The sequence below is a fragment of the Panthera uncia genome, unplaced genomic scaffold (assembly GCF_023721935.1).
Source record: "Panthera uncia isolate 11264 unplaced genomic scaffold, Puncia_PCG_1.0 HiC_scaffold_69, whole genome shotgun sequence".
NCBI lineage: Eukaryota > Metazoa > Chordata > Mammalia > Carnivora > Felidae > Panthera > Panthera uncia.
This window is the reverse complement of record NW_026059858.1, coordinates 1-69368: the sequence shown is the minus strand read 5'-3', so window position 1 is coordinate 69368 and position 69368 is coordinate 1. Positions and strand designations below refer to the sequence as shown.

Here is a 69368-nt window from a genome sequence, read left to right as displayed (position 1 = left end):
CTTCAGGATGTGGCCCTATTTCGTGGATTCTGCGGTGGAGGTTTTCACAGCTCAGCCTCCTGAGATCTGGGTGCATTTCACACGTGCTGACGGCAGGGGGCAGCGTGGAGGCAGTTGTGTGAGGACGGTGGGGACTTCAGGGTAGGACGGGGAGTGGGGGGGGGGGGGAACCACAACCTCACCCTTGAAGGCATCTCTAGGAAGCCCAGCCAACAGGAACCACACGTGGGGTACTCGTTGCCAGATTCCTTCATGAATGTCCAGGAGAAGAAGCAAGACGTTGGCTCTGTTCCCAAGGCCCAGACGACCACACAGGCCAGACGGAAGCGAGGGCTCTTCCCGGCCCGTGTAGCACCTCGACGTTTTATTCACTTACTTCCTAAATATTTCATGGGCCCTCCTCCTGCAGAGGCTTCAGGGCAAATGCACGGCATGTCCTTGTCAGCTGCCTGGACCTCTTTTTGGAGCAGGACGCAGCGACCTCCACTCAAATCAGAACGATCGGTCCCGTCAAGCAGAAGCTGGTTGTGAGAATTTTGCGTTTTTAAGGTATCGCCTGAAAATGAAATTAAATGAGAATGAGTGCTTGCTCGCTGTGGCAGGAGAGCCCAGAGGGGTGCGCCGTCCAGGGTACACGTGGGGGGCCGACGTCTCTGCGCGTGGGCTCCTATGCCGTCCCGGGAGAGCAGAGCGTGCCTCTCTCCGGGTCTGCAGGAAAGACCCCGGCCGGCAGGCCCAGCCGATAGCACAGGGATCCCCCCCGGCTTGGGCTTCCTGCCTCCAAGGTGTCTGCCCCAGCCTCTGGTCCCTGTGGGCCCGGTGGGCATCCGCCCAGGTGGGCTGAAGTGCCCCGAGCTCGGTGGCTACCTGGAGAGCCTCGGACCTCCTCCTCGTGCCTCCGGGGGGCCCGCCCTGCACTGTCCACTTCTGCTCAGAAGTCTCTGCGCCAGATGTCCAAGAGCTGACCGGGCACGCTGATGCCGCTGTAGTGGCTCAGCCAGGGGACCGGCGCAGAGAGCAGCAGAGCTGTGGGAAGGACACATTGGAGCATGTGCACAGGCACACAGACACACGTGCATGCACACACGGATACGTGCGTACACGCCTACATGCAGACACACGCACGCACACAGACACACGTGCACACAAAAGACACACGGGCACACGTGTACACCCGCAGACATGTGCACGTGCCTATATGCACAAACATGTGCGTGCACACACAGAGACACACGTGTGTGCACACAGAGACAGGTGTACTGCATACACACACAAACATGTACGTGTGCTCGCACATAGCCACACATACACACACAGGCACACATGCACGTATACACACACGGACATACATGCACGTATACATATGCACACACAGACACACGTGCACACACAGACACAGGGGCACATGCCTACACACGCAGTCTTATGTGTGCACACATAGACACACATGCACACGCAGATATATAGATGCACACGTGCCTACAGGTACAGACACATGTGCGCGTGCACACAGACACACGTGCACATGCACACAGTGCACACACACACACACAGACACATGCATTGCATAAACAGACACACAAACACATGCACGTGCACACACAGACACACGCGCAGCGCACACAGAGATATGTGTGCATGTGTGTGAGGCAGGAGGCTCCAGACAGGGGTCACCCGGCGACGAGATGCCCGCACAGGCAGGCGCCGTTCTCTCTGCCCGCGGCAGCCCTCCAGATGCAGAAAGTGAACGTTGCAGAGTCAAAGGCAGAAACAGATCCAGGGTCGTGGTCGCGACAGAAGACTGGAACCATCCCTCCTACCAGGTAGCACGTCAGCACGAGGACGGAGGGCGCGAGTGAAACGCCACCTTGTGGACATGCGAAGCGCCGCCACGGCCGTGGGACACAGCCACACGAGGCAGTCCACGGGACCCGGTGTTCCTGCACTCCTGGGATGCCTTCTCTGACCGCAGGTCTTATTTTTAAATCATGTCAGCGTCGTGTAGCTACTTTTAATTTTAGATTTTTGCACCCTTGTTCACAAGTAACATTGGCTGATGAGTTTCTTTTGCTGTTGAACGAATCCCGTGCGTGAGGAAGTGTCTCTCCCAAGAGGCTTCATCTGGGCTTTATTTACAGATGACCAAGAATGTGCCAGATGCTGAGAACAGCAGGCACAGCCGCGGGGGGCTGCGCGCGCGCCGGGGTCTCTACGCAAACGTCTGTGGGTCAGAGACGGAGAAGGGCTGCCCGCTCGGCCAGGAGGCAGGCCCTGCGCTTCCCAAAGCTGAGTGGTTGGGGCGGTGGCCGAGGACTTCAGGGTGACGACGCACCCAGAGGGGAGGGGAACCAGGGACGGGGAGACCCGGGGGGGCGGGGCCTCAGGTGTGCAGGGCAGACACACCACCACCCCACTCTCACCGCGCGTGGCTAGAGACCTGAACGTGGACGGAACCGGAGCAGGCCGACGGCGGTCCCTGGGTCACCGTGAGACCACCAAGCAGAGAAATGGGCAGCAAGGCACCAAGGGAGGACGAGGGGAGGCGGCTTTGCCCCCATGGGTCGTTTGTGTGAAGACGGCCGGTTCCGGGCCTTCCTCCGATCTGGCCCCTCCAGCCCCCTGGACACATCTGTGTCCTGGTCCTCGGGGACCCCTCAGGCCTGCCGCCTCCTGCCCAGCCTCGGACCCTCCCCTCTCCTGGCCGCCTCTGTGCTCCTTGGCGCGTCAGCCCGCAGCTCTGAGCCCGGCATCCAGCCCCGCACAGCATGGCCCCAAGTGCCCTTGAGGTCCAGGCGAGGTCACCGCCCATGCGCCCGATTTCTCACACCCGAGACAATCAAGTGACCGCTTGCCCCATCCCTAACAGCTTCTCCACATGCTGTCCCTCCCCAGTCTCCTCCCATTCCCCATCACGGTTCCAGATTATTCCGAGAGCCTCCTAAACAGTTGCCCTCTTCCCCGGCCCGCACCTCACCCTGCAGTCTGCCTGTGACCCAGTCGCCAGAAAGACCTTTCCGAAAATTTAGGTCAGGTGACGGCCTTCCGCCCAAACCCTCAACATCTTCCCGTTCTCTGAGTTGAAGCCTCCGTCTCCCCCCCCGGCCCAGCGCCGGCTGGACCGGCCTGACATGTCCCTCCCCACTTGCACCATGTCGGGCCCGTGAGGGGAGACCCAGGCCACCCCGCCCGGCCTGCTGTCCCGCTCACGGGGCCCCTGGCCGTCTTCTCGCTGCTCCCTGAGTACCAGCAGCCCCCACCCCGGAAGCAGCCGGTGCTCCAGTCGGTGGTAGTGAAGGACTGAACCCGGTCTGCCTGCTGGCAACCCTCCTGGGCCTGCCCCAACCCCGACCCCGACCCTGACCCCGAGCCCTCTCCCCCGTCTGTCCTCGGCCTGCCAGGCGGGACCTGGGCTGGACAAAGTGTACCCACCGTCTGATGACTTCGGTGAGTGGGGGTGGGGGTGGAGACGGCGGCAGTAACACAGGCCTGTGCCGGGGGTGACCTCCCGGGCCTCTCCACAGCACCCTCACTGAAGAGCCCTGGGCTGTGTGCACGTGATGACGAAGTGTGAAAAGCAGGGCCCGGGCTGGAGGGGCTGGCTGACCCGCACCAGCAGGTAGCCCAGAGCTGAGGGGGCAGCAGACCCCCGCCAGGGACCGGGGAGCTCGGGCTGCACCCCCTGGGCTGGAGCCCCCTCCACGAGCCCCCCGCTGTCCTGGTGGGTCTTTTCCCACACGGGGCCCCCTGGAGGCTGCCTTTGACACCTCCACCCACCCCAGAGCCTCCTTCTCAGAGGCCTGGGCGCCTTCCCAGGGTGGTTCACTGTCCTGGGGACGGTGACTGTCCTGCAGCCCTGTCCCACCCCAGTGAACACGTGATCGGGCTGTGCAGACACGCGGGGCTGCGTTCGCAGGTGGGCAGGGCAGAGGCAGAAGGAGAGAATGAACACCTCCTCTCTGCCAAGATCCCCACGGGTTTCTTCCGACAGGGCAGGCGGAGGCTCCCGGGAGCTTCAATGGGAGCGGGAGAGCGGGCTTCGTCCCGAAACCCAGACAGAACACGACAGGAAGGGCGGCAGCCCCTAGAGGTGGGGAGGGCCCTGTGAGAAGCGGGCAGGCACCTCCTCTGCCCTGCACAGCCCCATCCTTCCCAGGGCAGCCTCGGTCACTGCCACATAAGCAGGGCCCTGGCTGTGCTGCTGGATGCCGAACAAAAGTGGACAGAGTCCTGAGGCCCACGGCAGGTGTGGCCGGGTTTCCTACTCCCTGCAGCTGCCCGCTCCACGCGGCAAGATGGTGAATTCAAGACCCTCAGGAAGCCACCACCCCCCCGGCTGGGTGGCCAGGGCCACTGTCTGGCCTCACGAGCCTCACTTTCCCCACATCACAGATGGGTGGGGGCACCTATGGAAAAGTCTACTCCAGAACCCCCGCAGTAGCCTCCACCCCAGGGCAGCAAATGCCCCTTCTCTCTGTCCCGATGGAGGGAAGGTAGTGGGGTGGGACAAGGACATTTTCCAGGAAGATGAGTCTCTGCTTCTGCTGCTGAGAAGTCTGTCCTGTACAGAACACCTGAACATCTTCACGGGATTGTTACAGCCCTCTGAGCCGGCCATGAATAGGAAGGCAGTAGAAAGAGAGCTCACAGCGGTCAGCGAGCCCCGGTGACCCGGAGCCCAGACAGTGAAGGGCCGTGGCCAGGCAGGGGAGACCAGACAGAGACCCCACATGACATGGGGTCTCCTGCAGAACCACACGCTCAGAGGGAAAACCCTGCCCGTCAGGAGGGTCTGCTGGAACAGGAAAAGAAAAAAACGAAAGAGTAAAAGGAAAAGAGAGGTCTGCTCCGGGAACTCTCGGTGTGAAGCCTGGCTCACGTGAGTGCTAGCCAGAGGCCAAGCTGCCTCGTGGAGAACCAACCAAGAGACAAAAATGTGGCTCAACATGGCCCCAGGTTGGTGGTTACTTGATTAATATGCTTGAGGAAATCAAAGAAGGTATTGAAAATGGATGGGTAACAGATGATCAACATTGAGGCAGATATGAAAAAATACAGAGAAAAAAAGGGACATGGGTGTTATATGTAAGTGATGAATCACCAAATTCTACTCCTGGAATCATTGGATTGGATTGGATTTCAATAAAAAAAATGAATAAGTAAATAAATAAGGACAAATGGTGCATGAACTTGGTGAATAGACTAAGCAGTGATTTCGATGCAGATGTGTATAAGATCAGTGAACTGGAGGGTAGACTTGAGGAAGTCACCCGAGCGCAGGGCAGAGGAGTACAGGATAGGAAGCAGTCTGTCTAGTGGCTAGCTCCAGATGAGAGACGGAGATCAAAGTGTCAAAAGTGACTCTAAGGGACACTGAATAAAGAAGATGCCTTTTGTCAGATTCTAATGGTTTCGTGGGTCTTGGCAGGGTAAACACAAAGGTGCATCCAGATCGGCGTGTCAGAAATGGAAAGTTTCCAAGACAAAGAGAAGGTTATGAAAGCAGCTAGAGAGAAAAAGAAAGAGAAAGTCAATTAAACAGCAATTAAACTGACATCTCCACGGCAACAGTGGAAGCCGTGAGACAGTAATGTTTTCAAAAGCCCGAGAGAAAGAATTGTTCATCCCCTGCAATTATCTTTCAAGAATGAGGGTAGGGGCGCCTGGGTGGCACAGCCAGTTAAAGTGCCTGACTCTTGACTTCAGCTCAGGTCATGATCTCACGGCTCACGAGTTCGAGGCCCATGTCTGGCTCTGCGCAGACAGCTCGGAGCCCGCTTGGGATTCCCTCCCTCTCTCTGTCCCTCCCCTGCTTGCTCTCTATCTCTCTAAAAATAAATAAAAAAGAAGCTGGAAAAAAAAAAAGAAATCAAGATTAGAAAAAATAAATGAATGAGGAGGAAGCAGAGACATTTGTAGTTAAACAAAAAAGGAGGCTCCCACCGCTGGCGGCGGTGGAGCCGCGGGGTCCAGATTTCCTCTCCCACCGTAAATACCTGGAGGGCTGGACAAAATGTGAAAGCTGCTTCTCAGACGTTGGTCAACAGGCAGAATTGAGTAGTGACCTCTGGGACGTAGGAACCGCGGAGCCCCCTTACCGGCCTTTGAGTTGGGGGCGGAGTCAGGAGCTTGGGGAGGCCGAGGGGAGCAGAACCGGCGGAGCCGAGCGCCAGAGAGGAGGGCGCTGCCGAGACGGGGCCCGCCGGGAGTGCCCCGGGTCCAGGACTGAGCGCCCGCCTCTGCTTGCCGTGCACAAGCCACCTGTGCCCAGGAAAGAGCCGCCGGGAAGGAGCAGGAGACGCCAGCCGGGGAGCTCACCCCGGGCTGGGATCGTTCCTGTTCCACAAGCCGGAGGGGAAAGACCTCCTCGCTCACAGGGGTCAGCGGGGTCTTCAGAAGCTTCGCTCAGTGACGGGGCCGGATTTACCCCAGACGAGAGGACCCACACCCGTGAAGCCTCCAAGCCAGCTCCCGAAGAGCCCTCACAGAACCCAACTACACGAATGTAACACCCAGGTCGAGCACCCGATGACGTCAACGTCACGATGTCCGGTATTCAGCTGAAAATTGCCACACGTGGAAAGAAGCCGGAAAATATGACCCGTGACGGGGATCACAGTGAATCCGTACAAACAGAACCAGAAAGGACACAGATAACAGAGCTGTATACAAGGCCATTAAACCGGTTATTACAACCAGAGTCCAGGTGTCCAGGAAGGCAGAGGGACGCCGGAGCACGAAGACACGTGAGCAGTTCAAAGACGAGAACACCCCGGCCACCCGGGAGATCGGAAAAACCCATCTACTCCATCCAGAAGAGTCGTCTTAGTTGACACGAAACGAGGGTCACGTTCCCCTCTTGCTCAGCGGCACAGAGAGCTGGTGCCCCGGGCCGGTGGGAGTGGGGTCACGTCTGCCACAGCCCACCCGGTGCTTAGTTGTCCCCTTCAGGCGTCGCCGGCACGTGAATTATACAAAGCTGGGGAGAGAGGGAAGCGATCTCACTCACAGACTCATCCTTTCACTTTCCAGATGGGCGTTGGGAACTCTGGCAAGCCCCGGGCTCCGCGCCCCAGAAGGTGCCAGTTGAGAACAACCAGGTGTGCGGATCACTAACCCTGACAAGATGCCGTCACAGGGAGCAGGGAGGCCAGAGTTCGGAGGCAGGAAGCCAAGGTGGGCCCCGTGGAGGAGGCAGAGCACTCGTGTGGGGGCGTGTACATATGCGTGGGTGTGGGTGTGCATACAGGAGCGTGTGTGTGTGTGCGTGACTCTCTGATGGGATCACAAGTCCACCACCATAGCATGAGTTTTATGCATCTTCCTCAGCAACAAGTCGACCACAATAGCCAAAAATTGAAAGAACATAAAAGTATGAGCTGGGTCTATTTGGGAAAATCTCTTTGCTATGTTATTCACCCACGATGTCAAGATGCAGAGCCGCATTAGAGTGCGGTGTCAATGGTGCTTTAAATCCATAGGTGTGCACCTTCCGGTGGCCTCTGTGTCTTCGGAAAGATCACACGTGTCGCAATATTGGGGACAGAAACGCAGGCGGTGCAGGGGATGGAGAGAAATCCGTGTCTCTGATTGTGTTCCCCTCATGGTGTTCACATTTTGTCGCACACACGCATTAGCTTTACACAGATTTAAGAGGAAATTCAGTTCAGGAATCCGATTAGCTTTCCCTGCCGACGGTGCCCAGTTGGTTTCCCAGTCACTGCGTCAGATCACGTCAGTGACAGCATGAGCCCCGCCAGCCCGTGTCCCGTGGAGAGAAGAACGGGGACCGCCGGGCCGGGAGAGGCCTGTGTGACGTCCTGCGCTGACTTTAAAGCCCTCCTAGCACCTGTGAGTCCCCGCAGCCGGTCACCGTCCCCCGGTCAGCCCCGCGGTGAACACAGGCCCTGCCGTGGGGAGGGTGGTGCAGGTTGACAGCCAGTGCCCCAGGCTCTGTTGCGGTAAAGTGTCCCCCACACCCTGACCAAGGCGCCCGTGGGCGCTCAGAGCTGGGTTGGCTGCGAGGACACAGACCCCGCACTGTCTCCGGTTTAGGAAGGAACCATCATCCTTGTCACAAGACATCCCTCAGAGGGTGCCTCTCCCCAGGGCCACTCTGCCCCACTGGCATGTCACGGGAAAAGACGAGTGAGCCAGAGAACATGCAGACCCTGGGAACCCCTGCCATGCTTGCTCTGCTCCCTGTCAAAGTCCTTGTCGGGGGCTCTGGGTCCCTCGCCGTATTACACAGACCCCGTAACTTGGGGACGTACCCAGGGGTCAGTTTCGCTCACCGTCTTGAAGCCTGGCCGTGCGAGAAGGTCCACTTCCAAGGTGCCTCCTGTCTTGTTTGACCCGCGTCCCTCCTGGGCGCCCTCCCCGCATGCAGGCTCACCCTCCAGGCCTCTCTCTGCCCTGCTCAGTGTTCTGGCAGTGTGGGCCGTGTGGGTTTCCAGAATGTCGGCCAGCGGCCGCCCACCTAACGCCCAGTTCTCCACTGGCAGGAGCCAAAAGGCATGTGTGGAATTGAATTTCTCCAAATCCTGTTGAACTGATTTCAGGAAAAGCTTTCTGATCCTTCTTCTTTTTTTTAAAATAGAAGTTATTGTCAAGTTGGCTAACGTGCAGTGTATACAGTGTGCTGTTGGCTTCGGGGGTGGATTCCCATGATTCATCACTTACATACCACACCCAGTGCTCATCCCAACAAGTGGCCTCCTCAGTGCCCATCACCCGTTTTCCCCTCCCCCCCACCCCCACCTGTCAACCCTCAGTTTGTTTTCTGTACTCGAGTCGCTTATGGTTTGCTTCCCTCTCTGTTTGTAACTATTTTCTTTCTTTCCTTTCCCCCATGGTCTTCTGTTAAGTTCCTCAACTTCCACATGTGAGTGAAAACATACGATATTTGTCTTTCTCTGACTGATTTATCTCACTTAGCATAATGCCCTCCATTTCCATCCACGTTGTTGCAAATGGCAAGATTTCATTCTTTTTGATTGCTGGGTAATATTCCATTATATATATATATATATATATATATATATATATCTCACATCTTCTTTATCCATTCATCCATCGATGGACATTTGGGCTCTTTCCATACTTCGGTTATTGACGATAGTGCTGTTATAAACACTGGGGTGCATGTGTCCCTTAGAAACAGCATACCTACATCCCTTGGATAAATGCCTAGTAGTGCCATTGCTGGGTCGTAGGGTAGTTCTGTTTTTAATTTTTTGAGGAACCTCCACACTGTTTTCCAGTGGCTGCACCGGTTTGCGTTCCCGCCAACAGTGCAAAGAGTTCCTCCTTCTCCGCATCCTCGGCAACCTCTGTTGTTGCCTGAGTTGTTCATGTTAGCCACCCTGACAGGTGTGAGGTGGTATCTCAGTGTGGTTTTGATTTGTATTTCCCAGATGTCTTCTTTGGAAAAGTGTATGTTCATGCCCATTTCTTCACTGGATTATTTGTTTTTTGGGTGTTGAGTTTGATAAGTTCTTTATAGATTTTGGATACTAACCCTTTATCTGATATGTCATTTGCAAATATCTTCTCCCATTCTGCCTTTTAGTTTTGCCTTTTAGTTTTGCTGATTGTTTCCTTTGCTGTGCAGAAGCTTTTTATTTTGATGAGGTCCCAGTAGTTCATTTTTGTTTTTGTTTCCCTTGCCTCCAGAGACGTGTTGAGTAAGATTTGCTGCAGCCAAGATCAAAGAGGTTTTTGCCTGCTTTCTCCTCGAGGATTTTGATGGCTTCCTGTCTTACATTGAGGTCTTTCATCCGTGTTGAGTTTATTTTTGTGTCTGGTATAAGAAAGTCCAGGTTCATTCTTCTGCATGTTGCTGTCCAGTTTTCCCAGCACCACTTGCTGAAGAGACTGTCTTTATTCCGTTGGATATTCTTTCCTGCTTTGTCAAAGATTAGTTGGCCATACATTTGTGGGTCCATTTCCGGGTTCTCTATTCTATTCCATTGGTCCGAGTGTCTGTTTTTGAGCCAGTACCATACTGTCTTGATGATGACAGCTTTGTAATACAGCTTGAAGTCCGGGATTGTGATGCCTCCAGCTTTGTTTTTCTTTTTCAGGATTGCTTTGGCTATTTGGGGTCTTTTCTGGTTCCATACCCATTTTAGGATTGTTTGTTCTAGTTCTGTGAAGACTGCTGGTGTTACTTTGATTGGGATTGCATTGAATGTGTACATTGGAAAGCTTTCTGATTCTGAGAAATCCCCCAAGGGACAAGGTCACAGCTGCCCCTTCTGGCAGGTGGAGGTCGCTCCCTGGTCTGGGAGGAAGGGAAGGGTACAGCTGGAGGGTCCAGAGCCGGGAGCTTTGGAATAGAGCCAGAAGGTGGGTGCCCAGGCTCCCCAGGCTTCAGGGCAGCAGGGGTGTGGGGGTGGGGTGGGGGCAGCTCATGAGCAGGGATGCACCAGCACCAAAGCTGGTCCCCAAGGGAGTCCCCAGGAGATGTCTAACCGCAGACCCATAGGGAGGACCAGGGCAGGTGGGCTGGCTGCCTTGCTGGGAGGGGCGTGCTTTGACACAGGCTATGCCAACGGGGGCCGAGCCTTTCCCTGCCGCCCAGATTCCTGGGGGTACAGGGCTCTCACCCAGCGTCCACTCCCCTGGGGCCGGCGCTCGACCACCGGGGAGGAAAGTAGTCCTGGAGAGTTGTGAGGGCAACAGCCGTTTCTGATTCACTCACATACACGATACTTTATTTCAACACTTCCGACCCCAAATGTCTGAATTCTTTCCCCGCACAAGTGATTCTCCCACCCAACTGGCTGTCCTACAATTCAATTTGTCTCTGATGCCACCGACCTGGAGAAAACGTTGGAGCCACGGACCTCCACGAGACTGCCCTGCTCCCTCTCGGATGCCATCACGATCCGGCTGCAATCAGGGTTCCCACGACCCTCCAGGGCTCCCACGACCCTCCTGGGCTTCCATCAGTTTGCTAGAGCGGCTCCCAGATCTCCAGGAAACACGGTCACCGGGTCATTGTGTGATAAAGGAGGGGACAAAGTTGCAGATGAGCAGTCGGATGGAGGGGTGGGTACGGCGGGTCCCGGAGGGTCCTGAGCACAGGACCTTCTGTCCCGCAGACTTGGGGTGCGTCACCCTCTCGGCGGGGACGTGTGCACCCGCCCGGCAGCTCTCTGGGCCCCACCTGCTGGGATTTGCGGGGCTTCCTCACGGAGGAGTGAGGCGGCTCATCACCTCCATACCCGGCCCCTCCCCCTCCCCGGAGATTTGGGCGTCGGGGCTGAAAGTTCCGAGCTTCCAGTCCCGGCTGGTCCCCAGAAAGACCCAGGAGCCATCCAGGAGCCCACTGAGTCACCTCATTAGCCCAAAAGATGCTCCCAGTGCCCCTGTCACCTAGAAAATTACGGGGCCTTCGGGAGCTCTGTGCCGGGGACGGGGGCAGAGACCGGTACAAATGTTTCCCATGATCTCACACCAGGCCGGCACTAGGCATGAATCCCAAGAAGTCACCTCTCATTCGAGGCTCTGGCCTGATCTCTGGGGGACGCAAGGGGTGTCTCACCACCCCCCAGGAAGGATGACCAGCTTCATCAGGAGGCACACAGGATCCAGGTCCCCACAAAATGTCCCTCAGCCCTGCTGCCCTGATTTCAATAAAACGACCCTGCCGTCCATGACCCTGAAAAACCAGGGAGTTTCCTCCTCATCTCAGAGATGCCAGCTAAGCCGCCTCCATCTGCACACCCAGCAGCCCCCGCCCCCAGGGCTGCCCCGGGCCCCGAGGGCTTCTGGATCTGTCGCCTTGGGCTGTAGCCGCTGAGCTTTGCCTCAGTCACTCAGTGCAAGAGTTGGAGCTGCTTCCTGGGTGGAGAGTGAGCTGGTCCCCAGGAGCGGGGATGCTTTCCGCTGTCGACAAGAGGACAGGGGCACCTGTGGCTCAGTCGGTGGAGCGTCCAACTTCAGCTCAAGTCATGATCTCACAGTCTGTGGGTTCAAGCCCCGCGTCGGGCTCTGTGCTGACAGCTCGGAGCCTGGAGCCTGCTTTGGATTCTGTGTCTCCCTCTCTCTCTGCCCCTCCCTGCCTCTCTCTCCCTCTCTCTCTGCCCCTCCCCTGGTTGCATCTGTCTCTCTCTCTCTCAAAAATAAATAAACATAAAAAAAAAAAGAGGAGGACAAAAACACGGGAGTGTGCCAACTTACAGTCCCCAGGAACTGAAGGACAACACCAGATGCAATCAGCTAATGGGGTGACGCTGGGGACAGAGTCACGCTAACACAGCCTGGGGGCCAGGGCACGATGGAGCCTCTCGTTTGAAACACAAATCAGCCACGGAAAGACTCGTGGCCGGTGGCAGAGAAACCCAGCAATGGGCTCTCTCAGGACGCACGATGGCAGGGGTCACAGGAAGCGCCCGGTCCATGCCCCTGCTGCGGCATGCCCCGGCCTGGAAGTGACAGAGAGGGACCGCTGTTTCCTCCCTCCCCCAGAGGCCGCTCCTGGGGCGCCACCTACGTCTGCCCCATGCACGCCATCCCGGCTGTGAGGGCCAGAGTCGTGCGGGAAGACCCGGGGCCTTACCCCCGATGCAAAGGGCCCTTGGCACTTCCATGCAAATCCCTTGGCCAGCCCTGGCAGGGAAACCCCCTGCCCTCCATGCCTGGGGGCCAGGGTGGCCAGAAGGATACGCTCCCACCCCCAACTGCACCCAGGCAAACGCCAAGGGCCCGGCTTGCCCAAGTTTCACACTGATGCCCCTGCAGAGCTCGGTCAGCCCCTTGTGGGCCCCCGAGAGGCCAGCTGCGGGCTCCAGGCCCAAAGGGGCTGGACTGCAGGGTCTTCCGTCAGGGGGTGGGGGCAGGTGGAGGGGACTTAAAGCAAGGGTGCCACCCAGGGACTTGTTCTGGAGAGGCCACGCATACCTGCATGTTCCCTGCGGGAGAGTCTCTCCTGCAAGGAGCCGTCCCCCCCGGGGGTCTGTCTCCCCCAGGGCTGCAGGGGTTCGCCAGGGCATTCACGTGCTGGGGGGGGGGTCTGCCTGCCGCGGGCACATTGCGGTGTCCGCCTGCCACGGTGAGACGTCGGGGTGTCTGATGCCGCGGGCGGACATCGAGGTCAGGAGACAGGGGCCCGGGCCCGGCAGGTGTATGAGTGACGCTGGCTGTGCCCCCACAGGACGGGGCACTTAACGTCTTGCTCACCGCTCACTTCGGTGACCGAGAGTCTGCGTGTCCACAGACCACAGCCAGAGCCAGAGCCAGACCGCAGGGTGCACCCCCTGGTGCGGAAGATGGCTGGGTGGCTGGGGACTGCACGCTCCCGGGGCCTCGGGGCGGGGGCACGGGGCCCAGGCCTGGAGGCTGCATGGTTCGCAAGCCGCCAAGGGCTCACCCACTCTATAGAGGAGGTAGCGGGGCGGACAGGGTGCCAGGCCCTGCTCCCAAGGCTCAGGGGCCTTTGGGAGACCAGGTCCTCCAGGAGCAGGGAGGACAAGGCGGGGCTCTAACCGCACAAGCTCTTGCTCGCAGAGACGTCCTCCAGCAACATTATTCTCGCCGGCTCGAGGCCAGAGACAGGACAGATGCCAGCAAGTGCTGGCATCCTTGGAGGCGGGGTAGGGCTCCCGGATCAGGGGCAGGCCCCGGGGGAAGGGGGGGGGGAGTCTCTTGATGCAGACTGAACGTGCTTTAGGGTCCAAGCGAAGGAACATGGGTGCCTCTTGGGAACGTGTTCAGTTCCAGGAATTCTGGATACATCCTGTGTGCATCCAGGAAGAAAGTAAAGCAGGACAGGGACACAATGCTTGACGAGGAGACAGGAGTCAGCCTGGCAGGCCCTGACCCCGTGTGCGTGCTGGTGTGATTCTGCGGGGCAGGGTGTACAGGGTCAGCGGGCCCACCGGCCTTCCCCTCCTGCCTGGGAAGGTGTCCCCTCCTCACGTGGAGGGCATCAGAACTTGGCCATACAATGTCACCGGGAAGGCCTGTCCCTCAGCTCTGCCTCCCCCTTGGGATTAGTCACGGTTTCTCACACTGTTGTTCTTTCTGTATGTGACTCTCAAAATCAACATCAGTGACCCGGGAGTTCAACAGACTGCCGTTCTAGAAAACACACTTCCCAGTGCTCCCATTGGATGGGACCCCCTAAGTGTCAACAAACAGAAGGCCCAACTCAAACCAGCTTAAACATGAGCTTGTTAATAAATATTGACTCTTGTAACTAGGCAACCAGAGACAGGGCGGGCTTCAGGTGAGGTGTGATCCAGTCACATCTCCACAAATACCGGCTAAGGCAGCACCCCCCCCACCTGTCGGTCCTGTGTTCAGAGCGGCTTCCCTCTTGAAGTCAAAGCAGCTGCTAGTTCCTGCCTCTACAACCACACACGATGAGATAGCGGGAGTGAGAGGCAGGGCACAGGCTGCTACTATCCCAGACTTCTGACAAAGACCACGAACCTGCCCCGTGGTGAAAGTGGCCAGCCCCTGTGGCACCCAGGGCCGGGGGAGAGGGGAACTCTGATTCAGCTAATCACAGCACCACCCTCACCACAGAGGGTGAGTGTCCCCGTCATGGGCTGCTTGGGGGAGGGTGGGCACCCAGTCAAAACCGGGGCAGCTAGCAAAGGAAGGGGGAGGTGGTTGGGACGGCAAGCCCGACTGCACGCAGTGCAGCCCCTCCCCCGGTAAGATGGGGGGAGCCCAGCGGGTCGGGGCTTCCAGGGCTGGCGGAGGGGGCTTCCCTCCTCCTACTCGCCTTCCGCCTCTCAAAGTCTCTCCAGGACCGGGGCTGGTTCTCAAACCACGTCCCTCAGCCCCAGGGTTCAAGTGAAATCTCTCCTGAGTCTGCTGAAAACTGGCCGGTGCCACTCTGCTGGGGCAGCTGCCAAATGGCTGACCTTCGACCTTTGACAGGGTGGCACAATTCGCGTCAGGAAAGATTTTACTTGTTTTCCCCGGAGGCGAAGCCGCAAGGCCCACGGGAGACCTTCGGCTTCGTGGAGCCTTTTACTCCCGTTACTACTTTTACATTATAGAAAATAAGACACCCTCTCCACGCCCCAGGGTGCAAAGAGCCCTGGGCGGTTGGACCAGATGCCGGGAAGAGACGCTGGGGGCCAGAGAGAAGATGCTCGTTCCCGGGCCGGGGGCAGTGCTAACAGAACAGATTCCTTAGCGGGTGTCTGAGCGCAGGCGCATCGCAGGGCAACCACGTTTCCTTCGAGCTGGAACGGGGTGGGGGGGGGGGGGAGTCTCGGGCTTTCAATGAGGAACGCGTCTGGGCCGCTGCCCGTTTGCTCAGCAGAAACCGGCAGCCGCCACCCTCCAATTAGCGCGTCCTGGGAGCCCGGCAGCCCTCAGACTCCCACTGGACCTGGTTTCCGGACAGAGTCTGGGGACGGTGACGCGGATGGAATACGGGGCCTGGTCTTAACAGAGGTTGAGACGCCTCCCCGAGGACGTTCGCCGGCTCTGGCCTTGGCAGCGGTGTGAGTCTGGCGATGGGAGCAAGAGAGACCCATTTGACAAATTAAAGACGTGACGAAGGACCGAAGTCTCTGGAAATTTCCGTCCGAGTGCCCGGGACTGAATCCGGTCACCACCCCCCCGCCCCCCCCCCCCCCCCGCCCCCGTCAGGACAGCGACGCGGGCGGCCACCTTCCTGCCAAGAAGGTCATCGGGACATGTTTCCACCCGGCCTGTGAAGGGAAAGCCAACTGTTAGCTCAGTGCTATTTTTTAAACATGAGACATGTTCAAAGGCAGAATTCGGAAGACTTGTTTGTCTTAGAAATCACGACCGACCCGGCTGGTTCTCTGCGCGCGGAGACTGCGCGGGATTGAATCAGGCGGAGACACAGCTTTCCTCGGCACAGCCGCTCGAAGTTATTACTGTGTGTGCAGATGGGGGCATTGGCAAGGTACATTTACCATTCTAAAATCCAGAACGAACTCCAACACGAGTCTGAGGTCAGTGCAGGAGGCGGGGCCGCGGTCGACGGCTCCCCCATCCCCCCGGGCTGGAACGCAACAATGCACAGATTTTCCCGGAAACCCACAACCCCAGCGTCTCGGTTGCTTTTGTGCTTTTCCCTGCAGCTTTCCCGGGAGCACAAACACACCGCACACGTTTGAGGTGGACAATTCGATGTGCGTGCACTTAGGAAACCAAGATCGTGAACACATTCGCCCCAAAGTTTCCTCCTGCCCCTTGTAATCTCCCGGGACGCTTGACCTGCTCTGTCACTTGCAATTAACCTGCTTTTCCCAGGACTGTATACGAATGGGGCCGTCAGCACGCACGCTCTTCAGCCTGGCCTCAGAGCGTGAGTCCACGGAGTCACCCTGCGGCTCCCAGGCTGGCGTGGGGGCGGCGGCTCCCTCCCCTGCGGCTGCGTGCCCCCCCTCCCCCCCCCACCCGCAGCTGCACCACAGCTGCGGGCTCACCTGCTGACGGGCGTTGGGGTCAGTGCCAGGTTTCGGGGATTCTAAATAAAGCTGCTGTGAATGCAAACTTTCGTTTCTCTTGGGCGAACGCGTAGGAATAGCTGGGTCACGTGACATGGCCAGTGTGCAGAGTTCTGTCCCCACGGGGGCACATGGCCGTCCCAGATGCGCTGCCCCCGCCCAGCACCTGGTGCTCAGTCCTTCTAACGGGAGCTGGCCCGGAGGGTGGGGTGCCGTCCCGCTGGCTTTAACGGGCGTCTCCCTAGCAAGTGATGGCGGCTTCTCGTGGGTGTATCCGCCACAGGTAAAATCTTGGCTTTTCCGCCCCCAATACAGTATTTTCTGTTTAAAAAAAAATAAAATTTGTTTATATAACGGTTTTACATTTATAAAGAAATTGTACATCTAATACAAAGATTTTCCACACGCAGCTCGGTCCCTTTATAAACTTCTTACATTAACACGGTACATTGGTTACAATTAACGAGCCAATATGAACACTTTAGTGTTAACTAAGCTAACAAGCCTTAGTTTATAGTCAGGTTTCCTCAGTTTCCCCTGATGTCCTTCTTCCTTCCTGGTTCTCCCTCCCCACCCCCCCGCCCCGCCACCCCGTCCAGGACACCACGTGACCTTGATCCCATCCCTCTGCTTCTCCTCTGGGCTGTGACAGTTTCTCTGATGACCCTGACGGTGTCGAGGAGGACGAGTCAGGGATCGGGGGGGGATGTCCCCCAGTGGGAGCGGCATGATGGCTTCTCGTGACTGGACTGGGGTGGCGGCTTGTTGGGGGGGAAGCGCCCGCCTCTTCCCACCCGGCCCGGGCGGGTGCCATCGGCACGGCCTGTCACCGCTGATGTTGGCCGTGGTCACCCGGCGGAGGTGTGTCTGCCGGCTGTCCCCATCCACGCGACTCCTTCCCTTCCCCGCACCGCCCCCCGCGGAAGGGAGTCGCCGCGCGGAGCCCGCGCCCGAGGAGTGGGGAGGTGGGCTCGGCCCCCCGGGGACGGAGCAGCCGCGTAGACGACGTGGGATCCTCCTCCGGAGAAGAAATTCAGTCTGCGCATCAGAGCGTGCCTGCATCGTCTGCCGATGTCAGTCTGGACGCGTGCGTGTGTGTTTTACACCGTGGGCTGTCACCCAACACGCCCTCCCTCTCGCTGGGACCGATCCGGCTCTGGCCGCTGGGAGCCCCTTCGGGTGGCTCCTGTGTCCCCCCCCGACACGCCCATGGAGGTGGCGTCGTGTTGTTCGGGCACTTCCTTCCTGTCTGGGTCTACACGTGCTCCGGGCTCACCTGGGGCATTTCCTCCCGGCCCTGGAGTCCGCCTTTCTGCCGGGGGCTGCCGTCCGTCTCACTGGAGAAAGGCGTCAGAAGCCAAGACCTGGGACATGACGTGCTCACGACCACCGGGCTCCCCAGCTGAAGAAGACGGAGATCTACACGTGTACGTCAGCCGTGCATTTACACGCATCCACAGTACCTCCGTGTGTAACCGTCTGTGTCTGCGGCAAGCTAAACACGAGCTCACACTGACATTCCCAGCTCCAGTCCATCACCGGGTGGGTCGTTCCAGCGTCCTCCTCTTGCTTACACGTAACCTCCTCCAAGAGTGAGACCCCCGCCTCCCGCCATCCGCTCCCTTCACTGTTCGGTCCCCGCGTGCGGGTGGGCAGTGTCAGAATTAACTCGCACCCCTGGGAAACCGTGTTATCGACCAGAGCACAGTCCTTGAGTTCGGTTCCTTCTGCCTTCACTCTTACAGACCCCACTCACCTGCACACTGGTCATTCCTACCTAGGCAGGTGGGCGGCTCACCCTCCGTAGTGAGGATCCATTACACATTTGTGACACGGCCAGACTGCCATCTCCAACGCTCTAAACCATTTCCTAATTGGCACATAGTAACATTTCTGACCGTGTGTGCCTACTGGCACGGAGTCCTTCCATTTTTGCACGTCTGAAAAAGTCTATTCCACCTCCAGTCCTGCAAGACCCTTTCTCGGGTGTAGACTTGTAGGTTGAGTTTCTCTGAGCACCAAAAAGGCGTCGCCCCGCACGTCCTCACGTGCGTGTCTCAAGGACGAGCCCGCTGCCGCTCTCACCCTGGCGCCTCCGTGGGAAGCGTTCTCCTCCCCACGGCCGGTGTTACGATTTTTCTCTTTATCACTCATTCTGAGCGGCTGATGGTGATGGGTCTTAGCTTGGGGTTTGTTGGCAGTCTTGGCTCGGTGGGCTTATTTCAAATATTTGCCCCCTCTGTCTCTGTGGACTTTTCCATGGCGCCCTCGTCCCTGTTCCTTTTTAAAGTCTATGTTTCATGTTGCACGGCTTCTGGCCCTGTGTCTTCAAGTTCACTAGCCTTTCTTCTGCAGTGTCTGAACTGTCATCCCATCCAGGGCGTTTTCAACTCAGGCGGCCAAGGGTTCGCCTCCACAAGTTTGAGTGGGGGGTTTGTCTCTTCCATGTCTGCCTTCGTGAAAGCTCACTCTCTCTCTAGCTTCTTGACTGTAAAAATGTACTTATAATAATTGCTTTAATGTCCTTGTGTACTAAACCAGTCTTCCTTGTCATTTCTGGATCTTCTTCTATGGACTGATTTTTATCCTCATTTTAGTCCTATTTTTCTGCTCTTTTGCAGGCCTGGTAATTTTCAATCGGTGCCAGAAGTATGGCTTTTCAGTGTTGCATAACAGATATTTTTACATCCCTATAAACATTCTTGAGTTTTGTTCTGGAATGCAGTTAAGTTCCTTGGAAACAGTTTGTTTTTCTCAAGGCTCGCTTTCAACATTTAAGGCCCGAGACCAGAGCGCTAGCCTAGGGGCGTTTTCTCTCCTGCTGAGGCCAAACAAAGCCTTCGGTGTGCTCTCCTCAGGCCCCTGGCATTCTGAGGTCCCCCCACCCCCACCCCGGCTGGAGGGAGCAGGCTTATTCCTGCCTTGCCTGAGCTCTGGGGGTGGGATTTCGCCCTCTTCTCCTGCGGTTTCCTCCCTGGCCTTGGGGATTTGGGCACTCAGCTGCACAGGGCAGGGAGCCTCTGCAGATTTCTCGAATTCCCTTAGGGCGGCTCTTTTCTCTGTGGGACTTGTCCTCTGATCCCTGCCGCCTTCCCTCTCAGACTCCCAGCCTCTTCCCAACATGGGAAACCAGCTGGGCTCCCCTTCCCTGGGCTGCAGGGGGAGCTCGGTTCTCCCACCCCGGCGAACACGGTCCCATCCTTGCTGGTGTCCAGCGTCAGGAACCTCATAGATTTCTCTAGTTTTAGTTGTTCCGCGTGTGAGACGAAGTCTGGGCTCTGTGACCCCGCCTTAGCTGGGATTGGAAGTCAGAAGAGCTGGCCTCTTGAAGGACTCCCCAGGGGCCATCGTGCATCCTAAATAGTTATTGGGGCTTCCCTCTAAGATGCGTGTGTGAGCACGAGGGGCAGTGTGTGCGTCCGTGTGCTGCGTGTATGCTGAGGGCTGGCTGTGTCAAAACAGCGTCTGGTTCAGGCCTGAGCTCTCTGATGATTTGGCTTCGGATCAGGAAGAAAGTCCCACTGGTTCCGCGCACATTTCTGGAAGTTCTATCTTCCTCTGCTGCACAGGCCCCCCTGCCCCGGGTTTAGTACAGAGTCCGGACCTTCGGCTGTGCCCACTGGGCCAAGTGCAGGGACAAGAGAGGTGCTCAGACTCACCAGGTACGATCCTGATTAAGAGGACCCTGCAGAATCAATGTTCTAGTGTCCTAAGAAAGGACAGAAAGGACACAGGTCACGCTGGTGCAACCCAGCGGAAATTTGCTTTCCTGCAGATGGATGGTAAGGTATTAAAACAGAACACCTGCATTTTCATTCTATACTTCAGTATTTTCAGCACATATACAAGGTTTTTGTCTGTTCCTTGCTTTGCCTCCGTCATGATTATCAGAAGCCATTTGCCCAGAGCTGTGTATTATTTCGACCTCACATTCCCTCCTCTTACCGATAAGACACTCGGTGAATTCACCGTTTACAAGCACAGGCTGGGCTCGTACAGACGCCACGCGGTTCGTGTGGCTGGAAGTGGACTGGGCGCGCGCACTTGTGTATTCTTTCCTTTTTACGTGGTCTTACACCACGAGTGGATGGAAAATGGACACATTTCCAAGTTCAGGGAAGATCCCCAACAGCAACCGGAAGTCCCGTGGGGCTGTGCGTACACGTGCCTCCTCTCGGTCCCCACCAGCGCCCCGCAGTGCGGTGCGGGACGTCACCCCTGCCCCCCCCACCCCCCCCCCCCCCCCCCCCCCCCCACCCCCGGTCAAGAGGAAGCAGAGTCTCAGAGGAGCCACACACCTGGCCACTGTGACAGCAAACTCATGAACGGACCTTATAAATATTCACGCGTGCCAGCGAGATGGTGAACATTCAAGGTGATCGGTTCTTTGCTGCTGGTTAAAAAGAAGCTGGAAGTTCTTTGCCTGTGGATTTGGGGCAGTCTCCAAGACTCGTTAAGGTAAAAAAGGAAGGTATGGAGAGTGCCGTAGTCGGCCGGCATGCACACAGGAAAGGAGGGAGAACACGTGGGTGTGTGTGGCTTTGCACATCTGGGGTAGGCGCTCACCTGGATGGTGGCTACCTGGCGGGGGCGGGACAGGAGAGGGGCCTGGGCGGAGAAGGAGCTGGTGGGAGGGAGACATTCACTGTATAACCTTTTGTATTTGTTGACATCTGAAGTATGCATATACTACCTACTCGATAAAAGAAAGACAAAAAGCAACCTGAAATAATAACCCAAATTTTAAAAATATTTTTGCAAGTTGGGTTGTTAAAACGCGGCATTGATTTGCACATGACTACTTTTAGTTCTTATTTTGAGCAGCTGTCACTTGTATCTCTTGCCCATTTCTTTTTTTTTTTAATGTTTATTTATTTTGAGTGGGACAGAAAGAGAGCGCGCGGGCACACACACACCCACGCATGCACACGAGGGGGACAGGCAGAGAGAGGGGGAAAGTCCCAAACAGTCTCCGCGATGTCAGTCAGCACAGAACGCCACGCAGGGCTCAGTCCCAGGAACCAGGAGATCATGACCTGAGCTGAAATCAAGAGTCGGTCCCTTAACCGACTGAACCACCCACGCGTCCCACCTTTGCCCGTTTTCAACACACGTGCTCCCTTGTTGGCACAACACGCCATCACACACATAAACGTGCAAATATGTGTAGAGTACTTGGCAACGTGAGGACCCCTGGATAACCTGGACTTGCCCAGGTGTGAGCCCTCTCCCAGTTGAATGCAGGCGCCACCACGGTCTTTTCCTTTAGGATTTCTGCCTTTGAAGTTCTTCAGGATTTCAGTCTTAAATTTATGTGATTCTTGACTTTTACATTACAATTAAGTTTTTCTGGAATTGTCTTCCTGTATGCTCTGGAATTCGAATCTAACCCTGTCTTGCTCTGAGTGGCCACCTCCTCCCCATGGGCTCCAGCCCAAGCTGCCCCACCCTCTCCGCTGCCCCCCCCCACAACACTGTCCCCTCCACCCCCAGGACCGCCCCCGCCCCTCCCCCACCAGTGAGTCCCCTTCCTCCGTGTCCCTGTCCTGCCACGTTGAGGATACTTTCGCCCCATCTGCTCCCACCGTGGTGGGTAACCCCAGCCCAGGGAGAAGCCCCTGCCGGACTCGGTGGAGGCAGGGTCTTCAGATACCGATGGCTGGGCTCACGCCCCGAGTCTTGGAGGCAGGGATGTGGCTCGTGTCCTGTTTCTTTCCAGAGCATGAGGCAAGAGTCGGAGGGCTTCGGGGTCGCTGGGTTAGTCACAGTGGGGGGGGGGGGGGTCCCTCAGCAGCCACTGCCCACCTCCCCCGCTTGGGTGATGCCGGTCCAGCTGCCCTCCGACAAGGCAGCCTCCGACAAGGGGGGTCAGCCCTGCTACCTTCTCATCTCCTGCTGCACACAGCTTGGCGGGGGGGGGGGGGGGGGAAGACCTGGGTCTGGGCAGTGGAGCGGCTGGCACGGCCCGAGCCTCAAGGGAGCCTCGAGGGCAGCTGGAGAAGATCAGCTGGGTCAGCTCTGCCCCCACGGCTGCCCGTGGTGACAGGAAGTGGTCCGCGTCTGCACTGGTCACGGCAGCTGCTTAGTAGCTAAAGCACAGTGTGTGCAACTGAGGAGCTGACCTCGGTCCTGTTTTGTTTGGAAGGACACACGTGGCTGGCGGCCGCTATGCTGGACAGCACGGCTGCTGGAGAAAGTGGGGGTACGGGGAGCCCTGAACATCTGGGTGACCGAGGCAGGACCACGGTGAGTGGAGCCCGGCCCGAGCCGGGTTTGGGCTGACGGCCGGGCATCTTCAGGAGGCTGGATTCCGCACGAGGAGGAGGAAGCGGGCGGCACTCTGCGGCCCGGGCTGCCCGGGGGTCTGAGCTGTTCCCACTGGCAGGCAGTCCTGGACGCGGCTCCTCTGCCTCGGGCCATGACTAGGGCGTCCAGGGGACTGTGGCTGGTCAGCCTGATGGATGGTGGCAGCTCGTCCTCAGTCTCCTGGGGTCCAGCTCCCGGGCCGCGACCTCGGGGTCTCCAGACGACCTCTGCCGTGGTCCCCATCGGGGTGTGGGTTTGAGGACCCTTACGTGCAGCTTCCGTGTCCGAGCCAGTGGAGGGACGGTGTCACCTGCTTGGGTTGACAGTGGGGCCACCTCAGGGCTAGAGGAGAGGGACACCAGGCACCTCAGGGGTCTGCTGCACCCCCAGCCCTCCTTCTCTGTTTGAACCGTTGCCACATGCAGGTATGACTTTGGTAAATGCATTCGGAGGTCCGAGGGAGAAATGAAAGTGCCTTGTCGGAGGGCAGCTGGACCGGCATCACCCAAGCGGGGGAGGTGGGCAGTGGCTGCTGAGGGCCCCCCCCACCCACTGTGACTAACCCAGCGACCCTGAAGCCCTCTGACTCTTGCCCCATGCTCGGGAAGCCCGGGCATCTCCCCAGCACCGTTTCCAGCTGGACAGACCCCAGAAGCAGAGGCAGAGAGGTAACGGGCCCCCTTCCCCGGCCCCCTTTCAGCCCAGGGTGGGCCAGCAGAACATGGCCACGGCCAGCCATGGTGAAACCCCCACCCAGTCCCCACTCCCACCCTGTCTGGATCTTGGGAGGAATCGAATGATGCCACGTTCCCGCCTGGACCCTGACGGGTGGCTGGGCTCACAGCCTTCAGCTTGTCACTGGCCTGCCGCCACGGCACGGGCACGTCCAGGGCAGTGGTGCCCTGAGTGGTGCCCTGAGACAGCCCCCACGGTCCCCTCGGTGCCCTGGCCAGGAGGGCAGACCAGCATCCCCGCAAGACAGGGATGCCCACGGCTGCCCTATCTCCGGGGACAGCGTCCTGTGTTGGGACCAGGGCGACTCGAGACAAACCCTTGCCCAAATAGAGCCGTCACCCTCCCTGCCCAGGTCCCAGGTAAGAGGTGTCCAGCTGGGAGAGCAAGCGAAGGGGAGGCCGAGCCAGACCGGAACCATTTGCAGTGCTCACGTTATGCCCCGAATCAGCCCAGAGCGACTTCTCCACCCCATGCAACGTGCGGGCCACTCTGTCCTCTGTCGCATGCTGCATGGCTCCCTCACCTCCTCCCGGGGTTTCTCCAGGGCCCCCACCCCAGTGCACAGCTGGGGTGAGCCCTTCCCCCACCCCTCGAGGCACACCGGAGGACCAGGTCCAGCCCACGCCTACCCCGTGGTCCTGGGCCTCCTCGAGGCCATCAGTTGCGCAGGTGGTGGAGGCTGTCGGACCCCTCAGCAAGCACAGCAGAGGCTCCCTGGGAGCGGCTAAGACAGGGCGGGCACCACGGGCACCACAGGAGCATTTGGAAGGCAGGGCCCTAAAAACACCCGGAATAGGAAGGCCGGCGGGGTGCGCTCTGAGGAGGGCTCCCAGGCAGCCAGCCTCTGTTCATTCCAGAAGCGGGGCAGGCAAGTGCACGGCCGTAGCTCTCAGGGGGCCAAGGCCGCGGGCTGCAGGTGCAGTCGCTGAGGGTCCGTGTTGCTCACGAAGCTGTGGCTCCTCATCTGAGCTGTGGTGAGCAGTCCCCTCTTCTCAGGGAGCATCCCTGAGTCCCCTGAGGACAGTGAGGGCAGAGGGCAGACAGGGCTGCCTGGTGGGACCCTGGCACCTGTCAGGTGGAGAGCCATGGCCCCACCTGTCCCAGCCAGCACCTGAGGCCCCTGGGAGCTGTGGGTGCAGAGGGGGCAGGAGAGGGGGTGCGGGTGCAGAGGGGGCACGAAGGGGGCAGCCCAGGTCCGGCTCTGCTGATTACAGACGCCCCCTTCAGGGCTTGGCCACTCTGAGCTCCTGTGCCTGATTGAGGGGCTCAACCCTAAACCCCTAATGCTGACAGTTCAGATGCCGCTTCGCATGTCTCGGGCCGCTTGGCACAGCATGTGGGGCACAGAGGGGTACTGGGTAGGCAGTGCCCCCAGATTCCTGGAAGGCACCTGGTCCTGGAGACCACCCCCCGCGCAGGACCTCAAACGTCGCCCCCCAGCCCGCACACACCAGCAGCACCAAGAGCCCCGCCCCCCCCCCCCCCCCACCCCGGGATCAGGGAACCAGGCTGGTGGCCTCCAGGGAAGTCCTTTGGTGCAGCCAGGAGCCAGGTCAGTGACAGCCGCGTCCCAAATCACTCGCTCCCACAGCGCCGGTGGCAGGGGGGTGGTGGAAACCAGCGTTAGGCAGTTTCGTCCACATGGCGTTTCAAAAAGAATTCCATTAGCTTTAATTAGCACGAATGTAATCAATTTTAATTAGTTTTAGCTAATTTTAAACTTTTAATTAGTTAAAAACCAGGGTGTTCACATAAAAATGTCCAATTTCAGGCTTCTCGTGAGGAGTCGGCAGCACCCGGCCCCCTCCCACGTGGGGCAGGGGTCACCAGAGCAGAGCAGAGGCCAGGCGGGATGGGGGGGGCCTGAGGAAGACAGGGCGGGGAGCCCGAGGGAGATCCAGGGCCTGGTTTCCCAGGCCCCATCCAGACTCCTGTCTCCGTTTCCTGTTGTTCCCGCATCTGTGGAGCCTGCAGTCTTGGGCCGGCCTCTTATTTCCATCTGGGTCGGGCCAACGCGCCCTGTTTAGGCAGTGCCCCCGCAGACCCAGGGCCGGGAGGGCCCCGCCCGAGTGACTGCCCAGTGGCCACAGCCGCCCTCCTCTGGGGACACCCGTCACCCTCCCTGTCTTCAGGAAAGCACGGTTGAGGCCCCGCCAGGTTCGAGGATGCAGCGATGCCCAGAGACAGCAGAGAGCCAGTGGAACCTGCAGTCCGGGAGTCAGTGCGCAGCCGGGTCCCGAGCTGGGCACCCTCACCCCTGCAGCTACCGTGCTGCCTGCCCATCAATCCACTGCCAGCTCAGGGGCCCCAAACGGCAGGAGCCCGGTGTCAGTCCCAGAGCTGGAGGGCAGGTGAGGGCAGATGAAGGAGTCAGGGCAGGTGACGGCAGGTGACGGCCATGTGGGACTCTGAGGCTGTACCTTTCCAATTTCACCTCTTTCTGCAAAACCTGCTACCCATCGCCCCCTCTGCCAACAGAGTCCGGCCTGTGGCCTCTTCCACCAGGATCTGGCCTCGAGGTCTGTGACCCCCACGGCTGGACTTCTTCTCAGGTGGCACCAACACAGCCAGAGCCCTGGGGGACCCCATGATAACCCTGCATGTCGGTGACAGCCTATCATGGTGGTGTGAACCCAGTCCACCCTCTTGTCTATGCTCGGGGATGGACACGTCGCTGGGCCCCTCAGCTGGCAGAGAATTAATTCCCTGCCGGTCACTCCGTGCCACCCTCCCTGCCCTTGATGGAGCCCCGCCGAAATGCAGAAGCATGGTCACGTGCCCCTGCAAGTCCCCACTTGCTCTCCTCTTCCCACACCATGCCCGATCCCTGCCTGACCCCCTCTGACAGCTCTGCCCACCTGCCCACCCACCTGCCCGGCCAGAGATGGTCTGGCGGGCTTTCTGGCCCCCGAATCCAGTCCCGGCCCTCAGGATCCAGAGGGCAGCACCGTGTTGTTGCCCAAGGAACCGGGATCTGATGCCAGGAGCTGCCTGCCACCTGGTGGCCACGTCCCCTACATGGGCACGTCTCACCTACGTGGCATCCAGAAAATGGAGTAAAAGAACAGGGTTCCAGAAACCATGGTCCGGGACAATGCTACTCAAAAATTTAAAACTAGTCAGATAACAGGATACAACATTTTTGGAGCATAAAACCATAAAACAGCCTTATAAACCCTTAATTCGTGAGGGGTCCTTCTGGGGAGGGGAGGGATGGATCAGGAGTGCTGGCTCCCCTGGTTTTCTGTGTAAAGAGTGGGAACAGGGGCGCCTGGGGGCTCAGACGGTTGAGTGTCCGGCTTCAGCTGAGGTCATGATCTCACAGTTCGTGAGTTCGAGCCCCGCCTCGGGCTCTGTGCTCTGTGCTGACAGCTCGGAGCTTGGAGCCTGCTTCGGATTCTGTCCCACCCCCCCCACTCATGCTATGTCTCTCTCTCAAAAATAAATAAACATGAAAAAAATGAAAAGTAAATAAGTAAAAGGTGGAAACAAGGCAAAGTGTTAGGATTTGATAAATCTGGGTGGTAGGTGAAAAGTAAGATAAAAAGGAAAACTATCCCAAACACTAAGAAAAATTGTCACCTGTCAGCTCGTCTGTAACAGTGTGATAGTAGTAAAGATAATAGCCCATTCACCGCAGCCAAGAGGTGGGAGAAGCCAAGTGCCCGCCGCGACGAGTGGATAAACAGCGTGGTCTAGTCGTACAATAGGATATTGTTCAGCCTTAAACAGGAAGGAAATCCTGGTTCCTGCTACAACACGGATGCATCATGAGGACATCATGCTCGCTGACATGAGCCAGACAGAGGCAAGTACCGTGGGATTCCACTTACCCGAGTCCTGGAGTCCTCAAATGCAGGGAGCAGGGTGGTGGGCACCCGGGCCAGGCGGCGGGGGCGGGGGGTGGGGGCGGGGCGCCGTGTGTAATCGGGACAGGGGGAAAGACAACCGGAAGAGGAGAAAACCGGGAGGCGCCCGCCGGGGGTGGTTGCCCCACAGTGTGAGAGCGCTCAGTGCCAGTGAGCTGCACACTTAAAAGTGGTTAAGTCGGTGAATTTCATGTTCTCTATATTTTATCGGAATTTTAAAAATGATAATCACGAGGCCCAGGTTGTTGATGTGACGGTGGCCCTGCCCGCTGTTGGGGGGACAACGGGTGCACAGCCCGGGAGCAGCCCAGCTGGGATTCTGTCCCGGGGACCTCCTCGTGGGTGAACAGGAGGACAGGAGCATTGGCGCAAATATATTCATTACGATCTGACGCGGTAACGCGTCATCCGGACAGGTCTTAAACGTGTAATGTCCCTCGTCCTTGTATGCGGCAGTAGGAGCCGTGGGCCCCCTCCAAAGAAACGGACCCTCGTGACTCACCGGCCACAACAGTGGGGTGCCCCCCGCCCCCTAACTGGGGAGGCAGCACCCACTCTGGGAGGCCCCTTCTGCCTCCAGCCAGCAGACACCCCATCACCCGGCCCCGGGCAGACACTGCCCAGCCTCTCGGTGGAGGTGAGGGTTTATTCCCACTGTTGGGTGGCTCTTCCTTGAAATGTCCTCCCAAGACTTTCACATTTGAGAGAATCTGTCTGCTCGTTTTTCCGGGAGGAAAAGGGCTTTTACTGCTCTGGTCTTGTGTAGAAACGAACACAGAGCAGTTGTGTATCTTGTGGAGCATCCGTCCATTTCCCAAACACGGGAGCAGGGCTGGCGGATGGGCAGACATTGCCGAGACAGGCAAACCCCGCAGCCGGGGACGCGCTCAGCCCAGGCCTGGCGCCTCCGAGGACAGAGCACGGGACCCACACAGAGCGCAGCGAGGGGGGCCGATCGGCACCTGTGGGGTTCTGCTGCCTGTGTGTGGTTCCTGTCCCGGGGATGACAGGGACTGGCTGGGCCCTCCACCAGGATCCCTGGGAGGGCCTGTGCTACAGGGACCAGGCCTCCGCACGCCTTGGGGTGCAGGGCGCTGGCCCCAGGTGCACTCCAAGCAGGAGGCCTGCCCTCCCCAGCCACACTCGCTGGACGGCGGTGACCGGGCGGTCTCCAAACGAGGAGAAACGGCGCCTTGAAAAGGGAGACGGGCCTAAAGTTACAAGCAAAATCTGTAAAATTCTAGACCTGTGTTGTCTGTTGTGGTAGCCATTAGCTACACACAGTATTTAAGTTAAAATTCAGTTAAAAATTCGGTTCCTAGCTGCGTTTGCCATGCTCAGGCCGACTCAGATATGCCACGTTTCTGTTGTCGCCGACGGTGCCGTGAGGGATGAGAACAGAGGAGAGAACTTTCCCGACCTTGGGGTGAGCAAATATTTCTCAGGAAATACCAAATAACGGTCACGAGGGGGAAACTGGCAACACCAGACTTGATCAAGATGAAACCTTCCGCAGTTCTAGTGTGCCGTCTGGCAAACACAAGCCACTCATCGCATCCAGCCGACGCGGGATTTGCGTCAGAATGCATAAATAACCGTACCACCGAAGGCCAATAACCCCGTTCTTAAAATGTGCCAAAGATTTGAGCAGACACAGAGCCAAGACGTAGAAACGACTAAAGAGCACAAGAGGATATGCTCGGTATCGGGGTCATCTGTCATCAAGGAAGGAGACATCGTATCACCCCTGCTAGGAAGGCTAACGTTTAGGGAGCTGACAATACTCAGAGTTGGCGAGGATGTGGAACGCGCCGGGGTCCGATCTCTGCAAACCGCCGGTGGCTTCCCGCAAAGCTGAACGCGCACCTACAGGTGCCCCGCGGTCGGCCCTCGGCCACCTGCTCACGAGAAGTGGCCACTTACGTTCACACTAAAACTTGTGCACAGATGTCTGTAACATTTTTATTTATCATCACTAAAACCGGCCACAAGCCACACGTCCATCGAAGAATGAAGGGTAAACACGTGTGGTAGACCCTTATTGGAAAGTGCGCAGAATAGCAGGACAGACTGCCGAGGGAGACTGAGCCCAGCCTGCGTGGATCCCCCACCCGTAAAACTGTCTTGGTGGGAGGCAGAGGAGCCTCCCTGAGGCCCGGGGGAGGGGCGGCTGGGAAGCGCTGTCTGCTCCCTGGGTAGCAATGCTGTGTCCGGAAGGCACGCAGGTGAAGGGTGTGTTGTCAGAACCTATCGAACTACTTTTGTTCGTTGGGTGTGACTGACTGCATGTGAATTGCACCCCAATAAAATTGGTTCTTTGAAAGCCTGCACTGCCCTAAGTGGGTAAAAGGCAGGTTGGGAGTGCGGGCCTTCCCTTATCTCCCTCCCTCGGGTCGGAGGCTCCACCTCACCAAGAGGCTGGGGCGGGCAGAGGCCCTGGGTGTCGGGGAGGGGCGGCTGCCCAGGCCCTCCCTGCAGGGGAGGGGTGAAGTGGACCGAGCGCTGGCTTCTGGCCCTTGGTCACAGGTCAGGCACAGTGCCCCGGAGCCTCGAAATGGGGACACGGGTCAGGCGTGCCCTGGACTGGGGACACTTGTAGCCACACAGGCCTCCGCGTGACTTTGCACACATCTCTCACAGAGACCGCCTCCCTTCTGAGGCCTGCCCTCCCGGGCTACAGACCCCGAATGCCTCCCGCACTGGGGGGTTTGTCTCTCCCTGCACCCCGGGGTGATGCACTCAGGCCAGGAATGGCCAGGGTGGTTCATGCATGACATGGAGATCTTCCTGTCCTCACCTCACCATCCATTCTGTTCCCGGACCCCCACAGGTCCCTCCTCGATCCCCCTTGCCGGCCTGGCACCCGGTGGTGGTTCCTGCTGGTCTGAGTCACCTCCCTGGCTCAGGGCTGCCCCCCCTGTCCGCCACAGAGACCCAGCTCTTGGACCCCCTCCCACCGCACGCCCCCCCCTGCCCCAAGAGGCAGCAGGGGTCCTCACCCAGACCCCACTGACTCTGGCACCCTCACGTGCCAGACCCCACTGTTGACGTGACTGCCCCGTAAGTGACATTTCTGGACGTGAAGGGTGGGTTCTTGTTGGAACTTCCTTCACTATCTCGTCTTACTTAGTCTTGAAATGAACTTGAAAGTTTATTTGCCAAGTTTCAAAAAGCCAAAGACTCCCCCCTGAGATCTGGGTCAGAACTGCGGTAAATGCGGGGCCGGGAGTGCAGATCCGGGCAGCACGGCCCTCTTAGTGGACAGAGAGTTCCCCTAGGCCCCGAGGAGCCCTGCTGGCGACCTCCTGCCGGACCCCCTGGGCAGAAGGCTGCAGAACTCCAACTGGCCAGGTTTCCCTGCGATTCTTGTCTCCGTGACATCTAGTTTCACAGACTGAAGACAGGAGAATGCGGCCCAGGTGATTTTCTTTTTTGAAATCATTGAGAGCTTCAATTTGGGTGGAAGCAACTTGATTTGGGGTCTTTCATGCTATTTTCATGGCGTTTGCCGGGAATATGTATATTCTCCTTATGCATACTGCATTTTATAAAAAAGTGTTAAAAAACTCAACTGAGTAAGTTTGAAGATCTAATTGGCGTTGTTCAACACTTCGTGACTCAGGCAGCGTCCCATCCAGCAGATGGAAGGAGCTCGAGGTTGCCAAGATAGAAGGTTCTTACAGGCAGAGGAGGGGGACGAGGAAGTGAAGGGTGGTTGTTTCAGGCAAGGTCACCTTCCTTAGAGAAGCAGGGGTCTTATCAGGCACGTTACCTTTCACCTTATCAGGAAGATTAGTTCTGACCAGGAAATTCTGAACGGATTAGCTTAAAATTCCACTCCTAGGAGAGGCTGAAACAAGAGGGCTTAGCACAAATGGTTCCATTTTGGGGCCTGTTTCTTTTTAACGATAAAATGTAAATCGCTACATTTGCATTTAACGTAATGGGACTTAAGTCGTTAATATCATCATAAAGCATTTTCTGTGATCTGTCCAGTTCTGCCTCAGAAGTCAATCGACTTCCCTTCCACACCTTGCGCACACTTGCACCCCTTGCACTCCTTGCACACCCAGGATTACCGTGTTTCAGTGCCACCCTGTGTGTGTCTCTCAGAGCTTCTCTGAGGATGCGGGTGTTATTAATGAGGCTCTCTCTCGCCCACTTCACTCTTTTACCTTGAATTCCTCTTTCTCTGGTGTTAGTACTATGATACAGCCACTCTCACCGTGCCTGCCTGAGACGCGTTTCAGCCCTTCGTGCACGCTTTCTCATCATTTTACTACAGGTGTGTCCCTCACGGGTTTTGCTTTTCTACGCAGAGGCAGTCCACCCCATTTTGCCGACCCCTGTCCCAGCCAGCCCTGCCCAGGTTGCTCCACAAGACAGCTATAGTGGGCACGGGAGGAGCCAGGGCCCAAGATGACAAGTCTGACTGGTGCATCTGCCCTGGACAGCATCTCCTGACCATAGGCTAGACCCAGAGCACGGCCACACGACCTCATGGCTTCAGGGCCTGAGCCATCCGGTGCTGGGAGTTCCAGAAGGAGGAGCATGTCAGCGGTGGGACGTGCAAGGGCCTGCGTGGGAGAAGGTTGCCCGACCGGCTGACCTGAGTGCATTCTCTCAGCCATCCTGCCCCCTGCTGCAGGGATGAGGTGCAGTGAGCCTGTGGGCTACACTGAAGGGCTGAGCCATCCCCTTCCCTCAGGTTCTGAGGAATGGGAATGTCTGCTGGCCCATTCCCTTCTTAGCAGGTTTTTTTTTCCTTTAAATTATAAGGCTGATAATGTCCTGCCTGTGATCTTGCTGTATAACCTTGCAATATGTCACCACTGGGGGAAACTGAATGAAGGGGACACTGGCTCTCTGTTATTTCTTACAACTGCATATGGATCTACAATGACCTCGCAGTAAAAAAAGTAACAAAAAAACCCCCAAAAAACAAAAAACAACCTATATCTATATCTATCTATATCTATCTATCTATCTATATCTATCTATATCTATATCTATATCTATATCTATATCTATATCTATCTATATCTATACCTATATCATCTATATCTATTTGGAATATATAAAGAAATAGCTACCCAGAAGTTAAAAAGCTAGAATATGCAGTGAAGAGTATTTTACTTTGCTGCATCCAGGGAAACTTTACGTATGTGAAAATTAATAAAGGGAAACCTCCTTCAGAACGGAGTCCCGAGGCTTGAAGCCTGAGCTCTGACCCAGGACTCCTTACAAAGCCCAACTTTTCTACCCCAGCAGGGGAAGATCTTCTCCACCCCTGGCAACAAATCAGCCAATGAGAGACTGTCACAGCCCAGCCAATCAGAAACCACCACCACTCTGGCTCTTGCTTTCCTTGAAGGATTTTCCTTCAAAGCAGCCACTCCCACCTTCCTCCTTTTTGTCTGTGAAGCAACTTTCCTGTGTTCTCTGGACCTGCCTGTGGTTTTGTCATATCTTGCACATCCTGAATTTTAACTTTTCGGTTATTCTCAAATAGACTCATTTTGCTGGTAGAGTAACTGGCCAGCAGTTGTCACTTTGTTACAATGCTTTGTAACAAACACCCCCAGCTCAGTAGCCAGCAGCAGAAGGCATTCCTTCCTGTCCGTGCATCTGAGGATTGCCTGGCGATGGGCTGGTCCAGGCGGGCTTGCTCTTTTCCCCTTTGGACGAGTGGCCACCATGCCACCTACTCAGAGTGAGAGGAGTGATTGCCCCAACATCTGGGATCTGCTGTTCTCTCCCTGGAAGTGGATCCCACAGGGTGGCTGCCAGGTCCCTGGGCATGATGCCCTCCTGCTCTATCCAGACAGACCTCCTGGTCATTCCTTTGTCTTTGTGCCTCCCCCCATCTGCTTTGTGTCTCTCAGGGTGCATGAAACCTGGGTCCTGCCCTGGTGGGGCCAGGGAAAAGTGACCACAACAGCCCATCCTGCGTTCTGGGCAGGGGGGTTGGGCTTTCGCTCCCTGGGAGAAGGACTGGCAGTCAGTCTCCCACCCTCCACTTCCCCATGAAAGTGAAAGGTAAACCTCACTTAAGTGGAGGCTGGCGGCCGGAAGGAGCCCTGGGGGTCAACCTCAAGTACAGGAATTGTCTGTCAGGCCCAACAGGAGAGTCCTCCACAGGAGAGAATCCCCGGTTACAGGCCCCTGCAACTTGGCCAATAAGAAACCCTCATCGCCCTGAGCCCTTGCTTTTCCCCAAGGGACCTTCGTTCAAAACAACGCCCCCAGCTTCCTCCTTCTTCCCCACAACAACCCTGTCTTTTGTTGGACTTGCCTATGGTTTTACCACCGCCTGCATTGTCCTAAAGGGCAGTTCTGTGCCATTCCTAGACCAACTCATTTGTGCTGATAGAACGAGCTGTTTTATTTTTAGGGTTAACCTGTGGTGACATATTGCTAAACCTCCTTTCTGCATGCTTCCTGTGGGCTGTGGGACCTGCAACCACTTCTCCCCGTAGCTCTTCTTCCTGGGAGCCTGAGATGGGTAACTGGGGGCCAGGAGGCCAGATCGCCCCTCCCATCCTCTCTGGGTTTCCTGCCCCCCCCCCTCCCTCTCACCACCCTGCAGCCTGGCTGGTTCCTGGTCAGTCTTGACCGCCGACTGGGGAATCCCAGGGAAGTACCAGTGGGGCTCGGGCACTGGGTGCATTCGGGTAGAGGCTGCTTGCTGTGACCCCGAGAGCAGGTGTCTGTGTCTTGTTGGTGCTGCAGCCAGCCTCCAAACCAAATGTGGGTCATGGTGAATCCTACTGGCTGGTGCTGCGTGGGGGTAGGGGGAAGATAATCAAAACACCAATAGTTCTGTCCTGCCTGGCACAGTGACCGATGTCCCTGGCTTGAGCTTGTGGCTTAGCCAGAAAAGGAACGTTTAAAATGAGCCAAAAAGAAAAGCACATGAACTTCTAGCTGGGTAAGGCAGGGGGGGGGGGGGGGGCAGGCCCCAGCAGGGGTCAAGGGGCCGGCACTCTTCCAAGAGGCAGTCACAGTTGGTAGGGGGGCTGGAGGGCCTCCCTCCAGGACTTGGGCTCGCTGCAGCCAGGGCCGCGGTAGGTGTGCGCAGGTCCCAGTGGACTCTGGGAGCGGCGGCCCAGTGGGGGCCCGTGAGGGGTGGTCCAATGGAGGTTCTGGGAGGAGTGGTTCAGTGGGGGCTTCATGGGGGTTTCACGGGTGGCAGGGGAACAGTTCAGAGGGAGGGGGGAAGGCCCAGTAGGGGCTCCAGCTGGGGTGCAATGAGAAGGCGGGGGCTGGGGGAGGTGTAGTCGGGTGGGGGCGGGGGGGGGGCAATCCAGTAGGGGCTCAGAGGGGGGGGGGGGCCAGGACGGCTCAGAAGGGGCTGCGGCGAGGGGAGGATCTGCTAGTCTAATGGGATCTGCTTGGCGGCGGGGCGGGGTGACAGTCTAGTGAGGCTGTGGGCGGGGCAAGGGGGATGATCCAGAAGTGGCTGCGGAGCTGGTTGGGGGGACTGTTCAGTGGGGGCCTTGCGGGGGGCGGGGGGGGGGGAAGAGCGGTCCAGTGGGGGCTACGGCCCGGGTGCTGTCTGGTGAGGACTGCGGGGTGGGGGAGGTGTTGGGCAGTCCGGTGGGGGCTACATCGGGGGGCAGGTGGGCGCGCGAGGGACAGTCCAGTGGAGGCTGCGGGCGGAGTCGGGGGGGGGGGGGGGGGGGGGGGGCCGACCCAGCGCGGGCTGTGGCGGGGCGGGGGTGGGGCGACGGTGCAGAGGGGGCTGCATGCCGGCGGGCCCTCGAGGGGCGGTCGAGTGGAGGCTGGGGCCGGGGCGGGGGGCGGGGTGCGGACGCCCCGTGGATGGGCCAGGCCCCTCACGGAGGCTCCCAGGCCCGCGCCAAGAGGCGGCCTCGTGACCGGGGGCAGTGGCGGGGCGGGCGGACCGCGAGCCTGGGAACTAGCGCGGGGCACCGTGGCAAGCGCTGCCGCGGCTGCGCGGGTCGGAGCGCGGGCGTGGCGTGGCCGGGGGCGTGGTCCCGCCGCCTTTCCCGGCAGCGCCCGCGGCCGCGGGTCATTGTGTGCGCCGGGGCGGCGCGTGCGCCCACTTCGGGTGGGTCCTCGCCCCCGCCCAGCGCTGCAGCGCGCCTTTAGGAGCGGACGCCGCCCGCCCGCCCGCCCGCCCGGGTACCTGGGGAGGCGCGCACCGGGGACCGCGGGGTGAATGAGGGCCGGGGGCTGCGGGGTGAGTGCACGGGCCGGGGGCTGCGGGGTGAGTGCACGGGCGTGGGCACGCCCGGCGCGTGCAGGGCGCGACCTGGGCGCACGGTGACCCGTTCCTCCCCGCGGTGGCCGTGGGTCCCGTGAAGGAAGGGACTCGGGCATCGCCCGCCCGCCGCATTTCCCGCCGGTGCTCACGGTGCGCGCGCGCTCCGATCCTCTGTGGTGCGGCTCGCTCACCTCCGGTCACTTCAGCACCTGTCCAGCCAGTTGGGGTCTGAGTGCCGCCCCGACCCTTCCCCGTCACTCTGGGACTCTTACCCAGGATGGACAGAACCGCGTGGACTCGGCGCTGGCGGCCGGGCACGGTGCCCCGGCAGCACCACCCGTGCGCACGTGCTCCGCCGGCGGGGCAGCGGGGGATCCCCGGTCCACCCACGCGACCGGGAGGGCGCTTGGCGCGCTTCCCAGTCCCTACCGGGCCCATTGTTCGTCTCCTGCCCCAGAGCTCAGAGGTGCTGATGGCCATCCTTTTTGGAGGAGCGGTTGCAGCAGAGAGTGCTGGAGATTGTCTGGGAACCCGAGCCTTGTACTTGCGGTCCTTTCCTGAGTGGACCTGCCGGTACATCTCTGCAGGCGGAAGCTATCCTCCAGGGTCCTGTTTACTTTCCGCGAGTGAAACGCTTGTTCTGGAGAGTCCAGGGTTGTGGCCCAGACACACGCGGCATGTTCAGGGCGCCCAGCCCCAGCCCCGCTGGTCTGAGCACAGGTTAGGATCTGAGACAGCTCAGAAGTCCAGAGCATCTAGAGGAAGCTGGTTCCCATGCTGCGCAGAGTGCGGTAGGGTACAGGTTTTGGAACAGGGTCCCCTGCTGAGACCCTCTCCATAAGGGAGACCGGAGGGCCCTCCTGCAGTCCAGACTGAATGAGCAGAACCAGGACTTTCTGGCCTGGGGGAACTGCCTTACTCTGCAGGTGTGGGAGCCCAGTGCCCAGGCCTGAAGGACCCCAGATGGTGTCTCCCCCTGCTGTCTCCCACCATACTGCATTGCTCTGTCTTTGAATCCTTTCGAGTTGGTGCTACTCATTCCTTTCTTACCGAGGGGGCTTTAGTGGATGTCAGCAACTGTGGATATTTTAGTCACTTGTGCTGGGCAGTGATGATCAGCCAGTTTTCAACATGTGGGTTCGGTGTCTACAGTAGTGATGGCCAGAAGCTGTAATTTTACTCTTTGGAACAGGGAACTGTGTCAAGCAATTTGTGGGGGTCTTTCTTTTTCACTAAGAATGTAATGAACCTCCCTCGTTAACCTGGGGGAACAGTAGCCAGTTTAAAGCACAAAACAAGGCAGGTGGATTTTGCTTTTTTTTGGTTTTGTGTCTCTAGACTGACTGGGTCCTGGAGGTACAGAATCTCCCCCCCAAGACGGGTGGTCGGGGGGGGGGGTGTCCCTGTGGGGGCTGTTAGAACCTTCTCTTGGGGGCACTTGCTGGGGTCCTCGGTCCCCTCCCACGACTCTCCTGGTTGGTCGGTGTTTCCTTCAGTTGCCCTGAAGGGGCCTGAAGTTGCATGGCATTGGGCTGGGGTCAGGGCACTTGCGGTCCAGGCCCGTCCTGCTGCCCACTTGCCCTGAGCTCAGTGCCTCATCTGCCTTCTGGGCTGTGCTGCACCTGTGCCCGCGTGGTGGCACCCCTCCTCACCTTCCTGGAGCCTGAGCCTGGGAAGGGCCTGCGTGTTTTCAAGAGAGGACTTTGAGTCCTGGCCGTGGCAGCTGGCCGCTCGTCAGGGCTGGTGTCTACACCCAGCCCAGGTGAGTTGAGTGAACTCACCCGAAGCAGACGAAGTCCACCTGAACGTGGGCAGGGCCCCAGCCTCGCTGGCTGAGACCCCTGGCTTCTGAGTTGGCCTGTTTCTCTGATGCTCAGTCCCGGGCACGGGCTGCCTTTCCTCCTGGAGAGGCCGCGTGACAGGGCTTGTCAACACGCACTGGTCCTGTAGTGGTCAACACCTTTTCCCCAGTGGCCAGTGTTAAAAATGGATTTCAAATTAGACTCGGGAGGTTTGGCTCCTGTTTCTGTGTGGCAGGCCGTGCTCCAGGGAGGGGACCAAGCTCCTCCCCTTGAGCCTCTCCTGCCTGGCTCAATTCAGAGTTCCCTGGATTCTGAATTGTCCGGCCTGTACATGCCCAGCCTGTTGAGAAGTTGTTCAAAGTGTGGGAGAGGCGCATTCCAAAGTGGACCCAAGCCTGATGACCCCAGGTGTCTCCGTGCAGATAAGCATCGCCGGCGACCGCTTCACATGGTGGGTCGTGCCGCGGCCTACTGTCCTTTGTTCTGGGAGGTCAGGTGGTGGCACTTCAGCTGTGAGGGGTGACCAGAGGGTCAGCTTTGCCACACGTGCCCCGGCTTGTAGGCTCGCTTGCCTCCTTGAGTTCAGCCCCGGGTGCCCCTGCGGTGGGACCTCTCACGTCGGGGGTCCGGGAGCGGCTAGGGACGGGGAGGTCCAGGACCGGGCCCCCCCACCCCCGCCCCGAGCTGGAGGAGGCGCGGGGCTCTTAAACAACAGTCGGGAGCAATATCTGGAGCAGAAATGCAGGTGCCCAGTTTTGAAGGAACGCTCTTGAGAGTCTGGAGCCTTCCATGCTCCTCAGCGCCTTCACTGCTGTTTCTGCCTCCTGGCACGGGGCAGGGTGAGGCTGGGCCAACAGCGGGACAGTAAACGTACTCTCCGTCGCAGGCGGGCGTCTCCACTGCCCCTGGTGCCCGGGCTGAGGAGCCGAGTTCCCCTTTCCGGTGTGCCCGAGGTGGGTGGGAGGCCCTGCTGCACTTCTGCGGAGACCCCTGCTGGGAACCGGTCTTGAGCAAATGTTCACGGACACTTCGGGTGGACTTCCCGTACAGGGGTGACTCAGGCCAGCTCGTGGGCCGCAAGTGTAGAGCGAACACAGAGCGTGGTCCCCAGAGGTGAGACTTGTGTGCAGGACACTGAGCCGAGGACTTGGAGTGAGCTGTGGGGGCATGGGGTGGGGGGGAACTTAGCATCATGTGGTCAGAGAACAGAGGCGGCCCCAGAGGCCAGGGCATCTTCCGGCTGGGGGAGGCCTCTCCTTCACCCCAGCTGTTATGGAACTTGGGAGAAGGGCTGGGGCCCTTGGCCACCCAGCAGGTTGAGCCCCGCACAGGGCAGTGTCCCTAGATCTCAGGGATGGAACTGGAGAATGGGCAGGCAGGGAAGGGGCTCTCTGATGCACTGTCTCTGTAGACACTCCCCCCGTTCTCCGTGAGCTCCATCGGTGGTAGGGGCTCCCTGGCCATCACCTGGGCCGGCTCCTTTCGTACCCATCCTTCTGGGCATTGAGGTTGGCCCACCTTTGTGTTGTGACCCTGGAGGGCTCCCAGGGGCCCACCCGAGCGATGGTTGGGGTGGGGTGGCCACACTCCCTGGGAGTCCTGACGTTGAGATGTAGCCCTGCACGTCCAGCCAGGGACCGGAGGCAGAGTGTCCTGGGGCGCTGTGTTCTTTCACCTGCTCGGGCCTGCCCGCGGGACGTGTAAGGTGCAGAGTCCTGGGCCGTGACCCAGACCTTCAGACAGCTGCACGGGGAGCTCCTGGCAGTTCTCACTGTAGAGAGGGAAGAACCACTCCTGGGTTTCCGAAGCCTTTGGAGTCCAGGATATAGAACAAAAAGCATTAGTGTGTTGGGTGCTCGTGTCTGAAACTTGCACCATTGCCCCAGGACTCAGGGGGTACCAGGTAATGGTAAGTTCTCATTGCTTCTGGAGATGATACCTGTTTGAACAGGATGGCCAAGTCCTCAAGGCCTCTGAGCCCCTGGGAGGGTGGGGACCTGCCCCTGGGGACCCTGGGTTCAGGTGGATTCTTGGCTGTTCACCCTGAGCTGGGGAGCCTGGCTAGGTGAGTGTGGGGTTGCCCTGGCGTCCAGGGAGTGTACCTGGGAGTGGGGGAGTGAACTTGAGGGGGTCCTGGGGCAGCGATGGGGTCCCTGGGGGTGCACCCGAGGTTGGGTGGTTCTCCCTGTGGCCCTGGGCCCGCCATGTGTACGAGCTCCTGGTGGGTTTGGAGGAGGGAATACCAGTCTGTCTGTTGAAGCCATTTGGCCTGTGCGCCCTGCGGCGGTTTTCCGGGGGTGGGGGGAGTTGCAGCTCTGCCGCCTGGCTGACCGTTTCATTTGGCCCCTTGGGAACGTTGAGGGGCCGGCCCAGGACCTTGTAACTCCTGGGACCACCACCCTCCCCGCCTTTGAAACTCTCAAATTCTTGCAGCTGCCCCTCGCCCCTGCCATCGCACGTAGCCCCCACAGACCCTCCAGCCTGGCTTCGGAGGGGTTCACTGCTGTCCCCCTGGTTTTCCCTGTGTCACAGAAATAAGCGTGGGTGCGTGGAAGGCGGGGACAGGCCTGCTCACGAGGCCACAGTTCACTTTGCTGAGGCTCTGTGCTTCCTGGGGGTGGGGTCTCTGCAGTCACCTGGCTCTTCTGCGGCTCATCCTGGGAGGAGTGTGGGAGCACTTCCTGCTTGGATGGTCTCTGGGCTGCATGTGCTGGGAGTCTGGTGGCTTTTCCTCGGGGTCCCTGGACCACCCCCCACAAGGCTGGTTTCACATCTTGGGAACTTGGTCGCCCGCTGGGAATTGGAGGGGGTCCCTGCCCGGATCCACACCCTCTATGCACTCTCCTTGAAAGGCCAGGCCTCGCAGGAGCAGAGTTCTCCCGCCGTCTGTCAGCCCCGCCACCCTCTGCACCCAGGGCATCCCTACCTGGGCTGAGCCACGGGGCTCCTTAGCACGCGTGTCCTCCCCACCCTCCCACGATGCCTGCCTGCCGGGCTTCCTGCTTATTTAAAAAGAAGGGTATATCAGTGCCTTAAACGGAGAGCCAGAGTCACTTGACTTATAGAAACATAGTAACAAAGGGAAACAGCCGCAAACCGAAACGGGAAACTGGAGTGGGTCTGACCCCCTGCTGCTCTCTGCTGGAGTAGGCTTAGCCGGTTTGGGAAGCTGCTGCTGCCGCCTCTCAAGGCTCCAGGGTCATTAGGCTGAAGGCCTCTGTCGCACGTGGTCCCTTCCTGTCACCTTGTCACCCTCTCCTCCAGAGGCTCCTGCTTCTCCCTTTGCCCTCCTTGCCCACAGTCAGTGTCACCCCCAGGCTCGTCTGCCACATCCTCCGGTGTTGTGCACGGAGTCCCCCCACCGGCGACGGGACGGCGCCCCCAGGCTGCAGCTTGCTGACTGTGGCCAGGTGTGTGCCAGGCGGCCCGGCAAGGTCTCTTCCTGCCATCTTGGGGCAGCTGGGTCTCCGCACAGGGACGTGTCTGGGTGCCGTGACACCAGCCGCCGGAGCAGGCTGTCCCTGAGACCTCTCCCGGGGAGGGATTCGTGCCCACCCCATAGTCCATAGCCATTGCCACCGCTGTGAGCACTTGAAATGAGTCTGGTGTGCTTGAAGACTGGATTTTAAGTTGTATTTGGCTTTAGTTGATGTTTAAAGAGCCAATCCCGTGGTGGGTGAGGTATGGAATGAGGTCGTCCTGGTAGCCCCTGGAGGTGCTGACAGCCCAGTGGGTGCACCCGGCATCTGGGTTGCTACGGGCTCCAGGGGATTCTCAGGTTTGGGGCCTCTGGGCTCTTCTCCCCGTGTGGACGTTGAGTCCTAACTCCGTGAAAGAAGGGGACGCTCTTCGGTGTTGTTTCTGGGGGCAGGCAGGGTGGTGTCCACCGGCTGCCGGTTGAGCTGCCCCGATTCTTGCCTCATCTGTTTCAGGAACAGCCTCCTCTCCTGCAGGGCTGTGGGCGGCCTGGACAGCAAGCATGGCGCCCTCCGGCCAGGTGGCGGAGAAGCAGGAGCCCCCGGAGCTTGGACGGGACCCTGAGCTCAAATCCTGGAGGTGCCTGGTGTTCTACCTGTGTTTCTATGGCTTCATGGCACAGATGCGGCCCGGGGAGAGCTTCATCACCCCCTACCTCCTGAGCACCGATAAGAACTTCACGCAGGAGCAGGTGCGTGGGCGCGGCATGTGGGGGCGCCCCGGGCCCGGGGTGGCTGAGCCTGCGAGGGCAGGTGGCTGTGGGGGTCAGGGGTCCCGATCCCGGCCCCCCCCGAGGGCCACCTCCACACCAAGGGCCAGACTGTCACTGACCAGGCCAGTTCGAGAGAGAGGGATGGCAGCCGAGAGGGATGGCTGGCTGCCCCAGCCGGAGGGGGAGGACCCCACCCCCGCGGGCTCACCTGCTGAGACGGCTCGCTTGCAGCCTTTGAGGACTGAGGAATTTCCCTTTGATGAGGCAGCCAGGACAGAGGGTCTCCTTGAAACTTGACTAATAAGCTTACACCCTGGGGCAGCAACAGATTACACACCTCCAGCCTTTCCTTCTCCACAAGACTAAAGAACCCAAGGGCTGTTGGTCAGTGAATCTCTCGGTCAGGGCTTCTGTGCCAGCTCTGCTCACCACCTGGCTCTCCTGCCCGACCTGTTCCTGGCCCAGGCTCCCTGCTCAGTCACCCCTGCCCTTCGGCCTCTGGCCACCTGTCCCCTCCAGCGTGTGTGCCAGCCCCTGTGTCCCCTGTCACTGTGTCTGAACTGTGGGTCATGCCGAGCTGCTGCCTTCCTTGCTCCCTGAGAGCTTGTCACCGTCCCCTTGCACACCTGAGACTTGTTTAAGTCAAGTGGCGTTGCCGCCCAAATGAGGCCTGACCCTCAAAGTAGCCGCCTTAGGAAAAATGGAAATACCTGCCTGACCGGCTCACAGGAGGTCTAACCCTGCATGTGACTGCACCTGATCCCAGAGCCAATCACTTCTGAGGGGGGGGCCCTGTGCCCCCCCAACCCCCACACAGGCCCTCTGGCCCTCCTCCCGCGCTCACTGGTGGGCCAGGTGGCTGTCGCTCTCAGGAGCACTGCTGTCTGGAGGGGCGGCCGGCCCTCATCAGAATAAGCGCGTATGTAAAACTCCATTCAGATCACAAGAAAAACAAGAAAAATGTCTGCAGCAAAGTTATAAAGCTCATCTGCCTGCTCTCCAGTTGCACGTGAACTGATCGAATACAGATGATCCTTGAACTTGGGGCTTAGGGGTGCCCAACCCCCGTGCAGTTGAAAATCTGCGTATAACCTGACTTCCCAAAAACTTAGCTACTGATAGCCCACCGTTGACCAGGAGCCTTGCCGACAGCGTGAACAGTTAACACGTATTCCGTGTGTCGTGTGTGTTTCATATTTTATCCTTATAGCAATGGAAGCTAGAGGAAAAAGTGTTTTTAAGAACATCGTAGGGAAGAGAAAACAATGTGGCACTTGGACTATATTTACTGAAAACAAGCTGGAGACAAGGGGAGCCACGCAGTTCAGACTGTGGTTCAAGTGTCCGCTGTGGGGGGTTCCAGACATTCAGCCAGACCACCAGCCCCGTGGACGCCATCAGACGGGCAGTGGAGGCGGGCGGGCCGTGCTCGCGGCTGCTCGGCGGGGCCCACGGGTGGCGCAGCTGTGAGCTGGCTGGCTTGTGTCCGCACAGCCGCTGCGGCTTCTCGCTGCTGGGCCGACCGGGGACGCTGGTCCCCACAGGCTCGGGCTGATGTGACATTCATGCACCCTGGGGGTGGAACCGCAGAGCGTTCACCTGGTGCTTAGGTGGCCTCCAGGCTGTCCCTACCCCAGCCCCCGGCAGGTGTGCGGGGCCTGGCCACGCACACGTGGCTCCCGTTTCCCTTGCCAGCATCTGATTGGTGCTGTTGAGTTTCTGCCCATCTGATCGCAGTGAACAGCCGGTGTGCTGCTGGATTGTGTTTCTCTGCTCTCCGTGCAGTCCGCGGGGCCTGGCTGTCACCTGGCTGTCTCTGTGCTCGCAGGCCAGCCTCCGTGTCCTCCTCCGGGGCTGTCTGCCTTCTGGTTGCCCTTTGGGGTCACGTGTTTCTCCTAGTCTGGGCTGGTCTCCCCCGCTTTGTAAGCTTTAGTCTGGCCAGATTGTCCACGGTTCATGCTGTGAGGTCACCTGACACGGCCCCCCCTCCACCGCAGACTTAGGAAGTGCCTTGGGGAGGGGACGGGTCCTGCTCTGCACCCGCAGGCCTGTCATTCCTTTGCATCCAGGCTGCCTGGCTGAGTCCTGCTGCCGCAGCCCCCACGGAAAGCCCCCACCCGGGACCACTGACCGCCATCCTCACGGGGCTGACACCACCTGGTGCCCTCCTCAGTGAAGGTCCCTGTGTCATTCCTGCCCTCGCCTCAGGCGGTTCTCCGTGTGCGTACAGGCTCTGCCTGGCATCAGCTCTGGTGTTTCCTCCCGGAGTTTGGGTAGGCCGTGGTTCTGCCCTGCCCCCTTCGTCCCACTCCGTGGCTCTGCCCCGCCCCCTCCGTCCCACTCCTCAGAACCCGCTGGTCTCCCTCCTGGTGCCCCATCTTCCCTGCCTTCCCACGGCTGCTGTGGGGCCCGGCCGAGCCTGCCCGATCCGAGAAGCAGCAGCCTGGAAGCCACCTGGATCTAGGTCTGGGCACGGTTTCCGCGCTTTCCCCGTCAGCCTGGACCAGACACGAGCGGGATGGGAATGCGTCCAGGTGATGCCAGGCTCGGGCCGGGACGAGGCTGACCTCGTGCCAGGGCCGGGCCACGTGACAGTTGCCGTCTGCCCTGGGGACCTCGTGGGTGCCCTGTCCTCCAGGAACTTCCCCGTGTGACATGGGTCAGCTGTTTGCCAGGCCTGAGGGGAAGCAGAGTGGGGCTGTGGGGTGGGGCTGGGGGTCATTAGGAGACATCATAAGTGAGGGCCGTTTGATGTTCTTGGAGACTGTAAACACGGTCCAGACCCCCCTGCAGCTGGGACCCTGTGGCTCTTGGTGACCAAGTGCAGGTTCTTCTTTCCCCCGGGGCCCACCTGCACCGAGTGTCCCAGAATGTCCTGGGGCTTTTGTGCACGGTGTCTCGGGGGCCACGGCCTGGGGGTCATCCTCAGCTTCCCATGGCCATGTGGGTTTAAGAGGCCACCAGCCAGGGAAGTTCTGTCACGGGCCCCTGTGTCTCAGAGCTGGGTCTCCCGACAGCCTTCCTTGGGCCCTGAGGCTTGTCCTGTGCACGAGGGCAGAAACAGGTCTCCACACTTGGCCCGGGACCGTCTGTGGCCAGCCGGGCCCATCATGTAGCATCCCCTGGGCGGGCAGGCGCCGGGGCCGCAGAACTCCCCGACTGAACCCTCTGAAGTGCTGGGTCCACGTGGCGTCCCAGAGCCTGGTAGGTGGTGGGCACGGCCCCCCGTGCTGACCCAGGTTCGACTCCGGGGCCTCAGAGCCTGCTGGTTTTCAGGGCCGAGGGTCCCCTGGGCTGTCTCCGGGATTGCTCTGTGGTCCGAGTCAGGTTTGGTGCCCTGAGTCCGGTGCGTCCCCAGGGAGGCCGCAGCCTCTGGGGGCCTACCTGTGCCTGCCCCGGTGGATCCGAGCCACGGCCAGAGCCCCGTGGTGGGGTCCAGTGGCATTGGGTGCAGGGGCTTCCCACCCAGTGTCCCTGTGCCCCGGGACCGAGTGAGGGTGGTGGCTGGTGCCCTCCCCCAGCAGACAGGCGTGAGGGGGGCCTGGCCGGGCCCTGCTGTTGCCTCTGGCCCGGTTTCCTTTTCCTTGTGGTTTCTTCCCTTCCTTCTGGTCTGTGAAACCTGTTGTGCGCACTCGTCGTCTGCGGCCTTTCCTTCTGAGACCGGAGTGTAGGTTGGTCACAACTGTGACCAAGGAGAAGCCACATCGTGTTTCTGTATCACGAGGAACAAACAAAGCTGGGTTAGCGCGTGACCGCGTCATGACTGCTCGTTAGTGAGTCGGTCCCCGGCGTCCCGTGCCAGGAGCGGCGTGCCCGCGGGGCCGGCGTGCCGTGGGGCGGACGTGGTCGGCGCCGGGCCGCCGTGCGCAGTCCCGACGGCCGTGTGTTTTTGTCGGATGTAGTAAGGCGGGGAAAACGCCGACGGCCCGGGGGCGGGGGGCGGCCGGGGCGCTCGAGGGGCCGCGGTGTCACGAGCCTGCCGTCCCACAGGTCACCAACGAGATCACGCCGGTGCTGTCCTACTCCTACCTGGCGGTGCTGGTGCCCGTCTTCCTGCTCACTGACTACCTGCGCTACAAGCCGGTGCTGCTGCTGCAGGGCCTGAGCTACATCTCCGTGTGGCTGCTGCTGCTGCTGGGCGATTCCGTGCTGCACATGCAGTTCATGGAGCTCTTCTACAGCCTCACCATGGCCGCCCGCATCGCCTACTCCTCCTACGTCTTCTCGCTCGTGTGCCCGGCCCGCTACCAGCGCATGGCCGGCTACTCGCGCACGGCCGTGCTGCTGGGCGTCTTCACCAGCTCCGTGCTGGGCCAGCTGCTGGTCACCGTGGGCCGGGTCCCCTTCTCCACGGTCAACCACATCTCCCTGGGCTTCCTCACCTTCAGCCTGGTCCTCGCCCTCTTCCTGAAGCGCCCCAAGCGCAGCCTCTTCTTCAACCGCGCCGCCCCCGCGCGCCACGGGGCCTCGCCCTCCGAGCTGGACCGCATGAACCCGGCCCCCTCCCAGCCTGCAGACGCCAAGCCGGGCCGGGCGCCGCTGGGGGCCTGGCGGGACTGGACCCTGGTGCGCATGCTCCGGGAGCTGGGGGACCACCTGCGGCTGCCGCAGCTGCGCCTCTGGTCCCTCTGGTGGGTCTTCAACTCGGCCGCCTACTACCTGATCGTCTACTACGTGCACATCCTGTGGAACGTGGTCAACCCCACCACGGACGCCTCCTCCGTCTACAACGGGGGGGGCGGATGCCGCGTCCACCCTGCTCGGTACGCCCACGGCCCCGCCGGCCTCGCCCGCCCCGCCCGCCTCCCCAGGACGGCCGTGACGCGCCCTGTCTCCCCAGGTGCCATCACCTCCTTCTCCGCGGGCTTCGTGAAGATCCGCTGGGCGCTGTGGGCGAAGCTGGTCATCGCGGGCGTGACGGCAGTGCAGGCTGCGTTGGTCTTCTTCATGTACAGCACGAGCAGCATCTGGCTGTGCTACGTGGCCTTCGTGCTCTTCCGTGGCGCCTACCAGTTCCTGGTGCCCATCGCCACGTGAGTCGACTGGAGCGGGGCGGGCCGTGTGAGGCCGTGGTCTGGGTGGCCACTTAAGAGCCAGAGCCACAGCCTGGCCGGTGGCGGGTGGCCGGAGGGCCACACGCCTTCCTCCTGCTTGCTGGGAATAGACAGGCTGTCTGCATGTGTTAAGAGGCCTCCCTTCCAGAATGTTCTGTGGGGAGCAGAGGGGGCACGTGCAGGCAGCGTGGAGCTAGCGGGGCGGTGTGCTCTCTTACTGGGAGGAACAGTGAACCTAGCGTGCCCCCCCGCTAGGGGCCCAGCTGTCTCTTGTCCGTGGCACGGCTTGTCCCCGCTTTTGTGACCCCGAGCTCGGCACGGAGCCTGCCACGTGTGGCATCCCCTCTGCTTCTCCCGTGGCGGCTACTTGGTGTCCACAGTTACCAGCCCTTGTCATGTCCTTCCTCCCAGCTCCCTGGCCTGTTTTTGAGGCCCCAGGCGCTGCTGCGGCCCTGACTGGCGCGAGGCCCTTCTTGTCCCTTTCCGCGGCAGGGCACGGTGACACACAGCCAAGGAGTAACCAGGTGCTGCCCTCAGCCCACTTGTGCCTTCTAGAACTTTCTCCAGCCCACGTCTTGCTTGCTCCTAAGATCCTCTGTGTATTCCTTTGAACTGACCCTTTCACGAAGCTGTATGCTGTTGCCACACATGTTCACACCACATGTGCCCACGCCCCACACGTGTAGGAGCCTCCCTCCCTCCCTCCCTCCCTGAGCTTCCTGCGCCCGGCGGGTCGGCTTGGGTCTGTTACCAGCTCCCCTGCCCGGCCCTGGTTCCCCTCCGGGCCTCACCCCTCCTGGTCACCCCTGATCAGATCATCTGTCCGCACTCGATCTCGAGCTCACGTGGCATCCTCAGGCTCCCAGCTCCTTGGTGTCGCCTCACGGAAGTGCCAGTCCCCAGCTTTGCTCTCCACACTCGGTCCACACCTGCCCAGGGGTCCCTCCTCTTCTGTTGGGGAGGGCCGGGCTCTGCCAGACGCCCCGGGGACGGTTTCCTCGGAAGATGCCCAGCCTACTTCCCGTGGCCGGGACCACCTCCCCTGACGACCCCCTGTGTGGCCTGCTGGTCCTCCCTGCCTCCTGTCCCTCCTCGCCCTCTCTCAGCCTGCAAATGTCCCCAGGGCATCTCGTTGGCCAGGAGCGCCACGGTCAGCACCGGAAAGGGCTCCGGGTCATCTGCTGTGACTGCTGTGCACTCGATACATGTCCTCCTCGGATGTTTGTGCTGATTGTAGGAACGCAGAAAGGGTGGGATACGACGTGGGCTGGCGTGGAGAACGGCCCTTCTGGCTCCACCGCCAGGCCTGCTGCGGCCGTCGGGGTGTCTGGGCTGACCTGGGACCACGCTCGTCCCGCTGCAGCCCTGCCCCGCACACTTAGCTGTGTGCTTCGGTGTCACAGGTGCAGGCGCAGTCGGTCCTCTCGGTGATGCTGTACGGCTGGTCCCCGGGTGACTGGGATGCCACGTGCGATGTTTCCCTGCGACTTTGAGCCCTGAGGTCGATAGCCCCTCATCTGCGTTTATTCCTCCAGATTCTGATGGCCGCAGATGGGTCCCAGGAGGGACTGGCCAGGCCGGGGCACGTGCCCCGGAAGACGGTAGATCCCGGGCGAGCGCACGGTGGCCCTGCGGGCCCCTTGCCTTTCGTAGGGACAGTTTGCATCTGGCCTCTCCTGCTGGGTTCTGTACTGTCCCTCGGGCAACCGGATGTGGTGGGAGCTTCTCGCCGTGTGCCCCTTGTCACGTCTCAATTGCTCCCACCGGGGCTGTGGAACACAGGAGACACGCGGGGCAGGTGGCCAGGGACCCTGCCCAGCTTGGGTTTCCTCACTCTGCGTCAGTCGCGCTGCTGCTCATGTGGGCGGGGGCCCTTCCTTGTTCCCCACCCAGCACAGCGGCCCCTCCGCTTCTGTCATCCTCTTGAAAGGCTTCTTGCGTATTTTCCTTCATTCTTCAGAACTTCGGAGTGTTTTTTTATCCAGTTGTTTTTAGAGGCACCTCGGGGATTTTCGCGGAAGCACCTTCAAATGTTCACTTTTCTGCAGAGGACCGGGAGCCGTGTGCACGTTCATTCCTCTTGCTTTTTCTTGTTTGTTTTACTGTTCTGTCCCTAATTTCTCGAGTCGTGAAAGAACAGTGATTCCAGCACCCTCGTGATTTCTGCCTGTTCTCACGAGGCTCTCGGGGCTCTGTTTACTCTGTCCCAGAATTACCAGGAGATGTTCTGGACGTCTTCCCGGGGTGTGTGTTGTCCTCGGGGTTGCACGCACACAGCTTGCGCAGGGCCCGGAGCGCCGCCTGGGTCCCGGGCCAGTCGTGCCGGTTCCCTTTGTGCGGTGGGCGCGCCCCGTGCCGCAGCTGCGTCTGAGCTCGGCTGCTTTCCCATTCAGCTTTCAGATCGCGTCCTCTCTTTCTAAAGAGCTCTGTGCCCTGGTGTTCGGAGTCAACACATTCTTCGCCACCGTCCTCAAGACCATCGTCATCCTCATCGTTGCCGACAAGCGGTGTCTGGGCCTCCCGGTGCGCTCGCAGGTGAGTCCCTTCCGCCTCGCGTCCCGGGGACGGAAGCCTCTGGAGGGGTGTCCGGCCAGCGGCATCTCCCCCTCCAAAGGGTCTGGGTCCGCGGGTCCGCTGCAGGGGCGGCGTGGGCAGGGTGGGCTGGGGCAGAGCAGGAGCAGGGAGGGAAAGGTCAGCTGTGGTTGGGCTGCCCCGTCCCGGGGGCCCAGGCTGGGGCCGGGCAGGCCCCCTGGTCTGGGCAGCGCACAGCCGGCCCTGCTTAGGCTGCTGGGGCCCCCGAGGCCGCCCAGATGCAGGCCCCCCCGAGCAGCCCCCGGCGTCCCCCACGCCGGCTGATGTCCCAGGAAGGACAGAGGTATGGCTGTGAGCCCCTCCCTGTGTGGTTACAGCTCACCGCCCGTTTGAGGTCTCTGCCTTTGATGTCAAAACCTGTCCGGCCTGGGCCCTGACCCTCACTTGAGCTGTTTTTTGTCCGAAAGACGGGAGAGTAGACCTGGGGTTGACCTGGGTGCGCGCGGGCCCCTGTCTGGTCCCTCCCTCCATCCAACTCTGGGTGGGTCCTCGGGGCTTCTGAGCAGGGCTTGAGAGTTCTGTCCCCCGTGAGGTTGGGGGACACTGCCACGTGTGACTCTGGCTGGTCTCGGGCAAGCTGGAATTAGCCAGAGGGCAGGTCCGCAGGAGGGAGGCAGCCAGGCTCCTGGGGACCACCCCGCCCCACCCGTGGCCTGACACATACCCTGAGCCTGGGGGCATGCAGCCTCCCGTCTGCCTGGAGCCTGGACCTCAGTGGGCTTGGGCTCCCCGGAGAAGTCCCAGCCTCTGAGCTGAGTTGGCACTACTTTGGTGACCCCAGAGTTGACTGGAAAGAGGCGCTGGGCGGGGACAGACCCTCTTGTTTGGAAACCGGCCTGCGGGGTTTGAAAACCTGGTTAGGAGAAGAACATGTGAAGTGCTTGCTCCTGTCTGCCGAGCGCCCCCCTGTGGATGTGCTCTGTGTGGTGGACTGTGCTGGGAGCGGCCGGCATCCAAAGTGTGCGTTAGTCGTGTTACTGGTGGAGTTGCCGGGCCACGGGAGGTTGTTAGTAAGTTGGGGGGCGTCCGGAGTTCTGTGCAGCCCCGCACCCGTATGCCTTGTGGGGTCGGCGGTATGAGGTCCGCGCGTTCTGTGCGGCTCTGGCCCATCTGTCCATCCTGACGGGGTTTTTGCAGAGCAAAACTTCCAGATTTGATCAGCTCTGGTTTACCTGTTTCTCCCTTTATGCGTCTGGGCTTGGCGTCACGTGGAAGAACTTTTTGCGTGACCCGGGCTCTCGAGAGTCTTCCCCAATCTCTTTCTTAAAGTTTCATGGGTTTACCTTTAAGTCTGACCCACGCGGACGTAAGTTTTGTGTGAGGTCAAAGGCCGCCTCTGTCCGGACGGCCCGTTGCCCGGCCCCGCTTGTCGAAGAGACCGTCTCTTCTCTGTCCAACTGCTGCCTCACTGTTGTCAGAATCGCGTTGCGTGTGTTTGTGCGGGTCTGTTTCTGGGCTCTCGGGCCACCCACGGAGCTGGACACCTGCCCGTCCGCCACCGCGTCCTGCTCGCCAGCTCCACGGTGAGCTCTGAAATTGGGCAGACTGATTGCCCCAGCCTTGAAGCGTGTTTTCAGGATTGTTTCCACCTTCTAGTTTCCTTGCCTTTCTCTGTAAGTTTTATTTATTTTTTAAAACTTTTTTAAAGTTTATTTTGAGAGAGAGAGAGCAAGCATTGGAGGGGCAGAGAGAGGGAGAGAGAATCCCAAGCAGGCTCCACACTGTCATCACGGACCCCGACATGGGGCTTGAAGCCACAAACTGTGAGACGATCCGAGCCGAAACCGAGAGTCTGACGCTTAACCGACCGAGCCACCCAGGCTCCCCAGCCTTTCTGTGTAAATTTTAGAGTCAACTTGTCTACCTACAAAAATTCTTGCTGGAATTTTGCTGTGACTCACAGTAAGCCCGTGTCCGTTCTGGGAGAATTGGCATCTTCGCTCTGTTTCCAGTCTGTGAACGCGGTGTGTGTCTGCATTTGTGTGGAGAGTGCTTGATTTCCTCCCGCATCTTGCAGTTTCTGGCAAACGAGTATTATACGTGCTTTCTTAGGTTTATGCCTAAGTATTTCATTGTGTTTTGAGCAATTGTGAGTGGTAGTGTATTTTAATATTCGTGTCCACACTCGTCTGCCGGGGCTGCCATATGGAAGCACCAGACGCTGGGCAACTCACAATCCTGGAAGCTCAGAGTCTAAGGTCAGGGTGTGCACAGAGCTGGGTGCTCCCGAGGGCTTGCTGGCACGTAGACGTCGTCTTCTGTGTCCTCATGTGAACTTTTCTCCGTGTGTGTGCACGTCTGGTGTCCCTCTCTGCTTCCAGGAACAGGGGTCACATTGGATCAGGGCCCACTGTTATGACCCCTCTGACCTTAATTGCCTCTTTGAAGGCCCTGTCTCCAAACACAGTCCCATTGGAGGTGGGGGCCTGCACACATGGCTTCGGTCCAGCAGCACCGTGTGCTCGTTGAGAACACGTAGGGATACACCCGATACTCGGGTGTTGGTGTTTTATAGCCTTGCTGTGGCCATTCGTTAGTTCCAGGAGGTGGTTTGTTTTTCACGTGCTTTTTCTTTCCTTTTCTTGCCTTACTGCGACTGGCTCAGACTTCCTCCTTATTGTTTCCTTCTTTTTACTTGCTTTAGATTCATATTCATCTTTTTCTAGGTTCTTGAAATGGGAATTTAGATCAATGACTCGAGGCTTCTTTTTTATTTTATTTTTATTTTAGAGAGCACGCGAGCAGGGGCGAGGGGCAGAGGGAGAGAGGGGATCTTAAATGGGCTCCGCACGAAGCGTGCCCAACACGGGGCTCGGTCCCAAGACCCTGGGATCATGACCTGAGCCTAAATTAAGAGTCAGACGCTCAACCTTCTGGGCCACCCGGGTGCCCCTTGAGGCTTCTTCTCTAACATTTGCATTTAGTGCTGTGCGTGCAGTCCCCTCTCTTGCCGCTTCGGCCGCGTCCCACAGATCGGGAAGCTGCATTTTCATTTTTGTTCATCTCAGTGTATCTTTTTATCTCTCTTTGACCTATAATTATTGCAGATGGTCTCGTTTGGTTTCCAAGTGTTTCGAGAGTTTCCTGTTATCTTTGTTGTTGATTTTCCATTTTGATTCTATTTTGTGATCAGTGAATACAGTCTATCTGATTTCAGTCCTTTTAAATTTGTTGAGGTTTGTTTTCTGGCCCAGGATGTGGTTTATCTTATTATATGTTATGTGGACCCTTGAGAAGAATGTGAATTCTCCTTTTGTTGGGTGGAGTGTTTCATAAATTCCAGTTAGATCTGATTGATGGTGGTATTGATTTAATCTGTCTCCCTGTGGATTTTGTCTCATCCCGTTGTTGAGAGAGGAGTGTTGGCATCCCCATCCTTCATTGAGGCTTTGATCGTTTCTGCTTTCAGTTCTATCGTGTTTGTCTTCACGTGTTTCTAGGTCTTTTGTTTGTTGCACACACCTCGGGGATTGTGGGGATTGCAGCGTTTTGATGGATTGAGCTTTTGATCATTATGAAATGTCCTTCTCTGCCTCTGGTCATTTTCTTTTCTCTGACGTCTACTTCACCTAATATCAACATAGGCACTCCTGTTTTCTTAAAAAAAATTTTTTTTAAATGTTTATTTTCGAGAGAGAGAGAGAGAGAGAGCGCACAAGCGAGCAGGGAGGGGCAGAGAGAGATGGAGACACAGAATCCGAAGCAGGTTCCGGTCTCCCAGCTGTCAGCAGAGAGCCCAACGCGGGGCTCAAACTCACGAACCATGAGATCATGAGCTGAGCTGAACTCCTACGCTTAACTGACTGAGCCACCAGGTGCCCCTCTGTTTTCCTTTAATTAACATTTGTGTGATACACATTTTTACATCCTTTTACTTTTTACCTGACTGTATGGTTATATTTGAAATGAGTTCCTTGTACACTACATATGATTGAGTCATGTTTTATAATCTATTCTGCAAACGTCTGTCTTAAGTGGTGAATGTAGACCATTTATGTTTAGTGAAATTATTGACGTGTTAGAGTTTACATCTGCCATATCATTTTCTGTTTTCCTTTTCTTCGCCTTTGTATTTTCTGTGCCTTCCTATGGATTGCACATTCTTTAGAGTTTCATTTTATTTGTTGTGTTTTTGAGTGTATCTCTTGCTATAGCTTTTTTGATGGTGACTGTGTTAAATAACCTATTTGAGCGAAGTATAGAAATCTTATCTCCTACCATGTCATTCTACCTTCCACTGTTTTTATTTATTCGTTAAAAAAAATTTTTTTTGAATGTATATTTTTTTTTTTTTTAAATTTTTTTTTTTCAACGTTTTTTATTTATTTTTGGGACAGAGAGAGACAGAGCATGAACGGGGGAGGGGCAGAGAGAGAGGGAGACACAGAATCGGAAACAGGCTCCAGGCTCCGAGCCATCAGCCCAGAGCCTGACGCGGGGCTCGAACTCACGGACCGCGAGATCGTGACCTGGCTGAAGCCGGACGCTTAACCGACTGCGCCACCCAGGCGCCCCTGAATGTATATTTTTGACAGAGAGAGAGAGAGCATGAGCCAGGGAGGGGCAGAGAGAGAGGGAGACACAGAATCCAAAGCAAGCTCCAGGCTCCGAGCTGTCAGCACAGAACCCGACACGGGGCTCAAACTCACGAACTGGGAGATCATGACCTGAGCCGAAGTCGGACACTCAACCGACTGAGCCACCCATCGCCCCTACCTTCCACTGTTAATAGTATAGTTGTCTCAAGTATTTTCTCTACGTATCATTACAGCCATATAAGTTAGGGTTCCAAATTTTGCTTTAACTATCAAACATTTAGAAATTTCTAGAAGAGAAAGAAAGCCTTCTGTTTACCCATGATTTGGCTCACTGTGTTCTTTTGTTTTCCCCGCTGATCCAGGGTTTCTTCTTAATGATTTCCCTTCTGTTCAGAGAATTCTCCTTTAAGCCCTTCTTTTAGGGTAGGTCAGCTGGTGACAACTTCTTCTGTTAGTTTTTCCTTTTTCTGAGAATCTCTTGATTTCCTTTTCATTCCCAAAGGAGATGATACTGGATATAGGCTTCTAGGCTGATAGTTTTTTCTTTTAACTTTGAAGAAAAATGTGTCACATCCTTGTGGTCTTAACTGGCTTCTGATGAAAAAGCCACTGCTTTTCCCTTAAGGTGTCACTTTTTTCTGGCTACTTGCAAGGCTTTTCTTTTTCCTTTGCCTTTAGCTTTTTCAGAAGTTTAAATATGGTGTGTGTTGGTCTGATTTTCTTTGGGTTTGTCCTGTGTGTGTGGTTCCCTGAGCATCTTGAATCTGTAGGTTTATTTCTCACCAAATTTGGAGCCACTATTTCCTCAAGTAGTTTTCCAGCCCTATCCTCTTTCTTTTTGTGGGATTCGCATGACACAACATCACATCTTTTGTCATATAAGGGAATGAAGCTCTGCTTAGGATTTCTTTTTTTTTTTTTTTTTTTAGTCTTGTTTTCTCTCTGTTTAGATCTGATGATTTCCATCGCCCCATCTTCCAGTTCGTTGATTGTTTTCTCTGTCCTGTCTGTTCTGTTCTGTTGTTGAAACCATTGAGTTTTTGGTTTGGTTATTGTGTTTCCAATTCTAGCTGTTCTTTGTCTCTTTCTTTTCTTAGAGTTTTTGACCTATTCCAAGAGTGTTAATGCACCATGAAACAGCTTCATCATGCTGTGGTAAAGTCTCTCTCAGATAATTTTAACATCTCTGTCATCCCTGTGATGGCATCTGTAGATTGTATTCATTCAGTTAGAGGTCTTTGTGGTTCTAAGTGATTTTTTTATTAAAACCTGGACATTTCGGAGATTATGTTAAGAGATCTGCATCTTACTGAAACCCTCCACTTTAACTGCTTTTTCCTGACACTGCTCTAGCAGAGGAAGTTGGGGACATGTGCCTTGTTACAGCCAGGCGGGTGGAAGTTCAGGCTCTGTGCTCAGACCTCCTGACCAAGAGGGAGCTGGGGGGGCTCCTCGCTCCTCCTGCCTGCCTGGCAAGGACGGGGGTTCCAGTTCTCCCCACCTGGCTTCCAGCCTCCAGTGGTTACAAGGTGGGGGGTGCCTTGTGACCGCTCCCACATGGCCTCCAGTGGAGGGAATGGGGTGTTCTCCCTGCTGCTGGGCAATGGTACAAGTCCTCAATCCACAGGGCTAGGGTTTGGGGGTTGTTACCGCCTGGGGAGAGTGAAAGTCCAGGCTTTCTGTGTGGTTTCTGCCGGGGTGAACTTTCCAGCTCCCCACTGGGCCTTCACCACCATCTGACGGGGGCCCCATTGTAGTCTGGGTAATGAGGGTGGGGTTCAGCCATTGTAGGGCTGTTCCCTCTGTCTGTTTCCTGTCCTGATGGGCTGTCCCTCTCTAGTCCCAGTCCTTTTGCTGGAAAGAACAGCTTTTATTGTTTTTTTTTGTTTTTTTTTCCCCTTCATTAGCTGGCATTTCTGGGTTGCTGGTTTCTTTTTTTTTTTTTTTTTAATTTTTTTTAATGTTTGTTTATTTCTGAGAGAGACAGAGAGAGAATGTGAGTGGGTTGGGGCAGAGAGAGAGGGAGGCACAGAATCCGAAGCAGGCTCCAGGCTCCGAGCTGTCAGCACAGAGCCCGACGCGGGGCTCGAACTCACGAGCTGTGAGATCGTGACCTGAGCTGAAGTCGGACGCTCAACCGACTGAGCCACCCAGGCGGCCCTGGTTTCGTTTCTAAAATTACATCACAAAATTAGAAAAGCCCAGGGGACACATTGGTGCTTGTCCTCAGCCTCCAGGGCTCCTAGCTGGTGAACTGCCTTCGTCTGTGTGCTCTGTGTGTAACGTCCAGAGCGTCAGCCGTACCTGGGGGAGGAGTGGGGAAAACACATCCGCTCCATCTGCCTGGAAGCAGCGTCCGTCATGGTTCATTTCCCGGTTTTGCTTGTGAAGATGAGCTTTTCCCAGAAAGGCATGGAGAGGGGCCTGCGGGGAGCGGAGCGCCAAGGTCTCGGGCAGGACCCACGCCTGGTCTGGCCCGCAGACGCCCGGAACCGCCTGGACTGCCCGTCCCGGCAGTCAGGAGACTCAGGAGGGACATTCCCACGTTCTGGGCGCCCCGCGCAGCTGCACCGATCCCCGGGGCAGAGACTGGCTTGGGGCTTGCGTCTGGGCTCCGCCGTGTGGGAAGTTCCCGCACATGCTTGTCCTTGTGCCCTCGGCAGCCGTGGGAACTTGGCCCACAGAATGAAGCTCATGTTTGTTCTCATAAATCGAGCGGAGCATCTTGGGGTAGATCACAAGGGCCACGCGATGCAGGGAAACTGCCAGGGCTTGTGGGAAAGCGGTGGGGGGCCCCCCAGGGCTTGCCCTGGAGCAGGGCAGAGGGCGGGCCCTGCCCACTGTGGAGACCTGCTCCTGGCCTGTCCCCCGACCCTCGGGCACCCAGCCCCACTCCTGCAGTGTTCCTGTGGCCTCCGCGGGAGGAGGGAGAGCCGGGGAGGAATCCACAGGCCCCTTCCCGCCCCTGCCCCTCACCTGCCTGGGCTGACCTCACCCCTACCCCTCTCTGTTCTAGTTCCTCGTCTACTTCATGTTCTTCCTAGTGCTGTTCATTGTCTACCTCTCGGTGGCCATGCTGGTGATCCTGCGGCACCTCCGGGAAGGCCGCCACCCGCCCCTGGCCCTGCCCCCGCCCCAGGAGGAGAAGGCCGAGCAGGTGCTAAGCCTGCAGGACAGAGGCCTCAGTGGCCCGAAGCCGGAAGCCCCCCCACCGGCCCTGGAGGACAGCGTGTGGACGGCAGGGTTGGCCTCTCGGGAACAGAACCAGCACCCCGAGGCCAAAGCCTGACCCAGCCCGGCCTAGCGGGAGGCCAGGCTCCTCTGGCACCGGAGGCAGCCCGTGCAGCGTGCTCCACGTCCTGGGGCCTCGATGTCTCAGAAGGGATGTCTCTTCGCAGCTTGCCCAGGACCCGGGTTCCGGCACGGTCCACATTCCAGTGTTCGCATTGTGGAGCCAGGGACTGACGGGGACCCTAGGTGGGATATCCCTGTGACCCACACCCCGAGGGCTTGTCTGGCGGTGGCCCTGAGTACTGGTTCTCGTCCCCATCCCGCTGCCTGCTGGGGCACTGCGGGCTGGCTTGCTGTCCCCGTGGCGGGGAGGGGGGTCTCATGTGCCCACCAGGCCACTCTGCCTTCACCCCGCCCCCCACAAGAGGCAGGTCCTGCTTGTTCCTGGGGACCAGTGAGGGGGCCAAGATGCCAGCCTCAGGGACTCAGTCCCCCACAGGGTATCCTGTGCCCTGCAGGGCCAGGCCGGGATCCCTGATTCCCGTAGCCTGTGGCTAAACTTGGTAAGGCCAGTTGTCCAGGTACTTGCTTTAGACTATGTCCCTTTCCTAAAAAAAGTTGACCTAAATGAGAAGCCTCAGTGGGCTTCTCTTTCCGGGTGAGACGCCAGGCATTGGCCGCTGGCAGACATTTGCCCGTCAGGTGGAAGCTGGGACGCGGGGGCCCTGGAGCCCCGCTCCTCCCCCAGCGGGCTAACCCTGACCTACCTCACTGGTGACTGCAGACCGCTTGGGGTCACTCACCCACGTGCCGGCCCACACGGGACCCACCCTGAGCACACCGCCTCAGATGCAAGACCGTCGGCTCTCCCCAAAATCAAACCACAAGCTCCACACGTGGAGGGGCTCCTGGTCTTGTACTAACCTGGCGTGGGTGGGGGCGGCTGGTCAGGAGGCCAAGAAGAGGGCCCCGGCCCCAGGCAGGAACCCAAACCAGGCCCCCACGGCCTCGAGCTGAGCACAGCCCCCTCCTACAGCCCTGTCTTGAGAAGCGCCCGTGCCCCGCGGGAAGGGAAGGCCAGCTGCTCGGAGCCAGCTTGGTGCAGAGAGGTTGGAGCAGCCCTCCTGGAGAGGAGCTGCCTGCACCCAGGGGTCCCTGAGGTCCGCTTGTCGGGACAGGGTGTCTCAGGAGGCTGCCCTGAGGCTGCAGGAGGATGCTGGGGGGCAGGGCATCCACAGGGGGCCTCCCCGCTGACTCCCCACCCCCACCCACCCCATGCCCCAGGGACCCCGTGGGGAGGGGCAGTGCTCTTCCCCTTCCATGCTCAGGGATCCTGCGGGACTTGCCGGGTGGAGGGCGGTGCCTCTCACCTCTGGTCACTGACCTCGTGATGGAGGCCTTTGCGCTTGCCCCCACCCTGACCTGCGAACGCTCCCATCGGTGGGTGGCCCAGCCACCTGGCCCCAAGGTGGGTTCTGCATGCTGCAGCAGCTCTGGGGAGAACATGGGTGCTGGGTCTACACCCCGGCTTGCCTGTGCGGACTGCCGGCCGTCCCCAGGGACGCTCCGGAGACCAGGTTTAGGGCACCAGCATCCCCGTGCACGTGTGTGCATCTGACATCCGTGTACATCTAGCCACGCCCACCTGTGCGCCTTCAGCAGGACCCACCAGCGGGACAAAGACTCCCACGGTCTGTCTCACGATAACGAAGCCTGCTTCCAAACCGAGTGTCCGTGCAAAAGGCCGTTTTTATTTGGAGCCAGTTGGGAAACCACATTACACAGTTAGCAGGACCGGCTGCCGTGGTTTACAGGGCAGCGTTGAGACAGCAGACCTGAGGCACTTGGCTCCGTGCCCACGACCCTTCCAGCACAGCCACCAGGGGGAGGGACCCTGGGGTGCCCCCAGAACTTCCCCTTCAGAGTGCTGTGTCTACACAGCCTCGGGTCCTAGGGCTCGGCAAGGCCGGTCTCGGGTGAGCCGTGTCCTGGCTGAGGACAGGTGTCGCGATCCTGTTTGCCCCTGTGCCTTGTTTTAAGTAAGCTTTGTGCCCAGCGTGGAGCCCAACATGGGGCTTGAACCCACAAACCATGAGATCATGATCTGAGCTGAGATTGAGTCGGACACTTAACCAACCGAGCCACCCAGGCACCCCTTTCCTCTGTGGTTTTTTGAACTGTGTCCCATGAAGATAAACCTGGGGCCCTGGACTCAGTAGGCAGGAGTTCTGGCCGGGCACCTGGGAGTGGGAGTAGGTTTTGGCCCAGTTGGGTTCCGGGATGTGCTCCTGGGCAAGGCTAGGGAAGCCTCTGCTCTGGGAATCCTTGCCTCAGCAAAGGAGTTTTGGACCTGGGCGGGGCCCGGGGACAGGACACTGCCATCCCTGGGTTGTGGGCCCCTCAACTCCTAGCCTGGGGGCGTCTGGCTGGCTCAGTCAGTAGAGCTCTTGATGTCAGGGTTGTGAGTTTGAGCCCCACGCTGGGGGTAGAGATTACTTAAAAATCTCCCTGCAGGGCCTTGGCTGGATTGAGCTCCACGTGGGAAGCCGGTGTGGGACAGAACTGAAGACGCACCTGTCCCGTGTGCAGGCTGGCTCCCAGCCACCAGCACAAGGTGGTGTTGGGGTAAAGGCCATAGCCTGGGGGCAGCAGTGGCCCTGAGTTTGAGGCTGGCCCTGGCCCGGGGGGTGGCTGCGGGAGGCCAAGGAGAAATGGCCCCACGCTGCGCCCTTGGCCTGAGCTGCCCCAGCAGCTCACAGCTGGGGACCGAGGCCCCACCTGGCCCCTGCCAGGCCCCCCGGGCACGCACACCTCCCCAAGTCAATATGTTCCTTTGCCTCAGGGGGGGGGGTCTCCCTCCTGTTCTGATTGGGGTCAAAGAGGAAGGGGGCAGGGCCTTGTGCGAGGTGGGGAGGGACAAGAGAAAGTCTGGACACCAGGTTTTGTTTTAAACTTTTTAAAAAATACACTCTTTGGCTTCCTTTTATTTCTTGGGGGTTACATGAAACGTGAACCACAGAACCATACGGGAGAGTGCCAGCCAGGTCCCACCCTGGGGGCGGGCGCGGGCAGACGCTCCTTAAGTGCGGCTTCCCCGCTCCCCTGCTGCTGGCCTCCCGGCCTGGCCGTCTGACTGTCCGTCCGCCTGTCTGAGCCGGCAGAGCCCCTACTTGGAGGAGGAGGTCATGAAGCTGTTCTCGATGCATAGCACGATGAAGGCATTGCGGCAGCTCGCGGCTTTCTGCGCCAGCAGCCTGCCCGCCAGCAGTGAGGAGGCCTGGCCAGCCGCCGCCGCGTCCTCTGTCCGCCACGTCTCGCAGTAGCTGTCGGTCAGACGGCGCCCGCTGGGGTCCGAGCCGTGCCACACGCTCTTCTGAGGCCTGCGGGAGGCAGCAGCCATCAGCCGCAGGCCCGAGCCCCGACCCCCGGGATCTGGACCACTCCGGGCAGGGAAGGGCGTTTCCCAAAGGCCCCAAGGCCCAAGGTGCGGCTGCCTGTGGGGCTGTCCCTGGGGGCTCCACCTCCCAGAACACACCCCCTGCGGCCTCTGCTGGGGAGCCTACCAGGCAGGATGCTGCAGGACGTCCCTGCCATCGAAAGAGAAGACGCGGGCCCCGGGCTTCAGCTGGCCCTCGGAGCCGGAGAACAAGGCCTCCCAGCTGGGAAACAGCACCTCATCCTGGGGAGGGCGGTGTCACAGGACTTACTCCCGCCCCAGGGACGCCCTGCCGCGGGGCCTCCACCCCCAGGTCTGCGGTGAGGCCACTGCCTCTGGCCCCGAGGCGCGCCGGTGCTCCCCAGCTCCCAGGAAGCACTCGGCGGTGGGAGAGAGGCATGGGGACCGCCCCAGAGACGGTTCCCAGCCCCGGCTCGGAGGTGGCTGCGTGCGAGGGCCCGGCCCTGCCTCCTGCCCCTGAAGGCGCCCCGTGAGATGGGGTGGCTGCGGGGGGTTGGGGACCCTGCCGGACCCCCGCCCCTTGCCCCACACGGGAGCCCTCACGCACCCGGAGGTTGACGATGGGCACGCCCGTGCGGTCAGCGCGGCGCACGATGCTGTAGAGGTCCTGCAGCCGCGAGGACAGGAAGGCGCGGAAAGTGCCCGCCAGCCCCACGGCGCGCGCCTGCTGAAAGCACTGGAAGTCCGCGCCCCGGATGCCGCGCATGCCGCCCGGCTGGGGGCTGTTGAGTGCGACCAGGTGGAGCTGTGGAGGGGCCGCGGGGGTCAGCCACCAGCCCCGGGCCGGCCGAGGGGCTGAGCGTGCACAGAGAGCCCGCGTGACCGGCCCCGGGGGCCCCAAGAGGACCAGCCCAGCCCCTCGGCCTAGGGCAGCAGGGACCGCGGTGGGCTGGGGGCCGGGGGGTCCAGAGTGGCCGCCGTCAGGCCCCCACCCCTGCCCGGCTCCTCGGGCTCTCCCGCTTCTCGAAGGCCCAGAGAGCCCTCCCATCCCGGCAGCCCTGGGAGTCCGCGTGAGCCGAGGGGCTGGTGGGTCACTCACCACGGGCTGGAAGTCCTGGTGGGTGTGGGTGCGGGCGGGCCCGCCGGTGGGGCGAGCCGGCTGGACGTGCAGGTAGGGGCCGTGGTGGGGGGCGCCAGGGTAGGGCCGGGGGTCCGGCAGGCGCGGGGGGGCCGGCCAGGATGTCATCCGCCCGCCAGGGCCGCGCCGTGGAGTGGGTGAGCTCCCGCCGGGGGTGCGGGTTGCCCTCGTGCAGCTGCACCAGCGGGGGCTGTAGGGCGGCCACCTCGTTGTCCTGCAGACGCAGAGGCAGAGGCGCCGTGGGCGGGGGCTCTGCCCTCCCGTCCGGGTGGCCCTCTCCTCCTGCACCTGCGGCTTGTGCTCTCGTAAGCTGGAGGGGCAGCCCTGCCGGCCTGACGTGCAAAGTGGGTGGCTGGCCCTGCGCTCAGGCACCCCCCCCCCCCCCCCCCCCCGCTCAGGACCACATTCCCTGACCTTCCAGCCCCCCTCACTGCCACCCGGACACCCAAGTTCTCCGCTCCTTATGCCCCGCGCGCCCACCTCAGGTGATCTGCACCGACCCCCCCTTCCCAACTGTCCCTCCCCAGCACCCAGTGCCTCTGACACCCCGTGTGCTCTGTGACCAGGCACCTGTACCTGCTAATACGATAAAACAGGTTGTCTGTCGCCTGTCATCTTTACCACCTTTCCCCCAGCCCGCGAGCTCTGCGAGGCAGGGGCCTCGCGTGTCCCTCCCTGTCTAAAACGGTGCCTGGCCCGGGACCATACCGAATGAAGGAAGGAAGGAAGGAAGGAACGAGCGAGGGAGGACTCCCTGGGCTCCGTGAGTGCGCGGACTCACCGGGAGCCCGGGACACACGCTACCTAACGCAGCCTCGGTCCTGGGCCCTTTAAGAAGTCCTGGCTTAGAAGAGCCGCAGCAGCGGGAAACCTAAGTATGTGGGCTCCTCCATCCCCCGGGCCCCGCGCTCGGAGAGGGGTGGGCAGCGTGGCCCGAAGGGAGGTGGCCTCGTGGTCTGCACACCACCTCCCACGCCCAGCCCCCAGAGCCCCAGGCGTGCTCGGCCTGCCACCGTGGAGCCCCGGCCAGACGTCCCCCGGGCTCCAAGCCCTGAACTCGGCTGCGTCCTTACCGTCCCACGTGGGAGGGGTGTCCGCGCCTCCAGCTGAAAGAAAACGCAGGGGTCACCCCAGCAACCCTGACGCCTGGCACCCCCGCCCCGCCCCAGCGGGAGCTGGCACGGCTACACCCCGGTGCCTGTGCCATCAGCGGGCGCACAGCACCTCACGTGCATCGGCTGTAAGAAGTGGGAGTCACTTCTCTGTAAACCCCAAACTGCTTGGAAGGCCCCGAGTTAAATAAAGAAACGTGAGGAGGGAGCACGGTCACTGCATGAGGCGCTCACCCCACAGGACAACCCGGACCAAGGCTCAGGCTCACTGTGGGGGGCCCCCTTCCCCCCCACATGCTCTCCTGAACCCCAAGCAAGCTCAAGAAGGTCTCCCGCCCCTTCCCCGTGCAGGTAACTCACCAGGACCTTCCGGAACCCATTCCGGACCCGGACGTACAGCTCCTCTGTCTCAGCCACAAAGATGAGCCAGCCCTCCGGAACCTCCGGCACCTTGTCCAGCATGGTCTGGTACGTGGCCCAGATCCTTACCTGCTGGAAGCCCAACCCAGTGGGTGCCCTCGCACACAGGCAGCGTCTGGGCTCATGGGGGGTGGGGGGAGGACACTTCCGGATGAGGGACAGTCCTGAAGGCTTAAGTGTGTTCCTTTCTCGATCAGGCTGTTCCCTGAGAATGCTCTGTGGCACCGGGACGGTGAGGCCACCCTCGGGGAGGGCTGGATGCCAAGTGCCCACGTGCCCGGTGAGCCCTGCTGGGGACCCTTCTTAATGGCTGTCCTCCCTTGTCCTCCCCTGCCCACCCGAGTCCCACGGCCACCCCCAGGCTCCCCGTTTTCTGCTTTGCAAACCACATCTCAGGGCTGTCGTGCATCTGTGCACGGGGCAGGGCCAGGCCCGGTGCTGGGACCCTCCGGAGCAGGCCACCCACAGGTCTGCAGAGGGGAGGGCGGCCGGGCAGGCGACTGGGCAGCAAGCATCTGACCGGTAAGGAACACGGGGACCCTTACCCCTGAGGAGGTGCCCATGGTTCCAGGGGGTCCGGGGGGCCCAGGTGGGCCTGGGGGGCCGGGAACACTGATTGCTGCAAGAGAAGAGCCAGAGATGGGAACGCATGGCCCTGGCTGGACGAGGCCGGAGCCCAGGTACCCACCCCTGCTTGACTTACTCTGCCTGTAAGGGCCGGGGAAGGAAGGGGGCCCTGGGGGCCCAGGGGGGCCAGGGGGGCCAGGAGGCCCCTGACGCCCCTCATGGCCGATGCCAGGGGGCCCCTGAGGTCCAGGTGGGCCTGGCTGGCCCCGAATGCTCTCTCCCTTGGGACCCTAGGGGAGACAACAGAACATGTGGCAGAGGCCCTGCGGGGAGCCCCCTGCCTGCCCCCATGATGGCCGGGGAAACGTGGCCTCCCACACGGTGTGCTCTGTGCTGGGAAGGGATCCCAGAACACGGACCAGAGCACACCCTGGACAGAGGTTCGGTCCCCCGAAGGCCCTCGTTCCCCCTCCATCGCTCAAGCAGAAGCTGGGGCCTGTGCCCCCTGGAATCTTTTAGGGCAGATGGTCTCCCTGAGGGAGGCACCAGCAGGAGGACAGGAGTGAAGGGCTGGGTGAGGGCCCCTATGCCCCCTATTCTCCTGGCTGGCTGGGGGGGGGCCCCAGGCCGTGACCCACCAGGCCTGCCCTGTGCCCCCCCTGCCAGAAGTGGGGGCAACCTTTTGGGCCTTGCAGGCATCCACAGCTGGGCTGGACCTGGCCCAGGATGTTGGGGACACGGGCTCTGGCTCGGGCCTGCAGGCAGCCAGGAGTCCAGACTTACCGGAATCCCAGGGTAGCCTGGTGGGCCGGGGGGGGCCGGGCACACTGGAGCCGAAGAATCCGCCACCCCCGGGCTCACCCCGTTCGCCCTTCTGCCCCGGGTCTCCTCTATCACCCTTCTCCCCCTGTGGATGGAAATGCCGGTCTGAGACAGCCCGGCTCCCGCTGCTGACCTGGGAGGGGCAGGCCGACCCCCGGAAGCCCTGAGTGGGCAGGGTGAGGCAGCCGGAAGCTTCTGGAGCCCAGGAGGTCCGGCACACCCTGCGGGACAGGACTTGTCTCCCCACCTTCTGAGCCCCCAAGGAACCCAGCCAGGGTGGGACAGGCGATGGGGACGCGGGTGACACACACCTTCATTTCAGCCTCCAGCTGGAGGAGGTCGAGCGGGAACTGCCCTGTAGGAGAGATGGGGGGCCAAGGTGAGTGTCTCGGCAGCGCCATGCCCCCCACCTACAGCTGCCTTCGTTGCCTTCTAGAATGTCTGTTTCTGGGGGGCCCCCTGCAGTTTTGTTACACTTATTACCACGTACCAGATGCTTTTTTGACATTTTTGTTAATGGCGGCCCCGGAATGTTTTAGGGGTGCAGCAGAAGGACCGGACAGTAAGGTTGGTTCACACCCGTGGCCTCACTGGTGGGGACACAGGAAGATGTGCGTCACCTCGTGATGGGAGTTCCAGGACGCATCTGGCAGCTCGGACGGTTCCCCGTGACGCCCGCCTGCCTCTGGCGGTCACAGGTCTGACCTCCTTTTGTAATGGCACCTTTTTAGAATTTCTTTTTGTTTATTACCAGTTGATCTTTGTGAATGGCCCCTGTGACCTTGGTAAGTCTACCTATTAATTGCAACGGTACGTTCTTTGGGGTGGTTGATGTTCCCAAACCTGTCTGTACAAATGGCAGGTATTTCTTCCTTCGCCACCCCCCCCCGCGTAGCGGCCACCACCCTGAGCACCAGCCACCCTGCAGCCCTAGCGAGGGTGGAGGCGGAGCAGCCCTTTGCCCCTCCCTCGATCCCTCGCTCGCAGGGCTCCCTCCTTTCTCGGTCCTGCAGGGGGCGTGCCAGGATTAGCGGTCTTTCCAAAATCTGCCTTGACTTGCAAATGGTCACTTCCGGATGAAGTTCACTCAGCTCTGAGCTGTACCATTTCTTCCCTTTTCTTTGCTTTTCTATGTTAATTTTGCTTTATTTTTTTAACATAATTTCTTGTCAAGTTGACTAACATACAGTGTGCACAGTGCGCTCCTGGTTTTGGGGGTAGATTCCCGTGACTCATCGCTTCCGTACAGCCCAGTGCTCATCCCAAACAGCGCCCTCCTCGGTGCCCATCTCTTTTGTTAAAGGTAAATCTGCTATTTGTTTTCTGACTTCTTGAGCTGAGTGCTGAGAAACGTGTCCCGCTTGAGGCTGTGAGTTCCTGAACGGTTAACAGGACCCGTGGCCTGGGGCCCAGCTGGGCCGGCCGATGGGTGCGTGGCCCCCATCTGGGGGGGTCCTGCTGCCGCGGGGCCGCTGTGGCCGCGGACTCGGCCGGGGCCTCACCACCTTCCACCTGCCGGTTGTGAGTGGTTCCTCCTTATCTGGAAGGGAAGTGCGCTGCTCTGGGGTCATCTTCCAGGCGTGTCTGTGACGCTGACTTCCTGCTCGCTCTCTGCCAGGCGAGGGCCCATGTGGTGAAGACAGGGTCCCCGTGTTGCTGCCAGGGCCCCAGGGCCCCAGGGCCAGGCCGGGAACTCCGTCTCCTGCCTGAGCTGTTCTTTGTGTGCTGGTGCCGTCACTTCCTGAGAGCCGGCCATACCCCCACGAGGACGGATCTGTGTCGTCCTTCTCCTGTCGGTTGCTGCTCTTTACGTCTTGAAGCTATGTTGTTAGAGGCACAGGATTTGGAGTTGCTGTATTTTTCTGGTGGGTTTACTCCTTTTTCATAATGGACTTTTTTTTTTTCGAATTTCTGGCAATGTTTCCTGCCTCAAGGTACACTCGTCTGATTTCTCACACACAGATATTTGTACACACACACACACACACACACACACAGGTGCATTCACAGAGGCATGTAGACACACACCCATGCAAAGGTGCACACAGGCACACCTAGGCACACACCCATGCACAGGTGCACATGTGCACACACACAGGTACATTCACAGATACATGCAGGTGCACACACACACAGGTGCATTCACAGATACACAGGCACACAAAGGCACACATATACATAGGTACATGTACGTGCACAGGTGCACTCACACGTGCACACACAAGAACACGGGCACGCTCACACATACAGGTGCACATGAGCACACAAGCACACAGGTGCACTCACAGATGCACACACACAGGTGCACATTCACACACACAGGTGCACACACAGGTACGTTCATAGATGCGGACACATGCACATGGGAACACACACAGGTGCACAGACACAGGTGCACACACACAGGTGCATTCCCAGATGCACGCAGGTGCACACATGCACACACACAGGCTTGGTTTGCCTGCCCCTGTCCCGCATTCAGCTTGTGTGTGTGTCTGTCCTCACATTTGCAGTGTCCCTCGTAAGCAGCATACGGTTTTGTTTTTATCCAACTGCCGACGTTTACCTCTGACGGAGTATTCAGTGGGTTCCCGTTCAGTGCGCTTACGGACAGATGTCAGTTTGAACCAACTATTTTAAATCTGCCTAGTTCCATCTGCTCTGTGCTCCCTCTTCTCTCCTTTCGTGTCGTCTTCAGGGTCCGGTAATTTTGGTGTCATCCTCGCCGGGCATGCTTAGTTGCGTGGTCCTGGCCCGTCGTTGGCTCCACCCCCGGAAGCGGCGAGGTATGTCCCGCTTTGACCACGCTGAACGAGGGCAGCGGTTCGCTCCTGGGGGTCTCCCCTCCAGCATCGCCTCCTTCTCGAAGGGCCCTTGCCATCTGTCCCGTCCCATCAGGGCAGGTCCTCCGACGGCCTCGCTTGGAAGGGGGTTTCCGCTGACGCACACAGGCCATCTTTACGTTGTCCTGAGGCCTCTTCTCTGGCGTCTGTCTTCCGTGCGGAGGAGCGAGGTCCTGTGGGTCGGTGGCGCGAAGGGCTCCTTCGGCCTCAGAAAACCCTTCGCCGTGACGCCTCCAGGTGCTCTCCCGCCGGCGCCCCCGCCCCCGCCCCGGCCCGCGGCCTCCACACAGACCTCTCTCGTTCCCTCCCGGTCTCCTCTGCCGAAACTCACGCGGCCTCCTCGGGTCCAGTGGCCGCGCCCCTCCATCCCAGAACGGAACCGGGTTCTTTCCAGGGTCCCGGCTCCCTGCACTCACCCCCACCTTCCCTTTGCTGGAGCACTGTCGTGATTCAAGCTCCCACCCTGGCTGGCTCTCCTGGGGGTCTGTCTCACCTCTGCTCTCCTGCCTGCATTCCGGTCCGTTCTGGCCATTTTGTTCACCTGCTCAGCCTAAATCGTAGGCCCTCGGTGAGCTCACCTTCCTCAGGGAGCGGCTTCCGCCTCTAGCAGTCCTCAGGGAAAACCCGGTCTCTGACCCCGCCCTTGCTCTGGGCTGCAGCCCCTCACTGGGGGGGGGGGGGGGGGGGCCAGTCGGCCACCCTTTAGTTGTCACTGCCTGGGGCTGGGCGCCCCGGCCCTCTGGGCTTCTGTTCTGCTAGCCCCCAACAGCCACCCTGTCGTTTTCTTCTATTTCATTCAGCAGTGGAAGAATTTGGCAGAGTCGTCCCACCATCCGTCAGAAGGAACCCGCGAGGTGCTAAGACTTCAGCCCCGGGGCAATCGGGCCAAGGGAGGACTCCACGCAGCCCGTGGGAGGGGAGGGGCCGTCCCCCCACACGCTGGGTGCCGGGGCCCAGCTCTGCCCTTCAGCCCCACTGTCCTTGAAGCCCTGGGCCATGAGGCTTTGGGCCAACTAGGGATCAAGCCGCCACAGGTGCCGTCCGGCCCCAAACGCCTGGAAGGGGTGTCCTTCCTCCAGGAGGGCACGGGTAACCACAGAGGACAGTGCCGGGGACCCACCCCAGCCCAGGGCTGCCTGGAGCACACTCACCTGGTGGTCCTGGTGGGCCCACTTCTCCTTTGTCACCCTTCGGTCCAGGAGGCCCCTGGTACCCTGGAGGGACAGAGACCCAGGAGTGTCCATCATCGAGCTGTGACAGGGCCCTTGGGCCATGCCCCTGTGCCCCGCTCACCCCCAGCCCTTGTGAGTGCTGCGTGCACTAGCCTGGACGGGGGAGGAGCACCACACGAGTTTGGGAGCCTTCAGAGCAAGAGCTTTTGTTGAGCAGAAGCACTCGGGGGTCCCACCCAAGGGGCTGCCCCTGGAGGCCACACCACTCCCGCGGGGCGGGCGCAGGCTGACAGAGCAGGCCCGGGCAGGGGGCAGATCTAAATTCCGCACGCAAGTGGGTGTCTACTCAGTGTCCGGGGCTGTCCCCCGCGAGGCTGCCAGGACGGCTGTGCTGGGACGACCCGGGAGGCCCCGCGAGGGGCCCGTGATCACTCTGGAGCAGGGGACATGGGCCGATGAGGCACCCCTGCTTCCCCTGGAGCCCAGGCTCACAGGAGGAAGTCCTGCGGCATCCAGCATCCCCAAGAGAAGCCACCGCCCCAGCCACCGCGAGGCCCCAGGGGCCCTCACCTGGCAATCCTGGAGGTCCAGGGCGGCCAGACTCCATGAAGGCCTGCAAAGAAGCTGGCCGGTGAGGTGAGGGGCTCTGCGGATTGAGGGCAGCACCCCCCCAGCGGTCTCTGAGCCCGGAGTCCCAGCCCTCCGTGAGGCCACACAGACACCGGTCCCCCGTAGGAGCATGAGGAGGGGGAGGGGGAGGAGACGGGGGTTTGGAATCAAGAGCCCTGATTGTGATATGACCTGCCCCTTCGGAGTCACTTCATGTGGCTGAACCTCGTAAAACAGGGGTGTCTGCCCCCCCCAGGACCACACGGCTCGAGGTTCAGGCTCCCAGATGCAGAG

General features: G+C 59.4%; 2 protein-coding genes across 2 annotated transcripts; one reads left to right on the top strand and one right to left on the bottom strand.

Moving 5' to 3' along the window:
* Nucleotides 1-35417: 35417 nt before the first annotated feature.
* LOC125918349 (reduced folate transporter-like) lies at nt 35418-59048 on the top strand. The gene is given in 7 exon segments (XM_049624348.1): nt 35418-35564; nt 41323-41558; nt 45570-46310; nt 46312-46342; nt 46420-46612; nt 49027-49168; nt 56780-59048. Coding segments are annotated over 6 exon segments (1569 nt in total). The 5' UTR covers nt 35418-35564; nt 41323-41369; the 3' UTR covers nt 57053-59048.
* An 886-nt stretch (nt 59049-59934) lies between these two features.
* On the bottom strand, nt 59935-69110 carry LOC125918350 (collagen alpha-1(XVIII) chain-like). Its single transcript, XM_049624349.1, is given in 14 exon segments — nt 59935-60374; nt 60558-60673; nt 60999-61196; nt 61491-61622; nt 61624-61743; nt 62603-62635; nt 63002-63130; nt 63607-63680; nt 63765-63918; nt 64412-64444; nt 64446-64535; nt 64762-64805; nt 68445-68507; nt 69036-69110. Coding segments are annotated over 14 exon segments (1437 nt in total). The 5' UTR covers nt 69073-69110; the 3' UTR covers nt 59935-60160.
* Nucleotides 69111-69368: the final 258 nt, after the last annotated feature.